Source organism: Nicotiana tabacum, chromosome 22, assembly GCF_000715075.1.
Source record: "Nicotiana tabacum cultivar K326 chromosome 22, ASM71507v2, whole genome shotgun sequence".
Lineage (NCBI taxonomy): Eukaryota > Viridiplantae > Streptophyta > Magnoliopsida > Solanales > Solanaceae > Nicotiana > Nicotiana tabacum.
Window position 1 is genome coordinate 39,817,912 of NC_134101.1, and position 72,089 is coordinate 39,890,000.

Sequence of the window (72,089 nt, forward strand, 5' to 3'; positions counted from 1 at the left end):
AGTTACTGTAAATCCTTTTTTTGGCAACGTACCTATTGATGGGTGGGTGAGGGACAAGGAATTTTCTTCTATTTTTTAATTTGACCCATTAAAATTTGCTGAAGATTCTATATTTCTTAGCGGTGTGCACTATAATAATCTTCCCATATCCTTTTGATAGTGCTTGATCTCAACATATTCACAACTTCTTCATTCTTTAATATTCAGTTTGTATTATGTAACCAATAGCTTCTTTTTTGGGTACAAAAGGCTGTTAATTGAGAATAATATGTTATAGTTCATCATATTATGATTTCTAAGTTTTGGGCTTTTGGCCTCTAGAATATTTCCGAATTACTTCGTCATATTCAAGGTAAAGATATAACATAAGAAATTAATGGGAGAATTATCAAAAAACATTGCAAGGATCAAGCAAAAAGGCGGTACAATAAGGTTGTACATAGAGAACAATTCAAGTTTATGAATAACTAGAATACTCAACTTTGCTTACTGGATTCCCTTTTTGAATGGTTTTTTACGCTAACTTAGTTTCTGGTTTGAGGCTTAATCCTTGTCCAGGAATCGAATTAGGCCAAAGCTAGGCTGATAATTTGTGGAGTGCAGCTCTGATGCAGGAAGGCTTTAGCATATACTATGTGTAGTTATGAGCATATTTGACATTTTCATCTTTGGATGGCTAGGTGCCACTTATATGTAAACAACAATTGTAGTTGATGATAACTTTTTATTGAGTTCTGAAGCAGGTATTCTATTTTTGTTTCTGCTTGCTTAGGTTCTTAAGTCTTAATAGTGTTATTAGCACAGCGTGATACATTATGTATCAAACCGAAATCGTACCGAAACAAAATAAGAAATATTAAACCGTACCGAACTACTTTGATATATTATTTGGTATACACAATTGATAAACCGAATACCAAAATACCGAACTGAAGTTCTTAAATACCAAACCAAAGTACCGAATGCCCACTCCTACACAAGACGGGGGATGACCAAAGACTGAAGGCAACTGTTTTGTTTGTCACTGGAAAGCATAACACTCATAAAGATGAGATAAATGCTCTTCGCCCGATAATATTTAATAGAGAATATTCCATGACATTAAGAGCAATTACCCGTCATATGGAATTTGGCATTATGTTCACCGTTATATCTTCAACAATGACCCTCATAATTGATATTAAAGAAGGGCACGATCCTAGGACCTCCTTTCCTATACATAGCTATAAATAGTGAGCTCAGTTATTATTGTAAGGGGACACGAATTTCCGGGCAAACTTACATTATATTCTATACAAAGCTTAATACAATCTTATCTTCTTACTTTTTGATTTCGTTGTTGTTGTGTCCGAAAAATTTGTTCCCGAAATTGTTGCTTCTGTTGTTTCGTCTACATTCTAAGGCTAAGTATTGCATAATTCTTCGATTATATTATTATTTCAGGATCAAATTAATTCACTTGTCTAGAAATTACATATAAATTCAACTGTACCTTTGGCGCGTGGGGCCTAGACAGTCGTGCAATTAAATTGATCCTTGCCTTTTTACTAATCTGTTTTGATTATTTTGTCTTAGAGAAAAAAAACATAAGAAATGGCAGATAACATATCTGTTAACAACATGCACAACCCCGAGATTCGATGGGATCAACCTCATTTTGTGGGCTCAATCAGTAACACCCACAGTGAGGGGAATGACGCCATGCCGGTGTATGACATGCAATATCCTCGACATGTTCGGGAGACAACTCCCGATGATGATGATGCGGAATATGTCGTTGATGCGGTAAGGGTCTTGCAAGAGCAATATGCGATCATTCTAGGCCACCTCACGCGACAGGATAAGGTTATGACGGAATTGAAACAGGCAATGTCGGGAGCCTCGAATAACGCAAACAGACGAGATTTGATTCCTCTCGGTGATCGTGCAAATCAAACAGTGCAGAGGGTCAACAACAATCCTCCTAGGGGTGAAATTGGCTCCGATGGAGCGGGGGGAGCAGATCCCGACCTCAATAATGAGAATTATCATTTCAAGAATGAACTTTTACGATTTATAAGGGGAGTGAACGCCTGCATGGACCAGATCCCGGGTGTGCCACCAGTGCTGAAAGGTCCGGACTTAAAAAAGTATACTCAATTACCCTACAAACCAAGTGTGGTACCAAAGTTAATCCCTAAGCGGTTCAAAATACCTGAAGTGCCAAAGTATGAAAAAACTTCAAACCCCAGGAGTATATTACCACCTACACAACGACGATGAAGGAAAATGATTTAGCTCCTCACGAAATTGAATCTCTGTTGCTAAAGAAAATTGGAGAAACCCTCATGCGGGTAACCTTGACGTGGTATTCGCTGTTACCCGAGCATTCCATAGACTCCTTTGAAATAATCGCGGACTCTTTCATTAAGGCTCATGGTGGGGCCAGAAAAGTACAAGCCCAAAAGGCCGACATATTTAGGATTGCGCAAGGAGAGTCCGAGATGCTACGAAAGTTCGTTACCCAGTTCTAGAATGAGAGAATGTTGCTCCCGGCTGTCCTGGATGAATGGGCGGTTGAAGAATTCACCAAGGGATTGAATTCGAAGTGTTCAGATGCTTCCCGAAAATTGAAGGAAAACCTGCTCGAGTTTCAAGCAACGACTTGGGTGGATGTCCACAACCGGTACGAATCAAAAATAAGGATCGAAGATTATCAAGTTAGTTTTCCATCATCGACCAAAGGACGAGAAAAGAACAGGGAAAAATCAAATGATGATTATGACACGGGCATACGGACTTCGAGGGGATGGTTTTTTCCCTATAAATGGACCGAAGGCCGTAGTAGAGGTTTTCAGACATCGGACAAGTTCGCCGTTGACAGGATGACTGATCGCAGTCGGAAAAATCTATCATTGCAGGATAAAGAAGCATCAGGATCACGGGATCCTTCTTACCCCAAGATATTGGAATACAACTTCAACATCAGTATAGTGGAATTGGTGTCGGCCATGAGAAATATCAAAGGAGCACGGTTCCTGAAACCGATGAGATATGATCCCAGCCAGAGGGATCCTAACTAGTGGTGCAAATACCACGGGATGAATGGCCACCGTACATGGGACTGCTGACACCTCCGGGAAGAAGTGGAAACATTATTGAAGAATGGTCACCTTAGAGAATTCTTAAGTGACCGAGCTAAGAACAATTATGGTCGTAATCGGGACAACGCGAAACACTCGAAAGTAGGAGAAGATCCCTTGCCAAATAATCAACATGATCTTCGGAGGGAACGAGATTAACGGGGTTACCTTTTCAGCAGCAAAGAAGATGAAAGTATCAATAACTCACAACAAAAGGTTTTGGGAAGACAACATCACTTTTACGGAGGAGGACGCATACGGATTGTTGTTACCACACAACGATGCAATGGTAATTTCCTTAAATGTGCTAGATTAGATTAAACGTGTTCTAGTGGATCTAAGAAGTTTGGCTAATATCATACAATGGAGAGTATTGGAGCAAGCTAAACTTACCGGAAGCATTATTCCGGCCACAAAGCTCCTTGCCGGATTCAACCTCGCAAGCATGACAACCCGAAGAGAAATTTTATTACTCACGAATGTCAAAGGCGTAATGAAAACAACTCTTTTCGAAGTGGTACATGGTGATATGGGATACAACATCATTCTGGGAAGGCCATGGTTGCACGAGATGAAAACTGTACCATCAACATATCATCAATTGCCGAAGTTTCTAACGCCCGAAGGAATTAAGCAGATAAGGGTTGATCAACTGACGGCAAGGGAGATGAATGCAATCTTGGTCTCCAGAAGCAAAGGAAAGGAACAAGTGGCATAGCAATTACAGGGACTGACACCTATTCCCGAACTATATGAAGTTAGCCCCGGGGCAGAGGCGTCGGAATATTATCAGGTGGCGAGATATTTCCAAGTTCCAGAAGAGACGAATGCAACGAAGTCCACAACGGAAGAGCTGGATCATGTGGCATTGTTCAAAGAATTCCAAGAAAGGAAATTCCACTTGGGGACAGGACTGCACCTATAACTCAGGTCTGAATTATTAAATTCCTTAAATCTAACGCCGATAGTTTCGCATGGTTGCATGAGGATATGACAGGCATCCCGATAGAGGTAGCCATACACAAGTTAAGCTTGGATCCCAACGTACCTCCGGTAAGACAAAAGAAACGCCCAATTGTCGAAGCTAAGAAAATATTCGTCAAAGAAGAGTAACCCGCTTACTTAATATCGGTTCGATTTGAGATGTAAGATATCCAGACTGGCTAGACAATATAGTAGTAGTTCCTAAGAAGAACAATAAGTTTCGCATCTGTGTAGATTATAAAGATCTTAATAAGGCATGCCCGAAAGACTCGTTCCCGCTGCCAAACATCAATCAAATGATTGATGTGGCCGGGCACGAGTTAATAAGTTTCCTCAATGCTTATTCCGAGTACAACCAAATTAAGATGAACTCGGGGGATCAAGAAAAGACTTCGTTTATAACGAATTTCGGTACATATTGCTACAATGTGATGCCCTTCAGGTTGAAAATTGCCGGAGCCACTTATCAACGGGCTGTAAAGAGGATGTTTGAAAATCAAATAGGAAAAACTATGGAAGTTTATATAGACGATATGCTCATTAAGTCTTTAAATTCAAGTGATCATATTAAACATATGCAAGAAACTTTAGACATCCTAAGGAAGCATAATATGAAACTTAATCCCAAGAAATGCGCGTTCGGGGTCAGCTCTGGTAAGTTTCTGGGATTTCTGGTATCGTAAAGGGGAATTGAGGTAAACCCCGATAAGATCAAGGCCATAGAAGACATCCCGGACCAATATAGTAGTAGTTCCTAAGAAGAACAATAAGTTTCGCATCTGTGTAGATTATAAAGATCTTAATAAGGCGTGCCCGAAAGACTCGTTCCCACTGCCAAACATCAATCAAATGATTGATGTGGCCAGGCACGAGTTAATAAGTTTTCTCAATGCTTATTCCGGGTACAACCAAATTAAGATGAACCCGGGGGATCAAGAAAAGACTTCGTTTATAACGAATTTCGGTACATATTGCTATAATGTGATGCCCTTCAGGTTGAAAATTGCCGGAGCCACTTATCAACGGGCCGTGAACAGGATGTTTGAAAATCAAATAGGAAAAACTATGGAAGTTTATATAGACGATATGCTCATTAAGTCTTTAAATGCAAGTGATCATATTAAACATATGCAAGAAACTTTAGACATCCTAAGGAAGCATAATATGAAACTTAATCCCAAGAAATGCGCGTTCGGGGTCAGCTCTGGTAAGTTTCTGGGATTTCTGGTATCGCAAAGGAGAATTGAGGTAAATCCCGATAAGATCAAGGCCATAGAATACATCCCGGACCAACTATCAAACGTGAAGGAAGTCCAAAGGCTTACAGGGAGATTGACAACTTTGAGCAGGTTCATTTCCTGGTCATCAGAAAAGTGTCATCGTTTCTTCGCACTTCTCAAAAAGAAAATTATTTTCTAATAGACCTTGGAGTGCCAGCAGATTTTGAGGGATTTAAAGAAGTACTTTTCAAGCCCTCCATTACTTTCAAAACCGAAATAAGGTAAAACGTTACTAGTTTATCATGCGATCTCGGAAGTTGCGGTAAGTGCGATTTTAGTCCATAAGGACGAAGGTACGCAATCTCTATTTATTATGTTAGTAAAATTTTAGCGGGAGCAGAAACTCGCTACCCACATTTGGAGAAACTGGCTTTAGCTCTCGTAGTCACCGCTCGGAAGATGAGGCCCTATTTCCAATGCAACCCGATAGCCGTGGTGACTACTTTACCTTTGCGGAACATCCTCTAGAAACCCGAGCTCTCGAGTAGATTGTCCAAATGGGCCGTCAAAATGAGTGAATTCGACATAGAATATAAACCAAGGACTGCAATTAAGTTGCAAGTCCCGCCTGACTTCGTGGCCGATTTTATTCCGGGAGTATTGCCTCAGGTAAGCAAGAAGGCAGTAATGGTGTCGGAATCGACATCAGGGGTTTGGATCTTATTTACGGATGGAGCTTCCAACGTAAAAGGGTCTAGGCTCAGTATAGTCTTAATCACACCTTCGGGGGAAACCCTAAGGCAAGCCATAAGAACGGTCCATTTAACTAACAATAAAGTAGAGTATGAAGCTTTGATTGCAGGGCTCAAATTGGTCCGGGGACTTGATTCCAAGATCATCAAAATCAAATGCGACTCATAGCTGGTGGTAAATCAGGTCTACGGGTCTTCGAGACCAAAGAGAAGCGCATGCAACAATATGTGATAAAGGTTCAGGCTCTGTTGGCGCGATTCTGAAAGTGGTCAATTACTCATATCCCAAGAGAGGATAATGCAGAAGCAGACGAATTGGCAAACCTAGGATCATCGACAGAAATAAAGGGATCGGAGTCTGGGACAGTAGTACAAATGATGAACTCAGTTCTGGATACATATGGTTACTATAAGGTAAATTCAGCTAATTTGGTCTGGGACTGGAAAAATGAAATCATCGATTATCTCGAGCACGGGAAGCTACCCGAAGACCCCAAAGCAACCCGGGCACTACATACCAAAGCAGCGCGATATAGCTTCAAGAGAGGCCAATTGTATAGAAAATCTTTTCAAGGCCCGCTGGCCCGATGCTTAGGCGCATCCGAAGCTAACTATATCATGAGAGAGGTTCACAAAGGGATATGTGGCAACCACTCGGGCGTAGATTCCTTAGTGCTAAATTTGGTAAGGGCAGGATATTATTAGTCCCGCATGAAACAAAACGCCAATGACTTCGTACAAAAATGTGATAAGTGCCAAAGCTATGCACCACTGGTGCATCAACCGGCAGAACCTTTACATTCGGTTTTGTAACCATGGTCGTTCATGAAATGGGGTATGGACATCGTCAAACCACTGCCACCGGTTCCTGAAAAGGTAAGATTTCTTTTAAGTTTGACTGACTATTTTTCTAAGTTGGTGGAAGCATGTCCTTTTCAGAAGATCGAAGAACGCAAAGTGGTGAATTTCTTGTGGGAAATATAATTTGCAGGTTCGGAATACCAAAAGAGATAGCATGCGACAATGGACAACAGTTTATCGGTGCAAAATTTACAAAGTTCCTCGAAGATTTAAAAATAAAGAGGATCACGTCTTCACCCAATCATCCAAGCGCAAACGATCAAGCGGAGTCAACGAACAAAGTGATTAATCAAAACCTCAAGAAAATGTTGGAAGTGTCTAAGGGTAATTGTCCCGAGGAATTACCCAGAGTTCTATGGGCATACCGAACTAGGCCAAGTCGAGCACAGGGAAAACCCCTTTTTTCTTCGTGTACGATGCAGAAGCTTTAATCCCGGTGGAAGTAGGGGAACCCACCATGGGATATATACATGAAGATGAAGAATCAAACAATGAAGCAATGTTAGTGAACTTAGAGATGCTCGATGAACGCAGGGACTTGGCGCATGTAAGAATGGCCTTTCAAAATCAGAGAATGGTACGGTATTATAATCGAAGATCCAACCTCCGTTGTTTCAAAGTAGGAGACTTGGTCCTAAGGAAAGTAACTCAAAATACTCGGGAGCTCAACGCATGTTAGCTAGGTCTAATGTGGGAAGGCCCCTACCGTGTTTCAGCTATCACCGGGAAAGGTTCATACGAGTTGGAAAACCAAATGGAGAAAAGTTGCCCAGCAATTGGAACGTGGTGCACCTGAAAAGATATTATTGCTGATGAACATTATCCAGTCAGAAAGCATGTGTTGTATTCTTTTTCCCTTCATTTAGTTTTTATCCCAATTGGGTTTTTCTGGCAAGATTTTTAACGAGGCAGCAACAGAAAGCATACTACGAGGACAACATCAATAAGACCTTTAATAGCAAGGCACACAAGCAAAGATCCACTCGGGGACGGTTAAATAATCTTTTGCTCTATAGCAAATTCCCACAGAGAAGTTAAGTTTGCTATTGAGCAAAGGTTACCCGACCATTCACGAGCACAAACCACTAGAAGGTTGTTAGATAGTCCTTCGCTCGATAGCATAAATTCCTAAGGGGAAGTAAAGTGTGTTACCAAGTTAAGGATTATCTAGCAATTCATTAGTAGAATCTTCGAATATACAAGACTTCCAGTGTTCCAATTCGCACTCTTCGCATTCGAACACTGGGGGGAATGATATGGGGATACGACAACAATTACTGCCATGTCGACTGGGAAATGAAAAACTGGAAACATAATTCCATCATCGGGACCAGGGACTGCGCGACTAGTTCCATAGAAACAAGTTAGCCATAAGTAATAGAAATTTCTTTTCAGCATAGTAAATGCTTATGTACTTTTTGAAAATAGAAGGAATAAAATAAAATGAAATCCTTTTGTTTTTATCTTGTTTCTTGTATGAACGATGAATTAACTTTGTCATTTGAAAGTTAAAAAAGTATTTCAAATGATGGTGCCATAATGAACAAGAGACATCCTCTTCAAGAACACCATAAATATAAGAGGGCTCTCTCTTATAAAAACTCTCACGTTAAAGGGTTGGTTTCGGAAGAATTTATGCCCGAAATCAAAATGCCTTCAGGGAAAGATACACCCAAAGTCGTATACGAAAGAACGCAAAAGGTAAACTTGCGCAAATACTTATCAAAGCCTTCACGAAAAAGAGCTGATTCCCAGAGCCAAAAATGCTTTCGGGGAGAATACACCCAAGGCTTCACATAATAAGACGCATAACAGAAAAGCTTGCGCAAAATTCTTAAGCAAAAGGAAGAAAATGCAAAGATTAAAGACTTGTATGAATATTCAAACGAAAGGAAGACTCAAACAATACTTGAGCAAAAGATAATTTTATTTATAAAAATATGCCAAAATGGCATAGGTACAAGAATTGGAAAAAGAAAAGAAAAGTTAAACTGCAATATCTCCAGAATCGGGAAGAAGAGAAGTGTTCGCGCCCCCGGGAGAAGTAGATGGATCCACTGATGGCTCAACATTTTTACTAGTTTGGCCTTCAGAATCATCATCATCCAATTCTTCTTCAGTTCCCCAGAACTCTGAACCGAAACCAGAAGGACCAGGTGTATCAGACCTCATTGGGAGTCCATTTTTAGCAGCTAACTCAAGCTCACGGGCCTTAGCAATTTTGGCATCAAAATCAATGACACAAGCTTTGTCCTCTTCCAAGGTTTTTCTCCTCATGTTGTACATAGCGTAAGTTTTCTCAACAATGAGGGAAGTCGCTTGACGCTTAAGTTCTTCTTTGAGTTGGGTTACCTCGGCAGAAAGGCTTTCCCGAGCGGACCTAATAGATCAGAGGCTAACATCAAGGTCACTGACAGTTGAACTAAAGAGCCTATTATGCTCGATAGTTTTCCTGTATTTCTCTTCCAGCTGGCCATGTTTCGTCCCCGCAATAGCAAGCTCTTCAATTTTGGAGTTCAAGGTTGCCTCTAAGTTGGTCTCTCTTTCAGCGGAGGCGACCTCGCGTCCGGTTGCAGCAAGAATGTCGTTATGGACTTCAACCCATTTGACCCTGGCTTCATCAAATCTAACCCTCAGTGGGCCAATTTCTTGGCTAAGTGTTACCACTTCTTTCTCGCTTTGCTGCAAACGAGCCTCCAATATAACAGCCTCAGCAGCTTTGGCTTCCAATTCCGAAGGAGAGCGACATTTTGCTCCTGCTATGCCAAAAGTTGATCCCGTGCGGAGGTAATCTCTTTCTTTTCACGAATCAACCTCTAAAGGCCCTCGTAAGCAAGAAAGTTTGCCTACAAATCAAAAAGGGTAAAATTTTGGATATGTTCATACCAAAAATAGAAGAAGTAATAAAGGAAGAAAGGAACGTACCGCTGCGTCGTTGTGCATGGCGTTGTTCAACAAACACTCTCCCGAGGGTGCCTGAATCTTTTCCCAGTCTTTCTCTGAAGCCAAAGGCTTCAGATAATTAGCAAGCTCCACCAACCGGGATAGCAAGTTGCATCCGGTAGAGACCGAAAAAATAACATTCCTCCTCTTTTGCGAATCTTCAAAAGGGGCAGCATAATTTTGCCCCAAATTTCCATGAATTAGGGACTTGGGAAGAGGAACACCTTCTTTGTGGTCAGGTATGGCCGGTGGAGATGATGTAGCAGTTGCTGGAGAAAGAGCGGATGAAGATGGAAATGATGTGGCAGTAGTTGGTGGAAGAGTGAATGAAGATGAAAGTGATGTAACAATTGCTGGTATTGGTGAAGATGGAGATGAAGCTTATGGAGTTGAAGAGTGAGAAGCAGCTGCATCAAATGCAGTGTTGGTTGTTGGATTCTCACCAACTAAATATGGCAGGGACCCGGTACTCAGCCCCGCAGTACTGGGCACAACAATTGAGGCCTGAAAATGAGAGTTGACATTATTTACCAAATCAAACTCCCCCCAAAGTGTCGCGGCATGGTCCTCGATTGGTGTAACTATCTCAACAGGCCGAGCATCCTGTTGAGATGATGATGATCGTTGTCTTCTATGTAGAGAAGCTCCATCATCACTAGCTTCTTCATCATCGTCGATCGTCACAATGTCTATGACCGGCCCGGAAGGAGGGCAAGTCACCATCGCTACTGGAGATGACACGGGGCATCGGTCTTTGCCCTCTTATTCTTTTCCCCGTCCATATAGGAGCGTCTTATCTTTGACTATTTGTCCCCCAGCTTGGGACTCCGTAAAGAAATATTTGTGCCCGAAGCAGGCTCAGAGACACCTATTTGAGTAAGTGCCACCTGAAGCAGCCTTGCTGCATCAACAGGATCAGCCAAGACGTCCTCCTCTGGAATAGTAACAAGGCCTGCAGGTAGACCTAATTTCATAGACAAATTAGAAGGGTTCAATTAAGTTCTTCACATGAAAACTTGAAACAAGGTGTGTTTGAATTACCATGATTTTTGGCCTTCCACCAGTATTTAGTGGCAAGTTTTTTCCACAAGCGAGTTTCGGGCATCGTAACGTCCAAGGTCTTCTGTACCCACCTTTCCAAACCTTCAACACCAGTGGGATCCATCGAGTTGCTGAAATAGGCAAAGGATGTAGGATCAATACTGCTATAGAAGAATATTTAGTAAAAGGAAATATTAAACAAAGAGCTTACGAGTGCGGTTCCAAGCAACCAGAAAGGATGAATACATTGCCAGAATTATGTCGCTGGTGGAAACTGCAACGAACTATTCCATCCACCCTCGGCTGTTGTCATCATCCATGTTAGACAACAGAGTATGGTGGCTACGCTTGCAGAGGTTTATCATTCTCCCGCGGAAGATCTTGGGAGAATGAAGATTCATTATATGAGCTAAGGCTAGCTCTTCTCTAGTCTCTTGGCAAAAACGCCGAAGGCAAGCAACCGTTCACCACACAGAAGGACTTACTTGTGCCAAACACACTTGGTAGCAAAGCAAAACTCCGCAATCATGGAGTCCAACTCTCCGCTCAAAGAGAACGCACCCAAAGTAAAGTGATACGTGTAAAAATATGTAAAATTCTCCTTGGGTAGGTTCACTTACTCCGATAGATCAGGAACAATAATATCAAAGTTTTGGCAGCGACATTCTTCCTTCACAGCAGGAATGCTAGAAGGACGGATGGAAGAAGGATACATACTGACGGCCCATGTACGAGAGTTAGTAGTAGGGAATTTCTCTTCGAAATCTTTTGTGGTAATAAGACTTCTAGGGATGATGGATCACACTGTTGGAGGAGCAGAGTCCTCGGCCTTGTTCTTATTCTTTGAAAAATCGGTACGCTTTGAGGAAGAAGCCATTGTATGGAAGAAGGAGAAGGCTTTTGTTTGAAGAGAATTAGAGAAAATATGAAGAGCAAGAAGTAAGTCAGATAAGGGAAGCTTGAAAAATTAAGGAATATAAGGAAAAAGGTTGATGCGTATAAGTAAAAGTTTTGGTGGCTAAATTCATGGCCAATATTACCTTGATAAATAGCAAAAGTTATGCTGAATCGTGGGATGACGCGTGTTCGGGGTATTAAATGTAGAGAGACGTGCGTGTAATCAACCGTCAGAAGCCTTCAGAGGGAATTATAGTAATTCCTGCCAAAAAACTATTTCTACCAACTTCCCGGTAACACAAAGTTATGTCACCCAAAAGCAGGGGGCTATCTGTATAGGGTAAAATATGCTAGGACACGTGGTCATCCAAAAAAGGGACACATGAAACCCAACACGGGGGGATGGCCAAAGACCGCAGGCAACTGTTTCATTTGTCACTAGAAAGAATTACGCTCATAAAGATGTGATAAATGCTCTACGCCCGGTAGTATTTAATAGAGAATATTCCATGGCTTTAAGAGCGATTACCTGTTATATGGAATTTGACATTTATGTTCACCGTTACATCTTCATCAATGACCCTCATAATTGACATTAAATAAGGGCACGATCCTAGGACCTCCTTCCCTATACATAGCTATAAATAGTGAGCTCAGTTATCATTGTAAGGGGACACGAATTTTCTGGCAAACTTACGCTATATTCTATACAAAGCTTAATACAATCTTATCTTCTTACTTTTTGATTTCGTTATCGTTGTGCCCGGAAATTCTGTTCCCGGAATTGTTGCTTTTGTTGTTTCGTCTACATCCTAAGACTAAGTATTGCATAATTCTTCGATTATTTTATTATTTCAGGACCAATTAATTCACTTGTCGAGAAACCACGTATAAATTTAACTGTACCGTTTTACGTATAAATATTGCTAGAAAACTGTTAAAATCCATCCACATAATACCGACCGAAATCGATCGAAAAATAGGTAAATTGGTCGCAAAAGTCAAAAATAATATTTCTCACAAAGATACCGACCACCATCGGTCGAAAATAGTGGTCCCACAATAAAGAAACACTGCTACGTCTGACACATATAAAAATTATGACTGATGTCGGTCTGAAATTGGTCAACCTTTGACCAAGACCTGGTTATACTTGCATATTATCTACCAAAATAAGTTTTAATTAAAAAATTCCAAGTATACCGATCGAAATTGGTTGGAAATTTGAATTTATTTTTTTCTACCCAGGATTAATTGGTTTTTTAATATAACAAACATTATATATATAATTTACCGACCGATTGTGGATTTTTATTCAATGTTCTGCATTTGAGATTTTTGTTTGATTTATCGACCCTCTTTTGAAATGTTTTCTCCACTCTCTCTCTCTCTCTCTCTCTCTCTCACACACACACACACACACACACACACACACACACACACACACACACACACACATATATATATATATATATATATATATATATATATATATACACACACACACACACACACACACACACACACACACACACACAAATATTTTATTCTCGATCACCTTATTAGTACTTTGCTCGAATACTTCATTAGTGGATAAATTGAAAATTCAATTATATTCGATTAAAACTTACTATAACTCGTTTAAAAATAAAGTATATAGTTATATAAGATGTAGTGTTATATTAATACTTAAGTTGTAACAACAACAACATATGTTTATATATTAATGCTATATTAACATATGTTATATTAGTATAAGTATACATATGTTGTTGTTGCTAAAACTTAAGTATTAATATAGCACTACATCTTATAGAACTATATACTTTATTTTTAAATGTGTTATATTAAGTTTTAATCTAATATAATTAAAATTCCAATTGATCCACTGATGTAGTATCCGAGCAAAGTATTAATAAGATGATCGAGAATAAAACATTCAAGACTGTCGATTGTACACATATTGGAGCATCTAATCACTCATTATACCAGAGCATGTAGTCACTTAATATGTTTAAAATATTCACTTAAACTTCAAGATTTGTTTTCTTATTTAACATTACATATAGGTCAACAATCCAAACAACGATGTTAATCAATTTTTGAAAGATATATCTTGAGACCTGCACCTACGATTACAACTATGTCTAAGTATTTTGTGAATGGTTACAAATTTTACATCGAGGAATACTCCAAGTATTAAAAAAAGCAATAACATTGGGGTGTGTGTCAAAGGTGGTGAAGGTAGTCAGGATGGGAAAAATGATTATTATGGTGAGATCAAAGAGAATCTAGAATTATCATATTCAGGTTGGCCAAATAAGAAGATCATACTTTTCCGATGCAAGTGGTTTGACCCAACACCTAGAAGAGGTACAAATATACACTCGCAGTACAACATAATTGAGGTTAATAAAAAGAGGAAGTATGATCGCTATGATCATTTTATAAATTACAGAAAAAGTTAGGTAAGTGTATTATGCTCCATATCCATTGCGGAGGGATAAGGATGATTGGTTGGTTGTAATAAAAATTAAGCTTGTTGGTCGGGTGAAAGTTGAGAATGTGCTAGATGTTGCTTACCAAAACGATACCTCAAGTGTTAACCAAATGGTGGATGATCAGTTAGAAAATGACTTGGAGCATCCTCAACGCAAATTAGAAAAAGTTGATATGGAGGAAATAACAATCATAGAAAATGAGGACGAAGAATCACCTTATGAAAATGAAATAACTGAAGAGGAAGAATTTTTGGAAAAGGAATTATACTTTGAAGATGACTAGCATGTTAGTTTTTCAAGCGCTCTCAACTTATATAGATTTATATTCTCAATTCTAACATTTTCTTTAATTTATGCAGATGATCGGTAGGGGTCGAGATAAGTCTAGGAAGGATAAGAGGCCTAATGAGCATGGGGATAGTGTTACACCCCCGCTTCCTTCCACTCCACACTTGCATCCTTCCCATGCTGATGGCCGGCAGCAATCTTCTAGGCACACATCTTTTCTATCACATCCATATACTCATCAGACTATCTATCATTCGCCCTCCCATCAGTATTCTTACCATTCTCCACCACAGGGCTATACCCTTCTTCCTCCACATAATCTTGCATATAGTTACATGGGTCCACCGAGTCAACAGTCATAGGGCTATGTGGTGATACGCCCGCCATCTATTCCATTTGCTTCACCACTAGCTGGATCGCATCCATCTATATTCCAGCCACCCGGATTGCAGCAAGGGTCTATATCGCATCTATCTTCATCAGCGACCTCGTCTCCCTCTCCACAGAGTTCGTCTCCTAGCATTTCTAGACTTCGCCTTCGGGATAGTAGCACTGAGCCAGATGCCTCCCCTTCTACGCACGCTTCAGATTTATCGGAGGATGATGATTTAGAAGAAGTGTTGTATGATCGTTATTATAGGATGATCATCAGGCCTGAGGGTAATGGATAAGATTTATTTATTACTTCTTAGTTTTTTCTGAATTATAGTAGTTAGTATTGTTTATTTAAAGTAATTTCTATGTTGCAAGTTCATACTTAGTCATCAGACTACAAAGATAACCACTGAAGCTCTTGGCCGGTTGTATGATGCACCCTATGCGACTTGGAGTGAGTTTTCACCAGAGCTTGTGGAGCAAAGTTTCAACCAATTTAAGGTTTTAATGCAATTCTTATTTATTTAAGCATTATATTAACAATATTTTTATCTAACGTTACACACTTCATTTGCAGACTAAATGTTCCTAGGAGGATCGGCATAACAGTGTCATTCTTGCAAATTTTGAGTTCAAATGCCGTAAGAGACTATTTGATTCCTTCTGTTCTGCTCGGAAGAAGAGCAAGAAGCCTTCATGGGTTCTACCGTATTTATGGGAGGATCTGTTGAGGTAGTGGGCCACTGATAAATTCGAGATGAGGAGTGAACAGGGAAAGAAGGCCCGAGCATCTGAGAAGGGTTGCTCCTTGCACTATGTAGGTGCAAGGAGCATGAGGACCGCGGGAATACTACTGGTAATTCCTCAAAATATCTAAATCTATTTTTATCGAACTATATTTATATATTTTAATTTAGTTAATATGTTTTATTATATTTGTATGGAAAAATATATGGGAGAAAGATGACTCATGATGAATTCTTCATGGAGACTCACATCCGGAAGAAGAAGGCGCCGATAGATCCAACTAGATGGGTCGAGGACCGGGCGGAGACTACATATGTAAGTTTCATAACTACTATGACTTGAAATTAATGTTTATAATATTATATAGTTAATAATTTTCTATCTTCTAAATAAAGGGTCGCTACAAGACTAATGTGGAGGTGTAAACTCAGAGCTTGCCACCGAATGAGCAAGGCGAGCGACCACCCTTTTAAGACGAAGAAGCACAGAAGATATGATTGGATTTTGTCTGTGGTCCTAAAAAGTGGATAGCATACGGCCTTCCATAGAGATCATTTTGGCTCTGGATTGCAAAGTATAGGGACTTCTGTCCAGGGCGAGGCAACTGATAGGTCGACTCTCTCGGCTATGGAGAAGAAGATCGCAAAGCTATCATTAGAGCTTGAAGAGACAAAGGGTAGAGAAGAAAAGAGATATAAATAGTTTGATACACTTCAAGTTCAGCTAGAAAAGATGGATAAACGATTTAATATCCTTCAAGGTCAGCTGGCCAATCTTCTTGCTAGTGGTGTTTTCCCGATTCCCCGGTCTTGTGAGTCTTTCCCAGATGATAATCCTTCTCGTCGTGATCCTTCGAACCGTGCCGACAATGAATCTTCTAGTAGTGGAGATAGAGATGGAGATGATGTAGTACAAAACACTCATTGAATGATGTTTGAACTTTTAACTTGTGAAACGTTTTATTGTTGGGTATTTTGAAACTCTATAAATATTGTTAATATAGTTTTGATAGTTGTTATTGTTGTTGTTATTGTTGCTATTAATGTTATTGGTTGAATGGCAGCAATGTAATGCTGCCATTATAGGTGATTGATTGTTAGCATGTGGTGCAACTATAAATCAACTGTATTCTGCCAAAAACTTACCCAGAAAACCGACCGAAGTTGGTCGGAAATGTTCAATTGAATTTTCCAAAAAATTATATTTACTGACCAACTTCGGTCGGAATTTTTTTATTTTAAATTATAAATATTTTAATAATACTGATCGACTTCGGTCGGAACTTTTGATTTTAAATTTTAAATATTTTAACATTACCGACCGAGTTCAGTCGGAAATGAACAATTTTTAAAAAATGAAGAACTAAAAATCCGACCGAAGTCGGTCGCTAATATAAAAATAATTATAAATTATTTTAAATAATACCGACCGAATTCGGTCGGTAAATTTACTTTGTGTCAGATTATTTGGTCAAAGTGCATTGAAAATTACCAACCAACTTCGGTCGGAAATATCGACCGTTTGCGATCGTCTCGCATTAGCGACCATTGGTTTTTCTATGAATTGAAAACGATCGGAAATAGGTCGGTTTTTGTTCAATTCCGACCGATTTCGGTCGGGTTTTTTAGACCTTTTAGCTAGTTTTCTAGTAGTGATATACAGATTTGGAAAGGATAATAGGTACACAAACTTTACCCTACCTTGAGGTAGGGATGTTGTTTATAATAGACTCTCGACTAAAAAAAAGTAATTTACATCAAATTTGAAAAAGAAAAATAATAATGAAGAATGTCACGTCCTTAGTAGTTAACTAAGAACACGTGCGACACTTGACAACTCGCTCACGATCTTGCACAATTTGCTCACGTTCTTGCTATGCCAAGTCAGTCTTACTATACTCAAAATCGCTAAGAGAATGGTAGAAAGAACACAAGAGAATTGTTAAAGGAAGCTTTGTATTAGAGAGAACTTGAATTGTTTACTTGGTAAAATACAAATAAATGCCCCCTTTATATACTAGTATCCTATAGGCTAGTGTGTAAATATTAATTGTTACACAAGTCCTTAATATTTACAAGATAAGGACTTTCTTTAGAATTCTCTACAAGCCTAGAAAATTCCAAGGACTTTCTAGAAAATCCATAGGCATCTAGGGTCTTCCAAAGGAAATGTCCATACTTCTCTAGAATCTTCTCACAAATACTAGATTTCCTCCTATGTAAGCTTCCACATGGTATTAATATATGTCAAATGGTGCCTATGTGGCATGGTGACATGGCGGGTCATTACACTCTCCCCCACCCGATGTTGCGACGACCGCGTCGTAATGTTGCTGCATAAACTCTTAGATCTTATCTTTGAATTGCCATAAGTCTTCATATTGTTCCCACGTGGCCTCCTCCAGAGATTGCCCCTTCCAATGGACGAGGAACATTGCGGTGGCTTTCTGTCCTTGTGTTCGCCTGGCATGGTAATCAATAATAGCCTCAATCTCCCGATCATGTGAGGCGGTGATAGTAATAGGCGCTCGACTTGATTGGCTCCTACCCAGATCATCCATGTCTTCATGATATGGCTTAAGCATGCTGGCATGAAAGATATGTAGATCTTAAGATACGATGGCATGTCAAGCTTGTATGAGATCTTGCCTGCCTTGGAGACGATCTTAAATGGCCCCTCATACTTGCGAATCAAATTCTGATGCATGCTATGTAATGCCTTGAACTGTCTTGGGTTAAACTTCACCATCACCATATCCCCAACTCTATAGTCCGTGGGCGCCGCTTACGGTTCGCAAACTTCTTTATCTTCTTAGCTGCCTTATCCAAGTAGGACTTAGCAGTGTTAAGATTCTCCTCCCATCCTTTGGCCATATGATAAGCCTCCAAACTATTTCCCTCAAACGCGGCTGGTAATGAATGTTGAGTTTGTGGTTGTTGGCTTGTGGCTAACTCAAATGGTGTCCGCCCCGTGGACTCACTCCACTGCAAGTTATAAAAGAATTGGGCGATATCTAAGAGCCTTGCCCAATCTTTCTGATACGCGCTTACATAATGCCTCAAGTAGCATTCTAGTAAGGCATTGACCCATTCCATTTGTCCATCCGTATGTGGGTGGAAACTAGTGCAAAAGTGCAGTTCCGTGCCAAGTATGTCGAATAACTCTCTCCAAAAGTTTCCAGTAAAGCGGGGGTCTCGATCACTAATAATATGCCTTGGTAAGCCCCAATACTTAACCACGTTCTTAAATAATAGCTTGGCGGCTTCCTTGGTAGTGCAACTTGGTGAGGCAGGCATGAAGGTGGCATATTTAGAAAATCTATCCACGACCACCATAATAATACCATAACCGTTGGACTTTGGTAGGCAAGTGATAAAGTCCATAGTCCTGCTCTCCCATGGATGCTCTGCAACTGGTAGTGGCTCCAAAAGTCCTCCGGGTTGTTGTTGCTTAACCTTGTCCTGTTGACAGACAAGACAAGTTTACACATAACACTCGATGTCATCTCGCATGCGTGGCCAATAGTAGACTGACTCAACTAAGGCCCTAGTGCGACGTTGACATGGATGAACAACCCATATTGTGTCATGACTCTCCCTTATGATTCTCCGTCTAATGTCTCCAAACATAGGCACGTAGACTCATCGACCCGTGGTAAGCAATAGGCCATTTTCTACCCAAAAACGTCTCGTCTTGCCCTGGTTGGCTAACTCGATAAGTTGTTTGGCTGCTGAATCATGTTGCATGCCTTCTTTTATAGCCTCAAGAATGTCCCAACTTGCTGAAGTGATGGAAGCAAGCTCGGCTTTCCGGCTCAACGCACCAGCTACAACATTACCTTTGCCATGCTTGTACTCCAGCACATAATCAAACTCGGCCAGGAAATCCTTCCACCTAGCCTATTTTGGTATGAGCTTCTTTTGCGTATGAAAGCAGCTAGTAGCCACATTGTCGGTCTTGACCACGAACCTCGACCCAAGCAAATAATGTCGCCATGTACGAAGGCAATGCACAATGGCAATCATCTCCTTATCTTGCACCGTGTAACGTTGCTCCGTCTCATTAAACTTGCGGCTCTCAAACGCTATGGGATGCTTATCCTGCATCAGGACACCCCCAATGGAAAAGTCTGAGGCATCTGTGTGCACCTCAAATGTCTTGGCAAAGTCAGGAAGCGCCAAGACTGTCTCCTCTATTACAGCTGCCTTAAGGCCTTCAAATGCCTTTTGACAATGCTCCGTCCAAACCCATGGCTTGCTCTTCTTTAGCAACTCAGTCAATGGTACAACTTTTGTTAAGTAGCCACTGATGAACCGGCGATAGTAGTTAACAAGGCCAAGAAAAGATCTTAACTCAGTTACCTTTATAGGTGCCTCTCACTCCTGGATAGCACGTACCTTTGCCTCGTCCATACGTAGCTCGTCATTGCTAATAACATGGCCTAAGAAGTGCACCTTTGATTGTGCAAAATCGCATTTCTCCCTCTTGATGTATAGCTCGTTCTCCCGCAAGACTTGGAAAACCTTCCTTAAGTGCTCTATATGCTCTTCCAAGGTGTTGCTGTAGATGACTATGTCGTCTAGGTAGACTACCACGAATTGATCAAGGCAAGGATGGAAAATCTTGTTCATAAGGGTGCAAAATGTGGCCGGTGCATTGGTTAAGCCGAAGGGCATCACCAACCACTCAAAGGCTCCATATATCATCACACATGTTGTCTTCGGCTCATCCCCTTCTGCAATGCAAACCTGGTAGTAGCCCTTTGCGAAGATCCACCTTGGTAAAGTACTTGGCTTGCTCAGGTCTATCGAACAAGTTAGCAATGAGCGGGATCAGGTACTTATTTTTCAATGTGACCTTATTAAGTTCTCGGTAGTCTATGCACAAGCGCAATGATCCATCCTTCTTCTTCTGGAACAATACTGGTGCACCGAAAGTTGCCTTTGATGGGCGAATATGACCAGCATCTAGCAACTCTTTCAATTGTTTCCTGATCTCCTCTAGCTCAGGCGGTGCCATACGATATGGGGCAAATGCGGGTGGATTAGCCCCTGGCTCCAATTCAATCTTGTGATCCACCTCTCGCCTACGCGACAAATGCTTAGGCAACTCCTCGGGTATGACGTCTTTGTTTTCCTCAAGCAACTTCTCTATGCAAGGCGGCAATGTCTCTTGAAAACTCTTGTCTTCCTCCAGACTTGCGATGGTTGCCACGAACATCGGCTCCCCCTTCTTGATCCCCTTGATAACCTGCATAGCTGAGAGTTATGCTTGGATCTATCAGTGTGGCATAGTCATTGTAGGTACCATGCAAGCTCTTTCTCGCTCCATAACCAATAGATGTTGGAGGTAGGGGTCGATCAAAGTATGACAATGTCTAAAGAACTCTTGCCCTAATATGATGTCAAAGATATCAATAGCGGTTACAGTAAAGTTTGTCATGCCTTTCCAAGTTCCCAATTTGACACCAACTCCATTGGCTACCCCACGAGCATTCTGTACCTCGGCATTCACAGTCGTAATGCGAGAGTTGGTTGGAGCAAGCTTCAATTCTAGTCTCTTTGCGGCACCCTCAGTCACGAAATTATGAGTTGCTCCAGTATCCACCATTGCACGAGCATGATTGTTGTTGATAGTGAGATCCACGTACTGATTGCTATTCTCGGTAGGTTGGATAGCTTGCTTCGTGACAGCACCACATAATCGGATCATACCTAACTGTACGGTTCCCAAACTCTCTCATTACGGCTTCTCCTTCTGTTCACGGACCATGGCGTTGAGGCTCTTTAGGTCGGGATAATTCCTGAAGCTGTGCGACCCTCCGCATATGTAACATCCCTTCTTCTCGGCGTAGCCTTGACGGCCACTCAACTTTTTGTAATCTTGAGTCTTGTAGTATTGTTGTTGTATCTCCTTGCCTTTGCCACGGTCTCCCCTACCTTTGACATTGTTAAACTTTGATTCTTTGTCGTGCTTGTCATGCCTGAAATCCATCAATGATTCAACCTCCACTATGGCTTGGTCTATATCTGCGACTTGTCGGCGTTGCAACTCCTGCTTAGCCCAATTTTGCAACCTGTCCATGAAGTGGAACAACAAGTCATCATTGGTCAGGTTGGGGATTTGAAGCATAAGGGTAGTGAACTCCTTGACATAGACACGTATGCTCCATGTTTGCTTCAACTCCCTAAGCTTGCGCCTTGCCTCGTACAAGACATTGTTTAGAAAGAACTGTCGCTTGAACTCGACTTTTAACTGATCCACTTGCTAATAGTTCATAGACCTTTATCCACGTCGTCCATCTTCCTTCTCCATCATAGCATGGCAATCTCTGAGAGGTACAACACTACAGTGTTGATCATGGCCTCGTCATCCCTCACTTTGTCGTGCTTGAAGTAGTTCTCCAAGTGCCAAAGGATATTTTTCACTTCTTATGCATCACGAACACCTTTGAAAACCGGAGGTTTGGGAGCCTCGATCTTGGCCTCTCTCGTGACCACAACATTGCTGCCTGCTTCGGTTACGCCAGAATTGACATGCTCATCGAGTGACTCTATCTTTGACTTCATAGCATCGATAGTACTCAAAGCCTTTATGAGTTTGCACTCTAAGGTAGTGATGGTTTGCCATAGTTCCATCTCGGTCTCTGTACGTCCCCGCCAAGTCTTTTCGGATACTGTCAATCTCTTAAAGAGTGTGCCCCTCAAGAACACTAAGGGTGCCTTCCACCTTCCCCAAGCGTTGGCCAAAGATCTCCACGGCGTCCACCCCAGCGTTCATCTTCATCACCCACACTTTACCGAGCGAGACGTCCTCGGGCAGAACCTCCACTTCATCCTCGCTCGCCTCAGGGGCAGATGATTCTTGGGATGTAAGCCCTTCGTTTGACACAACTTCGGGTGGCATCTCCTGGCTTTTGTTGGTGGCATTTCTCTTTTTATTACGGCTGCTCTTGCCAGCAACATCCTGAATGATGTTGGCTTGGGTGTTGGCAGTGTTAATTTCTCTGTCGTTCGCCATTCCCTTAGTTGCGACCTTTGCTCTGATACTACGTTGTCATGTCCTTAGTAGTTAACTAAGTACACGTGCGACACTTGACAACTCGCTCACGATCTTGCACAACTTGCTCACGTTCTTGCTATGCCAAGTCAGCCTTACTGCACTCAAGATGGCTAAGAGAATGGTAGAAAGAACACAAGAGAATTGTTAAATGAAGCTTTGTATTAGAGAGAACTTGAATTGTTTGCTAGGGGCTAGGGGGTGAAATACAAATGAATGACCACCTTTATATACTAGTCTCTTACGGGTTAGTGTGTAAATATTAATTGTTACACAAGTCCTTAATATTTACAAGATAAGGACTTTCTCTAGAATTCTCTACAAGTCTAGAAGATTCCAAGGACTTTCCTAACAAATCCATAGGCATTTAGGGTCTTCCAAAGGATATGTCCATACTTCTCTAGAATCTTCTCACAAATACTAGATTTCCTCCTATGTAAACTTCCACATGGTATTAATATATGTCAAATGGTGCCTATGCGGCATGATGACGTGGCAGGTCATTACAAGAAGCTATATATGTTGAAAATAATGAATGCAAGAACAGTAACAACAATAAAATAATAAAACAATATGAAAACCTACATAAGAAAAGCAACATGTAGTAATACAAACTATGAAACTATAATAATAATAATAATAATAATAATAATAATAATAATAATAATAATAATAATGATATTCGGGTCAACTTAGCATAAATATAATATTCTAAACTCAGACCGTCTACTAACTTTTTACCCTAATCCTTAATCTTTCGTATCGGGTCATATACTTAGAAGGTTAAGAAGAATTTTCATATAATTTTAGCTTTTGAGTTTTGCACAATGTTAAATTTTCTAAAATTGCTATATCTGAACAGTTTCTATTTAAAAAAGAAAAAATATAAATATTTTCTGGGGCTTCGCCGCTTGTCTCAAGGCTAACGCCACTTATCGATCGAAGCACATGCACCAGCTGCGGCTCTCAGAACGAGACGACGTTAAGTGTGCACGTGACGCGGAAGCAGGTGGCGTATTTCATTTGCCACGTCGGATCAAAAGACAAATTGTTTTATTCCACGTGTTGCATATGACACAGCATAGAGTGAATGTTGTATTTCTACCATGTTTGTCCCGTTCTCTAACTGCACCTCTTTTCTTTGCTTGGGGTCCCTGGATCACGAAAAGGAGTCCCCGGAATTCTACTTCCTCCAAATGACCTTAGTATCCTCCTCATTTATTACATAAATTAGCAAGAAATAACTTTTGGTATAAAATACTTAAAACAAATAATCTTCCGTACATATCTTACCTTTTTTACTTAGCTAAAAAAATATAGGAAAGGCAAATACAAAGTGCAAGTTCTTTAATACGAGAATGAAAATTTATCCAAATAGTAAAATGATCTATGATAAAATGTTTCAGTCAAACAAAATTCATTTTATGTATACATAACTACTAGCATTTAGAGAATTTAAAGAACCCACGGTAAAATAACAGGGGCTCTTTTGACATTTCAAAGTGTTAAAGATGGCAGATCTCCGCACAGTCAAGAGTTCCCATTCGCAATACTACTATATAAAGATCTCTTGAGATCCACAATGAGAAACGAAACTGAAGTTATTTTTTCAGTGAGCTGAGAGAAGGGATAAGAGTGAAAAAATGGCGATTAGGTTATGGATTTCCTTATTCCTCTGCGTTTACGCCTTGATAGGATCGCTTTCTTATGCTTCTGAGAGCGAAGAGAAGGAGTAAGTTGTGACACTGGATCACTCCAATTTCTCTGATTTCGTCGGTCAACACAAATTCATCGTCGTCGAGTTCTATGCCCCTTGGTAAATTTCACTAATTACACTTTCAATTTGTAACATTGCTTTTTTATTTTCATTACTGTCTGTAGTTTTTGAATCTGTAGCTTCTCTATTCAGACGTATCTTTCAGATTCAGATATTTTCTGTTTTTCTTTTCCCTTAAAAGACTGATTTTTTCTGGATATTTTTGTTCATTGATAGTCGATTGGTCTTTTATTTGAAAAATAAGAGCTTAAACAGATGTTACGGAGATTATCAGATCTAGGGTGCCCTTTTTTAATTAAGGGAAATGGTTTTCATGAAAATATTCCTCTGTGGGAAGTATCTTACTTAGGGAAATCTTTTCTTGCGTTTAAATTCTGATGTAGAAGTTAGAGACATATGGTAATCATACAAGGTGTAGAATAATTTGCGAGGATAGTGTTTTCGGGATATTTTTGAGTACTAAAGGTGGATAAAAAGTATTGAATGAAGCATGTGATATGGAGTAAAGAGTTGGAACTTCTGCGCATAAGTGAGTAAAGTCATTGTACCATCTTGGTGAAAAAGTGTTATCATTGGATTTCCAAAACTCAAGGTAAGCAAATACATGGAGAGACAATTTCACCAAGGAATGATGAAATCATGAATGACGTTTGTTTTTACATTATTATGCAGCTTTACCAAACAGTCAAAGCTAGAAGCTTTAATGCATTTTCTTTATTGAATCAACAAAATAAGCTGCACTTTTTTTTTTTTACTTATCTGCGATTTCTGTCTCTATTTAAGTCACAAGGAAATTGTATGCCTCAAATTGGAAGCAGTTATTTCTTTCCATGTTTATTAATTACTTTGATATTTTATAGGTGTGGTCATTGCAAGAAACTTGCTCCTGAGGTAAGAACCACTAACACATTCTTTAGAATCTTATAAAATGTAATATGGTTTTAGAGCATAAGTATGCGCAATGCATTTAAACACTTCACTTGGTAATTTGCAGTATGAGAAAGCAGCACAAATTTTAAGTCAGAATGATCCACCTGTTATTCTGGCCAAAGTTGATGCTAATGAGGAGCAAAACAAGATTCTTGCCAGTGAGTTTGATATAAAAGGTTTCCCTACAATTAAGATCTTGAGGTATGGAGGAAGCGTTGTTCAAGATTACAAAGGACCACGTGAGGCGGATGGTATCGTTTCTTACTTAAAGAAACAAAGTGGTCCTGCTTCTACTGAAATTAAATCTGCTGATGATGTTACTGATGTCAATAAGATCATTATCGTAAGTGCCCTCCCCTCTGTATCTCTCTCATTATATATGTGTACACACACCCAAACACATGCTCACACCAGAGTAACCCGATACACAAACACCCAAAATTGCTCCCACTGGTTTGCATCTGTTTTTCTTTTATTGCTTTAACCCCTAAGAGATCTGCTGAATGGGAGTTGACATTATGGTTTGATATTCTTATAGGTTGGGGTCTTCCCAGAGTTCTCTGGCGAGAAATATGAGAATTTCACAGCTCTGGCTGAGAGATTACGTTCTGACTATGAGTTTGCTCATACTTTGGATGCTAAACTCCTTCCTCGAGGGGATTCATCAGTTTCAGGCCCTGTTGTTAGGTTATTCAAGCCTTTTGATGAACTTTTTGTAGATTTCCAGGTATTGGATCTGTGTAAAAGTTTTGTACATTTTCTGATGTACTAGACAATGTTTCAAATTATGATCATATGTACTTGCAGGAGTTCGATGTGGATACCTTAGCAAAGTTAGTTGAAGCAGCAAGCATTCCAACTGTGACTCTATTTAACAAGGACCCCAATAACCATCCTTTTGTTATCAAATTCTTCAACAGTCCAAATGCCAAGGTGCAACATTTACTTAGTTTACCAGTTTTATATTGCATGTGCAGACTCTGTTAGTCTTGTTGCTGTCTAAACTAAACCCGTAACTATTCTCCAATATGCTACCGAATCTCTTGTTCTAAGGTGGTGTCTCTTGTTTTACGTTTTGGAGCAACGATGTTTGCTAATAGGAGAGTAAATGTGGATCAAGATTTTTCCTTCAAATTATTTTCTTCACTTTTTAGATTATTATGTTTTGTTGCCCTGATACTAAGTTGCTCTTTCATTTATGTTATCAGTATGAACTCTTCCTGTATAATGACAACTACCATGAGCAAAGATAGACGAGTAAAGAATGGATAGAAGAACTTCATCTTGTGTTTTTTCCGAAAATTTTGCTAGTCTCCGAAAGTATATGTATCAAGTAAAGTTGTTTCTCATAGCGGCTGCTTGTTTAATTTCCTGCTAGCTTGCACTTTCTAGAGCTGTAGTCGAAAATGGGTCTACTTTTGACATAGCATATCTTCTGGTGGTTCTGCTATCGTAATTCCACTATTGCTGTACTGGATATGCACTTTATGCACCCAACTCTGGTTTCCTTATCGAAGTTTAGTTCCAATTATCTCTTTGTGCTGGACTATTTAGAGCTGGAGGGCTTTCCCCGTTTTCTCCCCATTACCCTAATTTCGAGTAGTTTCTAATAAATGAGTATGACATTGGCAGGCCATGCTGTTCGTAAACTTCAACAGTGGCCTAATTGATACTTTTAAATCCAAGTATCATGAAGTTGCTGAGCAGTACAAAGGCAATGATATTAGTTTCTTAATTGGTGATGTTGAGGCCAGTCAAGGTGCCTTCCAGGTTAGGTTTCATATTGGTTGTGTTTGAATCATTTCTTGTTATTGACGTTAACATGATGATATATTTGGCTTTGTTGAGCAGTACTTTGGACTCAAAGAAGATCAGGTACCTCTAATCATCATACAGACAAATGATGGGGAGAAATATCTCAAACCAAATGTTGAGCCTGATCATATTGCTTCATGGGTTAAGGATTTTAAGGTAATGAAGCACTCTGCTTTTTCTTTTACCTGTTTCTCTTGTATTAATTGTTTCTCCATTCATTTTACATATCCTTGGTTTTACCTCTTGAAATGATGAACTGAATTTCTCTTTAAAAAATTCTAAGTGTTGCTTGAGATGTAAACAAATCGAATGTAAAGAGAAGTTCTCAAGAAGCCTTGTTTCTGTGGGCAGCTTTTTTCTTATAATACTACAACAACAACAACAACCCAGTATAATCCCACTAGTGGGGTCTGGGAAGGGTAGTGTGTGCGCAGACCTTACCCCTACCCTGGCAGAGAGGCTGTTTCCGATAGAACTTCTCAAGAAGCCTTGTTTCTGTGGGCAGCTTTTTTCTTATAATACTACTACAACAACAACAACAACCCAGTATAATCCTACTAGTGGGGTCTGGGGAGGGTAGTGTGTGCGCAGACCTTACCCCTATCCTGGGAGAGTGGCTGTTTCCGATAGACCCTCGGCTCCCTCCCTCCAAGAACTCCCCACCTTGCTCTTGGGGTGACCCGAACCCACAACCTCTTGGTTGGAAGTGGATGGTGCTTACCACTAGAGCAACCCACTCTTGTCTAGCTTTTTTTCTTATAATGTTTCTAAAATATTTACTCACATCATATTTCAGGACGGCAAGGCGAAACCTTTCAAAAAATCAGAACCTATCCCAGAGGTTAACAGCGAACCTGTTAAAGTTGTGGTTGCTGACACTCTCCAGGATATGGTTTTCAACTCTGCGAAGAATGGTATTCTCTACGTTCAAATACTGTTGACATTTTCTTCAGTTCCATCTTAGTGCTTCATATAGAATTTATTGCAACACTGTCATGCACTCTTATGCAGTAAAGCAACTGAACTTCAAATTGTATATTTCGCTATTTCGCATGGCTATTCAGCATGATATAAATTGAGTTGATTTGATGAAAAAATGATATAAATTGAGTTTAAAAGCATACTAGACTGACTTACAATGGTCATGATTTTGAGATTAGTTGTTCCAACTTGCTCTGATTAAGCTGTTCAGAAAATGTTGATAAGTGACATAATTAAACATATGGTATTAGATCATCATCTGCGGAATATGACATAGTAGTAATCAAACAAGTCGTATCACAATCTATTTAAGTGCAGTATGACATTTTATAACTACCACTTACGAGTTACGAGTCAATTATGTGGTGTAATTCAATTTCTTCCTTGCTCCATCCTACTCCTTGTGTTCATCTTTTTCATATCCCTGAACTCAAACATGTTTCTTAGTTAGAACTTTTTACTGGATATGCATTTTGATGATTATTGTGGTTGTTTCTTATAGTACTCCTCGAGTTTTATGCCCCTTGGTGCGGACACTGCAAGCAGTTGGCCCCGATCCTTGATGAAGTGGCTGTCTCATTTGAAAGCGATGCTGATGTTATGATTGCTAAAATTGTGAGATTCCTACTCAAAGCTCTTCATTTTGTCATGGTTCTGACATATATTGTGTATTTTGAGTATGTTTATTGCTTGTACAGTAAAATTGGAGGAACATGTTGGGCACAGAGTATTTTGTTTTGGGGAAGAAAAGTTCAGGAGTTTAAAAATTGTTTTACATAACTTTTTGTCATATATAATGTGATAGCGGGTTCTTTATGTAAAACTGTATAAGATTTGGTCCCAGTTAACAAAAATGTTTACCAATCTGGACAAAGTACTATCTGATGTAAACACTGATGAGATAATACCTAGGGTTGAGTGCTTACCAGCACAGTCTGCATAGGAATGAAGGTAAAAAGTTCAAGCATGAGGCAACAAGTATCTGCTTGCTAGTATAAGCTTGGAGATTACGTGCCTCATTTTGCAGCTTCATGCATTATTACCTAACAAAATTTTTGCGCCCAACTTGTTAAACAATGTGCTTAAATTTTGTTGCACTCAAGTTTTCTTAAAAGCAGAGTATTTCATGCCTTTTACCTTTTAAATTTTGCTGTTTTTCCGCCCTAGCATATAGGTTGGCTCCTCCTTTTCGGGGGTAGATACTTCAATCTTGTGTAAATATTTGAAATTTGAATGTTGGAAATTGCTAACAAAGTCTTCTTTTGCTTTTATGTAGGATGGTACTGCTAATGATATTCCCCAGGGAACTTTTGATGTCCAAGGTTATCCGACTATTTATTTCAAGACAGCAAGTGGAAAGATCTCGCAGTATGAAGGTGACAGGACCAAGGAAGACATTATTGACTTCATCCACAATAATCGGGATAAAGCTGCGGACCAAGGTTCGAGAAAAGAGGAGCTATAAGTAAAGGTAACTGAACTTGTAGGTCAAAACATTATTACTACTTGTGGAGTAAAACATAGCATTTGAAGTTGTCATATGCTGCATTTGGAGTTGTGTCATCTGCTTTGAAGTTTACCTGTAATTCAACGAATACATAATGTTTTGTTCAGTATTAGTGAAAATGGTGATATTGAGGTAAATTTTGATAGTAGTTGGAACGAATGGACAAGAAATTAAATGAACTTGAGCTGAAGACATGCATTTTCTCCTCTGGGTTTTCCCTGTTGTGTCTGGTTTGAGTGGAAACAAGAATTATCAATGGGCCTAAGAATAAAACAATATTTCTATTTTTTCTATTTGTTTTCTTTTTGTACTAACCAACCAGGAGAAGGAGAAAGCTATTGAACTTTACCTTCCTTTATTTCTCAATGTAGGAAAGATTCTAACTTGCTTTCAGACGTGGCTTATATATTTGGAAAAAGTTTTGACTAGTTTTTGTTTGCTTTATGGTGTCTAAATTTTCTCTTTGCCTCTGCCAGGAAGAATAGCAACAAGAGGAGATTTTGAAGTTTCCCAAGGCATTTGGCATTGTGTTGGCATTTACCAACTCCAATCAAGTGAGGAAACAAAGTGCGCAACATCTCTAACCCCGCTCCCATCCCACCCCCAAACCCCCAGCATCACAACCCCCCAAATAGCCTGTCTTTACCATGTTCTGTAACAAAAATTTCTGATAAGGTTTTGTTGAGGAATAGGTATCGTAGCTAGTCTCAATAGTTTGAGTAGTGCATCTCAGCATAATGAATGTTTTTCTGGAGAAACTATCATTTAAGTTATTTATGAAGCAAAGTGAAAACCCTTTAAACTTGTCTTGAATGTCTCTTGCTTTTAGACTTTCTTTTTCTTCTGTTAGCTTTCCGGTTACACTTGGTAACTAAATGTTTCTATTAGATGATAAATACTGGTTCTGCAGTCTCCACTTTTATGTAGAGGTGGAGTGTCGTCTACTTACTGTTGGTGCCCTTTCTTTCTTCGCTTGGTTATGGGTGATTTCCTGTTTTAGTTTAGATGACACGTTTTTCGAGAGTCAATTTGACTAAACTTTGAAACTAAATTAAATTAGTTCAACTTAGTATTTTAGTACAATTTTTCTCATATCAATTTGATAACAAAATGTATTTTAAAATATTAGTAGCGAAATGTGTAATCTTAGGAGTAATATTTTTTTTAATGAAAAATATACTCTCTGAAGATGTAGATTTGCACGCAGCAATGGCATGATTTTGCTTGTACTTGGTAAGAATGAACTATTTCTCCCAATTATATTCTTCAGACACGGGTTCATTACAGTTTTAGCGAGGAAGTCAACTAGGTAAAGATGGTACGGTTTTTGTGTCCATTTTCTGGAACTCATTAAGAGCAGACAATTGAAGATGCTCCAAACCACAACACATCAGCATAAGTGATGAGTTTTATGTACTTGTATCACCTGAGGAAACACAATTGGAGAGGACAGCTCAAAGTGACATAAGCCAATGACACTCCTAACCAGTCCTGAGAGTTGTATAAGGAGCAATCATCGCTCTTGACAGAGGATGTATACCCTAAGAAGAGCATGTGATGTAACTTGTAAGCAAGTAGCCAAATGAATTCTGATGCACATGAGCGCATTCATAATAAATGGCATATTAGAAGATGAACTCAGACGTGTTACATTCATTTGAAAGAAGAAGGAAGCACAAGTCCCAGTACATCATTAAGCCAAGTCCACTCAGGTAAAACGGCGCATGATACACTTTGAAAAGGAGGTCAATCAAATGAGTACTAGCCTACTTCTCTGACCTTGTTGCATCGAATAAACAAGAATCGATCCCAACCAAGGAATGACATTTGGTGAGAACGTATGAGACTAGAGGACATTCATCAAAATTCAAATGCTGCTTGTAGGTTAGAGCCATTCTCATCCCAAGTGGTGACCCAATTTGCCCATTGCTTCAAGAGAAGCTTCACTGCGCTTGCATGGATGTGGAGGACTACCTCCCTGGACATTTAAGCAAGTAACCCCGAGAAGGAGAAGAAGAAGAACCACAGCAGTAGGTACCACACGAGACAGAAGAAGACTTCATTGACCATCTTTTTAACATACAATATAACTCTTGCACAATAAGGATTATATTATATAGAAGAAAGCACCACGCAAGGAAACCATACACGGAGAGAAAACAAAGACATCGACCTAGTGAGAACGGTCAGTGTTTCCATTTACCCATAATTGTTTTATTTTCTTCACTCAATACAATTGAACTCCCTCTCAACATCCATAACTCTGCTTTCAAACAATTTCCTGCAAAACTTTCTTTCATTGTTCCCCCAACTATCGATACTTGAAATTTTACATGTGATGATATTTGACTTTCATTCGCATAAAACAAGGAAGAGGTACTTGCGTGAGTGTGGTGGGGGATTGGTTCTGTGATTAAAATGCATTCCACACCATAATTGAGCAGGGACCTTAACTCGATAGGACGGAAACTAGTACGAGTTTATTTTCTACATCATTGCCAAAATTTTCATTCATCAACTCTACCCTGACACAGACTTAGGACTAACTTCCACAGTGCATCCCTTCCACCCTGATGAACCATACATCCAGCATAAATTACCTATGGATAAAACTATCCACCAATAAGACCCAATCAACAAATAAATGAATTACTATACAAGTACCTACCTATTAACGTCAACGGACAAAACTGAACTTAATGATTAACAGTTAAATATGCTAAAACTTATCGTCTCAAAAGCTGAACTTCTGATAGCCACTGCGTAACCAAGAGCATCCTCTGCGTGAATTGCTGTTACTGTCGAATATATCATTCTAATGTTATCCAAATAGTAATAAAGTTAGGATCCAATTTTGAAAATGATGCCAACGCTGCCTATGAACTGTCTCTAACACTCTGTAACCTGACTTGTTCATGCGCTCTCAGAGCTTCCGAAGTGAAGTTCTCCAAAGCCTTGAAAATTGGAAGTAAACCCCCCTGTAAACTACTAGAAGCTGCATCATGCACCAGCTTAATGGCATCCTTGTGCTTTGTTCTCTCCTCAACTAATTTCTTTTTAAACATATCCAAGTCCACCTTTAGATCGTCCAATGGTGAAATGCCTTTTTCGGATGGAACAATTATGTGACTTCTGTCGGACATTGCATCTTGCTCATGCTTCACGCTCCCTCTCTTACTCTGAAGCATGGTCAGCCGTTTCTTGTAGTCCTTTGAGAGATATTCTGCTTTGATCCTCTGTCTCTGCTCCTCATCTTGTCTTTCCCAAAGCTGCCTCAAACTTGTAGCAAAACTATTCATAGCAATTGCTACCCGAGTTTCAGAAATTGCTTCCATTGCCTGACTCCAATCATTGCAAATTACAAAAACTGGAGGAGCTCCAAGACGGCCAGGAGAGAAAGGGACAGGTCCATCGGGGGTTTCTTCCAGCTCATACTTAAGGCATAGTAGAAGCCACCCGTTCAAGGATTCTACATAGGATTTCTGGCTGCAAATCCAATCATTAAAGTGGCTACACCATGACGAAAGCTGCATCTCAAGTTCAAGAGTAGCTCTCACGCTTGAATCTCTTTGAAATCCAGTATTTGCTTTGAGAGCCCTTGTTTTACTCTCCATCACTGCTTGGAACTGCTTCTGATGACAACTGAGCATTGACCTCCACATTCTCACCAGCCTGCTTATTTACATACAGTATATCATCAGATCAGGCCTAAAGGTGCACCCACCAGCACGTAAATTGAGTGGAACGGGAAAAAATATGTAACTGCTATAAGTTCATGATGCATTAAGAATGCACGAGGGGTAACGTTTACTTCATGATGCATTAAGAATGCACGAGGGCTGTTTCCAAATGACCCTCGGCATCCTTCCCTCCAAGAACTCCCCACCTTGCTCTTAGGGTGACTCGAACTCACAACCTCTTGGTTGAAAGTGGAGGGTGCTTACCATCAGAGCAACCCACCTTTACTTCAATTCTTGAGGCGAGAAATACAAAATAAAGCATAGATTACAATGCCAAGTTCATGTGGCATTGCAATGCATGAGAAGTAAAAGTTCAGAATACTTCTTGAAGGGAGGAACAAAAAGTAAATAATGCATTAGCATGCTTAGTTCATATACATTACAATGCATGACAAAATAATCATTCGCGTTATATCTTAAAAGGAGAAAACAAGATTCATGCATTACAATGCTAAGTTCATGATGACAATCCATGACCAAGTAAAATGGTTCACGTTACTTCTTGAAGAGAGGAACAACAAATAAATAACAGAATAGCAGCTCAAGACGTGGAAAAGAGAAATAAAAATAACACAAAGGAGATAAGAAGTGAAGCAACAAATACTGATAATAGATTATCCACTACAAATAATGAATTAAAACCTTCCGAACGAACTTGAATATTAAGCAAATAAAAGCCTTCGAAACAAGCAAACATTCAATACTTTGTTTTCTTGCTACGTTTTTCAAACTGAAGATACAAATTAAATTTCCTTGGTAAGAACGTTCCAACCCTCAAATAGAACTCCCCAAGATCTTGACGGTAACAATTGCTAAATACAAAAGTTTACATGACTTACATATATAACCAGTTAAAAATAAGTAGTTTTGTAACAGCTGAATTAAAATACACCTACCAGATGCGGGCAGAAAAGAATTAAGTACATCTATCCACTTAAGCTAACTACAGCTAAAATATAATTTCACACACTAAGGTGATGCAGTCAAGTCTTTTGGAAATATTCAATATCTCAATCAACCCTAACTTGCTGAAGAGAAAAGTCCAAATTCATATCCACATTTTCAAAAGCTAACCATAATCAATCCACTAAGATTTCCGAATATCTTATAAAAGCGCAAATGTTAACTAGTTAATATATGACCACTAAATTTGTTAACTACTTGTGAGCATTCAAACTAATCCGGGACTGCACCATTATTTTAGGCATAGGAAGATATTAACATTAGGTCATTTGTCTCCTTCTCTGGCCATGTCTGTTTCCCTACTTTCTCTGTCTCGCCAAACTAAAAGTGAAACATAATAAAAGGATGCAGAACTTTCCTCCAAAATCCTAATTTGATAAAAACAACTGCACCATATAATGTGGCAGGAAAAAAGAACAGAAAATGTTCATGAATGAAGAGAGGATGAATGCATTATATAAAAAGGTTGGAAGGAACTCAGGAAACAAATGTGATCTTAAAGGGGAACAAAGTGATACAGAGGAAAGAATGAAATACAAGAATTAACGAAATAATTGAGTAGACCCATACCCGTGAATTAATTCTGCAACTTGGGGTTGCAATTCTTCATCCCTTAATTTGTGAATTCTGTGTGCGATTGCATCAATTGCTTTTATACAGACGTTAAGTTTTGTTAGCAATCTTCTGATAGATGCCTGAGTAGCATCGATCTTGCTTGACTCAGCTCCTTGCTCGTCCAAGCTTCTCAGCCTTCTACACTGCTTTTCATATATGAGCCGCAGTTTTTCTTCATCCTACATCAAACTAACCACTTCAATGAACACAAAGTCCAAAACAGCAATATCACTATGATAAAAACTCAATTTGAGAAAGTAGATACAGGAATTTGCAATAGATGAGTCATTTGAATGTGTCACAGGTCATCAGATTAATAATGAAAGCAAGAATGCCCTTAAAATATATGATGGTTTCATGAAGATTAAAGAATATGAAGTCAGCAAAATATTTAACCTTAAGATTTTGCATAGAATTCTTGTTTAATGGAAATAAATGATCTTTAAGCTATTAGAATTTGAACTCAATTAAAGAAGCTGTTTAAGAATATTGAACACCGAAAATCCTGTGTAAAACTCCATTCAACTAAAAAAAGAATATTGTTGATTAGTTGACGATATTCCAGACACTACTGGCTGATGGGAACACCAAGTCCTACCAAGATATCATTTGATGGCTTTTTATTCTACTTACCTTCACATGTAAGGATCTAATACAACTATGATTATCTGCATTTGAGTGACTATACCTTTTAATGGAAGGCAATATTCTACTTCCTCTGTACCATTTTATGTGACACAAATTCTTTTCTAGTCTGTTCCAAAAGAATGATACTTTCTATAGTTAGAAATAATTTAACTTTAAAATTCTTATTTTACCCTTAATGAGATGATTTATAGCCACGCAAATGTCTATGGCTTGCTTTAGATCACAAGTTTCAAATTTCTTTCTTTCTTTCTTCCTTTCTTAAACTATGTGCCCAGTCAAACACCATCACATAAAATGGGACAGAGAGGGTAATTTCTTGTCTTTGACTTGAATAAAGAAGTTTCAGTGTCAAAATATATATCATGGGCGTAAGCTGCTACAAATTCCAATTTCCTTACTTCAGTGAGCAAAGCATAAAGAACTCGAGACTTCTTTATTCATCATCTACTTGAGCACTTTGAGATCTTGACATCATTATGGAATAATAAAGTTTTATATTGCCATTTCAATTTATGCGCTCAATCTGATCACACATTGTATCTTCTATATTTCTAACAAGGGCACCAGCATTCATAAAACATGAGATTTTTTCATCCTTGCTTCCAGTTTGGAAGCAGATGTCTTACCCCTACCATTCTTTTGCCCAAGGAACTAGATATTGTAATTAACTATCCAAACATCCCGATTCCTACTAAAATTTGATGACCGTATCTGGTTCATCAAATGTTCTTCTGACTCAAAGTTAAGAGAAACATGTTACATTTATCAGTATAAAATCACAAGTTTAACCTAGGAACTAACTCATTGATCGCTTTCAGTCTGGCCAAGGATACAATTAGCTGATCCAAAAGTGCAGTAATGATGATGAAATTTATCAAAAGACCGGTCCCCTAAAGAATTGAAATCTAATATCAAATTGATGAGTCAATAGCTCCAAAAGCTAACTTTCAATGAAAGAAAAACACTGCTTAAGCTTCAACCAACTATAGCAAAAGCTGAACAAGATATCAGTCAAACGGCTTCATTCATTAAGGAGAATACCAATTCACATGGCACATGAGAAATTCCATGTTTTCCACTTCTAGAGAATTCTACACATGAAAATATATAGACAAACGAATCTTTCAATAGCTCATCATATAGACATAAAAAAGATCTTAGTAGAGTTGTCTACCATTACCTTAACTTCCTTATATAGTTTCTTCTCCCATTCATATAGCTCGTCAAGGGTAGATGACAGGTTACAGGGCTGCACAACATTGTCTTGGCCAACATCTCCAAAATAGGATTTCGCCAATTTTCTTGTTTTGGTAGCCAGTCTAACTGACTTCAGTGTCACCGTATGCGATACCGACATGGACGGGACAATCAGGTATAAAATCCGGGATACGAGCTCTGAGCACAAAAATCAGGGGAGTAAGAAGGATGTCATCATGTTTCTCCCAGGAAGTTTATCAAGAAAGTCGAGATAATGGGCAAATCACAAATAAAGGCAAACGAGCGACTACTGATCAGAGAAAATTCTCTGATTGGATGCATTTACGGCATTAGCTATGCTTACTGGAACAATTCTATTTCTAACTTATTGCCATCTCTGTTTTTCACATTTTAATTAAAAAACTACTAATAGCTAGGGAAACACATGCATCAATTGTAAATTCATAAATTCATATTGAGATGGGGAACAAGTGCAACAATGACAAACTAGCTGCAATTTACATTGAGATGCGGTATATTTAATATTTTCCCATCTCATAAATAATGATTAACACAGTCTACATTCTAAAAACTAGCTGCAAATTTGTTAAGCAGTAACAATCTAAAATGACACTAATGCCATGAGTGAGCTGTCGGTTACTCCGCGGAGAAAGTTCTCTAGTTAGTGAAGATTTATGGAAAAGGGCCATATTTGCCCCTTTACTCTCGAAAATAAGTTATATTTACCCTTCGTTTCAGTGTCAGAGTAAAACTACCCCTACCAGTACACTTTTGGATCATATTTTCCCCTCACCCGTTAAATGGCTTGGTCCCATCTTAAAAAAGGGATGTGGCTGGTCCTGATTGGATAAAAAAGACCCGCCCACTAAACTTAATTTTCTTCTTAATCTTTTCTCATTTATTTTTTTCCTTTTCTCATTAATTTTTGTTATTTCCTTCTCTCCATCCTGGTCTTCTTCCCTACAATTCCAGAAGAGAAGGCCCAACTTCATGAAAATCAATAACAAAAATCTACACACTACCACCACCTTAAATTATCACAATTTTCTAGCTTTCTTTAAACCCTCTATTTTCCCTTTCCTTTTATATCTATTTGAGCTCGTTTTTTCTGATATGAGTTTCATAGAAAGGAGGAAATTAGATTCGCAGTAAGGAGGTGTTCGGTCATTAAAATGGTGAAAGTTGCTAACTTCATCACCAATGTAGCAGCTGTCTTTAATTTTTGATGCTAAGTTATGGAGTTTTGACAGAGAAAAGTGGAATAAAGGAAATGAGAAAGAAAAAGAAAAGAAGTAACTGAAAGTTTGTAGTAATTCTTGAGAGAGAATAGGAGTGAGGTAAATGGAGTTTGCTCTGAAGTTAAATGCTGGAAAATGTGTGGTGGTTAATGGAGGAATAAGGGTGTTGCCGGGTGTTAAGGAAGAGGGAGGAAGGTGACGAAGGTGGAGTGAAGAGGATTGGATTTTGGTTCACCAATTGGAAGACCAATAAAGCAGACTTTGAAGGTGCAAACAATGGGGATGTTAATAATGCCAAGAAAGGAGAAATGTCGAAAACCATTAGCTGGGCATCAATCAAGAGGCCTACTGGTTACTGCATCATTAGAAGCATGATATCCATACACAAAAAGAGTGGTGAAACAGGGAAGAGAATGCAAAAATGAAGACGAGGAAGAGAACAAGAGAAAGTTGACCTGGAATTATGCAAGAAAAGGATACTCATGGGAGAGAAATTTGGCCGCCTTCATTACGGTCAGAATGGCGTTCTGTTACCAGAACTTCTTCCAACGTGGTGGAATGAGTTTAAATTTTTCTTTGGGATGGATGGGTTATTAGTATGAGTCGGGTGGGATTTAACTAGAAATGGGGTGGATCTTTTTTATCCAATCAGGGTCGGCCACATGTCTTTTTAAGATGGGACCAAATCATTTAACGGGTGGACGGCAAATATGATCTAAAACTATAACGGTAGGGGTAGTTATACTAAGAAACTGAAATGGAGGGTAGATATAACCTATTTTCGATAGTAAAGGAGCAAATATGGCCCTTTTCCAGAAGATTTAAGTAGATTAAGAACACGGGGGCAGAAAAAGAAGTCTAAATGAGCTGAACTAAGCTTACACTCATTAAACCATAAAAGTATTAACTTATGAACATAACAAAGTAAAAAAGAACCACATAGACGAAGTAGAAACTTAGAAGAACCCCAGCATCACTGAATCAAGAGAAACATTGGCAGAACCATACCTTTAACAAGGCTAGGCTGGTAAGGAAGCTTCCCAACCTCAAGCATCAGAGCAACTTCCCTTCCATTACTGGAAGCAATCTCAAATTCATCTCTAATTTCAGCCACAACCTCATGAAGATCCCTGGTGCCATGAGCATGTGATGTGGTCAAGCTACTTGACTTGGGTGATTCAATCTCGTTCTTTGACACTTCATCAACTTCAAAAGTCACTCCTTTCTTCTTCAAATGCACATCTTCTGGGCTTCTTGACACGAGCGTTTCAAAATTGCTCTTTTCCTCTGTGATATCAATTGAGCCTGTGCCCCCACTACTGTGTGATGGTTCTGCACTCGAAAGGTGAGAACCTGAATCGTACATTGTTGATATTGTCTTTGTCCTGCCACTACTACCCTCAAATTTTAGTCCCCTCGAACTTGATGAGCCCTCCCCATTATGTAATGACGAGTCAGGTTTTGAACTGCCCACACTACCGTGTCCTGCTACACCCCTTAAATCAACTCCATGAGGCATTGGTGGCATTGATTTCCTACCACTGTCACTACTTCTTGACGAATTCGCCTCCCCAGAACGCCTTGTCCTTGACTCATTACTCAAATTCTTTCCTTTATGGTACTCCTTATACATCTCTGTCTCAGTTTCTTCTTCTAAATCAGGAATGCCCTCTCTCTCCCTCACTTCAGTCGAATTAGGACTACTACCTACTGATGCAGAACCGTGTTTTTCATGTGAGAAGTAACCCAAATAGCCATTATCATAAGGATCAAACGGATTGATAGAGTCCCAAAGAGAAGCCTTTGGAGAAGGAGGTGGCGGTGGCTCCTTTGGAGGACTTGGTTTCTTCCCTTGATTACTCTGATTTCCCCTTTCACCCATTGGAGGAGCCATTGGGTATCCAAAAAACCCACCATTTTCATTAGGGTAACTCCAATACGAATTGGAATACCCAGTAGACGAAGCTGGATCTGCTTCGTGAACCACTGTGTTCATCACAGGGGAAGATCTCTTCATGTAGTAAGCATACATGTTTGGATTTCCACCACCAAATTGCTGTCCTTGTCCTTGTCCTTGTCCTTGACCTCCTCCCCAAGAAGGAGCCTGAAATTGTTGGTTCATTCCATAAAATGGATCCCAAAATCCTTGTGGAGGAGGAGGAGGAGGAGCCTCATGATTCATCATCATACCATATGGCTCATTATTCATCATCCCATATGGCATCCCCCCATACTGCTGTTGCGGGTATGAGGAAGTTGATGGCTCCCCTTCTTCCACCATACGATGATGATGGTGGTGATGATGACCATGATCCTCATCATCATGCTCATGTACATTCCTATGACCCTTTCGAGGCTCATCATCTTCATGTACATTCCTATGACCCTTATTGCTATGACCCTTATTGCTATGACCCTTATTACTATGACCCTTATGCTGCAGATGCAAATGCTCAGCATCTTCGTCGGATGAATCTGATGACAAATGCAAGTGAGAATGGTCATGCTCATGCTCATCTTCATCGTGAAAATCCGAAACAGAACTATCCGTAGAAACCGAAATTGAAGATCCAGAAGATTTATTATGCTTATGATGAATGGTTCCACTAGCATTACTTCTATTGCTGCTTATTTTGCTTTCACCAGGCAAAATCAAAGAAGGGGAAGAAGGAGTGGAAAGAGACGAAGAAGAAGAGCCAACAATGAGCTCTTCATCAACAAACTTCCGAAGCGCTTCACCAACATCCTTAAGGGAGTGGAAGTAAGAAATATGTGCAGCAGCAAGGGCATAACGGTAATTAGCAGCAGCTTTGATCAGTTCTTTCCTCTCTCTACAACGAATCACTAGTTCTGTATCAACTGATTTAGACTCATTGCACCCCATCTCCTCAAAATCAAAAACAAAAACAGTAGCCAAACAGTCCTTAAGCCATACAGTAGCTCCTATAATTATTACCGATATTTTCACTGTAACTGTTGTGCGTATTCTTCCACCGCCTCCGGTCATCTCTTTACCTGTTTGCAGAATTGCATTGTGAAAAGGAAAGGGAAAAAAAACGCAGAAATCCCAAATCCCAAGTGAAAAGGGAATTCAATGAACTTATATTTGGCAAGTAGTAGTAAAAGTAAAAGTAGTAAAAGAAGGGGAAAATCTGACCTTTGAAATAGAGGGGATTGAATCTGGACCGCCCATACGAGTGGGGGCAACAAGTATCAATGTATCTCTGGAGAGATCTATGGAAGTTTGTGCGGAAATTGTTTGTTTTTATATATAAATATGCGCTTGAGAATTGAATAGAAGAAGCAATAAAATTTTATTTAATTGCTGGGGAGTTAATAAATGGAAGAAGAACATGTATTGAGATTTGTGATTGTTTGTTGAGATTTGTAATTTTTGTCAGTAAACAAAGATAGAGAAGGAGAAGAAGAAGAACAGAAACAGAGAAGATGAGTATTGAATTCAAATATTGAATTCTGTCCTAACTCTCTTCTTACCTTGTTATTAGTGTAATTTGTTTTCTCGGTGCTACTTTGGATTTGTCCGAAAAATAAGGGAAAAAAGAACAAAAGGGTTTATGGATGGGGCCCGAGGAGAGTAGGGGGTAGGGGGGTTGAAGAAGGGGAGGTTTAGATGGTGGGAAAAATAGTGTCAGAATTTGCAGAAGAAAGATCGTGGGTTAGTGACACAACGTAATTATTAACATTTGTTGGGTACCATAGTGTTTTGTTTTAAAAGGTTTATGCCTTTTACTTTTTGGGTTTCTTTTTGTAATTCGGACAACACCAGATGAAATCTTTACATTAATTAAGTAATTTAATAAAAAAATATGAAAATATTAACTTATCATAATTGAGTAACTTAATAAGATAAAAATATGGAGTTATTAATGATTTTATGAAAAAAGTATACTCAGCATCTATTAGTTTGGTTTAAATACTCAATAAGGATAATTTTTTAACAAATAAATATGATTCATAAGTTTGGTAAACTTTAGCGATCTCTATAATAATTATAGTAAAGATTTGGTCTTAAATTTTGTTATATCGAATTAAAGTTTTGAATCTCTTATGTAATTATTCTCAAATTTACTTGGGTATTCTCTCTTAATATTTGTTTATTTTTATAAATATAAAAAGATGATTCTCGATCATCTTAATTTTTATAACACCTTTAAATTTAAGATATCAAAAAATAATTGACACTATTTAGCTAATATATTAGTTTGTGTGACTTTAAACTTATGAAGAAGTTTAAAATAGGTTTTACCTATTCAAAATATAGACTTTGATATATTCCGACAAATTAATGTTTAATAAGTATATTGATATTTTGCCACGGCCCACGGCTAGTTGAAACAGATTAAGGCAGAATACTTATTTGCATATGGTATTTTCCGTCAAACCAAGTAATTTAACCTTAAGTTTTAAAAATTAATTTGAACATTAAACATGGACGTAACAAAACACTAAAATTCTGTATAATAATAAAAAAGCAATTTAACCTTAGATTTTAATTCCTGCATAATTAAAACCTATATAGTTATATATTAATTTATGTATTATCTGTTAATGAGAAAAATCGTTGTACTGATTAATTAGGGAAAAAATACTTAGTAAAGAGATTCAGAATCTGGAAAAAAATTAAATGGCACCGTCTCTCAATCGCTAAAAGTAAACAAATAAACAGAAGCATCATCATGTTTCTATTGTTCCTTTGTTGATGGCTTTTTACTTTGACCTGCAATATATGGCATTTAGCTGCAACAGCTACAACAATATTTGAATACTCTGATTTGGTAATTAAAGAAAATAATAAACAATGAAGTAATGGAAGAGAAGAGAAGGTATTTTTTTACATTTTTAGAAAGGGACATAGCCAAAAGGAGTTCAAATGTTGTCTGCATGCATGTCCGATAAATAAGAAGGAAAATAATACAATTTGTTTTATACAATGTTGTTAAAAAAAATAGTTTATTTTTCAAGAAAAGTATTATACAATGTTGCTGACGTTAAGTAGGGGTTTGAAAGATACTTTTTGATAAATACAAAACAAATAGATGAACAAAACCAAAAGATGTAGTAAAGCAAAAATGGATAAAACGGCTGAGTTGGGCCATATTACACCAATAAGTGGGGCTAGGGAAGCCTAGTATGTGGGCCAACAAAAATGATGACGTAGGGCCCACTGACTTCAAGCCCAATTCAACTTTTCTCAAAGCCCCAATTTGTCCATTTCCCTCTCTTTCCTTGCATGAATTTGTTACATTAACTACAAAGAATACTTATTTTAGTGGAGAAATGACTTTATACACAACGTAACGGCTGAAGTGCGCAAACAACCATTTTTAAGGTTGATACTTGGAGATTAGGTAGTACTTATTTTGTTCTGAAAATTTAAACTAAAAATTTTAATTTCGAGACAGTTTATGATATTTGTGTCAAGAAAAATTAAACTTGAAAAACTGACAATCAAGACATATTGACTAATTTAAATAGCAGCCATTCTACCAAAACGTAACTATCCCTCTTTTTATTTCTTTTCTTTTAGGGATTGCGGAGATTTGGGAGGAAACAACGGGGAAGGATTTTTGTAAGTAAAAGAAAGAGAGTGACAAAAATGGTCGATTATGTTGAGAAAACAAAGAGAATTGAAGAAAGAGATTTTTACCTTTCTATACATTATTTGAAACCTTATTAGCCTCTCTGCTCAAGTTTAAATTTAATTATATGGTCATATATAATTTACTAATTATATACAAATAAGTTTTAAACGAGCATCCATTTATATTAGGAATTGAATAAGGAATATCAATTATTTCCTTATCCCTTTATACTTGCCCTTCCCTCACCTCCCCTCCCCCCCATCTCTGTCTTCGTCTCTCTACCCTTTTTTTCCAAATTTTCTTCATTTGATGTTCTCTATTTTTTATATATTTTCTTGTTGTATAGAGTTTTAATGAAAATCATCAATGGATTTCAATCGTTTTAACTTAGCAATTTTCTTTAATGTTGCACAATTGGTGTTCAAATTAAAATTGTCAATCAATAAATTTTGAAGGTGTTTGACTCTCCACCATTGACAGCCATTAAAAAGCTTTAAAGCTTTGAAATCGAATTTGGGTTTTCAAAAATCATTATTTGTTTGGATTGGGTGTTGTTGCAAACAACTGGGAATACTGTTTGAAGTTTATATCTCAATTTTGAGGGTGTTTTGGTAAAGATTAGACTTGATTTTGGCTGAATTTCAGATTGAAACTCGAAGAAGAACACATGACATACAATATACTTACGAAATTGTAGTAAAGTTGTATGTAAATTGTATTCTATTGTAGTTATATTTTTTTTTATTTGAATGTTGTATGAAAGTTAAAAAATAGTTGTATAATGTATGAATTGTTGTATAAAATTTATATTTAAATTATCAATACAATCTTTTTACATAAAGTTATTGATATGTATCAAAATTGTATTAAGAGATAAAATTTTGATTGGAATTTTAGAGAGAAAGAATCACACACCACAGACAAAATATATACAAATCAGATAAAAAAATATATACAAATCAGATATAAAATATTATATAAATTTTATATGAAATTTGTATTTAAGTTGTATGATGTTGTAGATGTATTTAACTGGGTAGAAATAATGTATGAAAGTTGTAGATAAGTGATAAATAGGTTGTAGAATATATAATTAGTTGTATGAAATTTGTTTTTACTATGTATGTTGTTGTAGATATTCAAATTTGCATTAAATTTATACGAAATTTGTTTTTAAATTTGTATGTTGTTGTACCATCAAATTGTATAATATTAATTGTAAGTACGATGTATCCATTTTAGTGCTGATTTAAATAGGTTTCGTTAATTTGTGATAGATTAGTGTATTGGGTAAGTTAACCAATCAAGTGAAGCAGGATACTTTACTAGCCCCGCACGATAGTTATTAACCTCGTAAAATCTTTGGACACAATTTGATACATATCAACAATTTTATGTAAAAAGATAATATTGATAACTTAAATACAAATTTTATACAATGATTCATATATTATACAACTATTTTTCAACTTTCATACAACATTCAAATAATATATATATATATAACTACAACAGAATACTACTTACAATTATACTTTAACTTTTCTACAATTTCGTAAGTACATGGTATGTCATGTGTTTTCTTCTTCTTTTTCGAGTTTCAATCTGAAATTCAGCCAAAATAAAGTATAATCTTCATCAAACACCCTCAAAATTAAGATATAAACTCCAAACAATATTCTTAATTATTTGCAACAACACCCAATCCAAATAAATAATGGTTTTTAAAAACTCAAATTAGATTTCAAAGCCTTTTAATGGCCGTCAATGGTCAACAATCAATGTGTGCTCCAATCGTATCCAATTTTTGCACAATCTGGCTAGCTTATTGTAATGACCCGACCAGTCGTTTTGAGTTTTATAGCCATGTTCCCTCATTTACTGCTCAATTTATACTTTACAGTTGTTATGGGACTTACAGTGGTAATTGGTTCGTGTCCGGTGAGGTTTTGGAATAAATGGGAACACTTACTTCTAAAGTTTAAAACTTAAGTTGAAAAGGTTGGCTGGATGTCAACCTATGTGCAAACGAACCCGGAATAAAGTTTTGATGATTTCCAATAGCTCCGTATGGTGATTTTGGACTTAGGAGCGTGTCCGAAAAATTATTTGGAAGTCCGTAGTTAAATTAAGCTTGAAATGACTAAAAATAGAAATTTAAGTTTGGAAGCTTGACCCGGGAGTTGACTTTTTGATATCAGAGTCAGAATCCAGTTTTAAAAATTTTCATAGCTCCGTTATGTCATTTATGACTTGTGTGCAAAATTTGAGGTCAATCGGACGTGATTTGATAGGTTCCGGCGTCGTTAGTAGAAAATGGGAAGTTTCAAAATTCATTAGGCTTAAATCTATGTGTGATTCATGTTTTTAGCGTTGCGTGATGTGATTTGAGGTTTCGACTAAGTTCGTATGATATTTTAGGACTTGTTGGTATGTTGGTTGAGGTCCCGGAGGCCTCAGGTGAATTTCGGATGGCTAACGGATAAAATTCGGACTTAAAACCACTGCTGAAAATTTTTGCTTATGGTTTTCTCGCACCTGCGGAGGTTTGATCGCAGGTGCGAAGTCGCATGTGTGCACCAGCCCATCGCAGAAGCGGTCAGGCGTGAAGAGGGGCAGTGGTCGTAGGTGCGAAGAAATTGCCGCACCTGCAAGGTCGCAGGTGCGAAACTATGCGCGCAGAAGCGAAAAAAGGGAAGGGGAGATTGCTTGGCAGAAGCGAAGGAATTCTCGCACCTGCGAGACTGCAGGTGCGGTTAAAAATCCCGCATAAGCGGAAACCCCTGGACAGTACAAAAATATAGAGGTTCCGAATTTTTGCCATTTTTGGGCATTTTAAGCTCGGGCTGGGCAATTTTGAGAGAGGTTTAAACCTTGAGTTAAGTCACTTGTGATTATTGTTAGTCAATAATATTGGATTATCATTGAGTATTTTGACTAGATTACATGTTTTTGAGGTGGAATTAGAGGATTTGGGCCTAGGGATTTCAAAATAAGATTTGAAGATTTGAGGGTCGAGTTGATGTCGGAATTTGGTAAAATTAGTATGGTTGGACTCTTGGTTGAAAGGGCGTTCATATTTTGCTCTAGTGGTAAGCACCCTCCACTTCCAACCAAGAGGTTGTGAGTTCGAGTCACCCCAAGAGCAAGGTGGGGAGTTCTTGGAGGGAGGGAGTCGAGGGTCTATCGGAAACAGCCTCTCTACCCTAGGGTAGGGGTAAGGTCTGCATACACACTTCCCTCTCCAGACCCCACTAGTGGGATTATACTGGGTTGTTGTTGTTGTCGGGTTACGAGACTTGGGCCCCACAAGTAATTTTTGAGTTAAATTTCGAAATTTGTTGAAAAATTAGTATTTTCATATGGACTTAATTTCAATAATTTGTATTGACTGAATCAAATTAATTGTGACTAGATTCGAGACGTTCGGAGGCCGATTCGCGAGGCAAGAGTATAGCGGAGTCAAGAATTACACGGTTGGGGTAAGTAACACTTCTAAACTTGGTTCTGATGGTATGAATTCTCGAATTTGGTGCTATATAAATTGTTTGGAGGTGACACATACGATAGTTGACGAGCGTGTGGACGTGCACCAGAGAAATTGTGACTTGAATAAATCATGTGAAGTTGTGAAATTAAAGAATCATGTTATTACCCGAATATTCTCCACGTGTTAGGAAATTGATCTGAGACTCATATTAAAGATCATGATTAGGCTACGTGTCGATATTTTTGGGACCCACAGGGTCGTATTGCTGTTGAATTTAATTTTTTTTAAAATGTATATTTCATACTCATTCATGTTCATCCATTATGAGGATATTTATGGGATCGGGGCTGCCCGCCTGCAGCAGGCCATATTGGCTTTGTATTATTACTATATGAAACGGGGTTGCCCGCCTGCAGCATGTCACATTGGCTTTATATTATTATTATATGGAATGGGGCTGCCCACCTGCAGCAGGCCTTATAGGCTTTATTATTATATGGATCGGGGTTGCCCGCCTACAGCAGGCCATATCGGCTTTATATCAAGCTCGGGCTGAAGGAGCCTCTCCGGAGTCTGTACATACCCTAGTGAGCATATATGACTATATATATTCGGATGGACTTCCCATGGCATGGACTTGCCTTACTTATTTATATTGTGATGAATTTTTCTGGACATGGATCTTGTCTGTATTATTTACATTTGGGGATAAATTACCCCAGGGCTGGATTGGCCTTATACGATATTGAGTGACTGACTGTCAGTCGATGTGTGTGTGTATGTGTGTGTGTGTGTGTGTGTGTGTGTGTGTGTGTGTGTATATATATATATATATATCCCTGGGCTGGATTGGCTATAAGCAGTACCGAGTGACCGAATGATTAGTGACCAGTAGTACATGAGGTCTTTCCACTGAGATGTCATATTCCTCATATCATGCAGTATTGATCTATTTTACTTGTACTGAGTTTAACTGTTGAACTTGAAAGCATGCCTACATTTCTGTATCATTATTTATATACTGGACTGTACTTGCGGAGCTTGTCACTACTTTCAGCCCAGAGGTTAGTCTTGTTACTTATTGAGTTGGTTGTACTCATACTACACTCTGCACCTCGTGTGCAAATCCAGGTGCTTCCGGACATGGCGACTGTTAGATCTTAGAGCGTTATCAGTTGGAGCAGTTGGAGACTATCAAGGTAGCTGCCTGGCGTCCGCTGACCTTGACTCTCTCTTTCCTTCAGTTATTGTACTGATCTATACTTTCATACAGTATTTTTATCAGTCAAACTTTGTATTCATATTAGATGCTCATATACTTAGTGACACCGAGTTTTGGGAGTGTTTATATCTGTATTTGTGAAATTTCTTCCTCTGAATTTAAATATTATGTTTTCAAATTTAGAAGATATGATGGTTTATTGAGATTGTCGGCTTGCCTAGTATTGAGATAGGCCCCATCACGAAAGGTGAGATTTTGGGTCGTGACAAATTGGTATCAGAGCCTAGGTTACATAGGTCTCACGAGTCATGAGCAAGTTTAGTAGAGTCTTGCCGATAGGTATGATGACATCCATACTTATCTATTCGAGAGGCTACAGAGCATTTTAGGATAAACTCTCATCTTTCTCTCCTTATCGTGCATAATTGATTCAACTTGAAATATAACTCTTTGAATTCCTTCCACTCATTCGTGTGCACATGTGAGCGCTCAGTATTAGCTGTGTATCGCCGACTTATGATTCCATGAACTAGGTTCGAGATGAGTATTCTATGTTTTGGTGATAGGTCAGTCTGGAGGACTTGAGGCCATGGTTAGACCGCAGCTTAAGCTCGGTAACTTCAGTTGTAACTTGTACATTTGGACTCATATGTTCGGTAATATCCCCACGAGTGGAATTTGTGACTCGATGAGCGATGGAATGACTTTGTGATGAGTATGGTGTGACATACAGTCTCGAGTATGAATGTTTTGAAGGATCTTTCATGTTGTTAAATTTTGGGACAAATTAAATTCTCATGTCTTGTTAATGAGTTTGGACTTCGAAAGATTAAGTGATTGCATAGTAATTATGACTGCGAAAGGGTATAACAAGATGCCAATTTGAGGCTAAGCAAGTGGGTTGTCTCCTGCAGAGTAACCTAGCATAGGTGTGTTCTTTATAATGTTGAGTGGGGAGTTTCTTTTCTACCAGCAGGGTATACGTGTTGAGATTTGAATTTTATTCTGGTTGGGAAAGTTGACTTGACTGTTAAGAGAATGAATGCCAGATTAGCGGATGATTGAGGTATTTTATGGTTGGTGTTGCATGAGCTTGAGAAGAATTTTTTTTGAACTGACTGCAGTATTATGGCAATAATAGAGTATGAGTATTGTGAGTTATCGAGTGTTTTAATCTATGGCTTTGATCCAAGTTGGGGAGCATGCTATTGACAATTTAATTTCATGATTATATGTTAAATTTTAGTTTTGATCTAAGACATACTTGTAGATTAGTTATGACTTGCAGAGGTTGAGATCGAGGATGACTCGAGTACTGAAATTCCTAAATACGGGTTATATTGCGCTTTATGATTATATGAAAATCATAGGATGAGTGAGTTATTATTTGTGAATGATGTAGTGCACACAAAGTATGAATTTGATCGGTGGTGTTAAGGCAGGGTTACCTCTTTGAGTGTTGTTGTGCTAATGGGGCACGTGTCTTTCAGCCCGTTTGGGTGGTGCAATTTAGATTTGAGCAAAGTGTGTGACTCCCGAGAAGGTTCTAATGGGTTCGAGATTTATATAAAGCAATCGAGAATTTTTTCAGATTTGTGTATGGATAGAATATGAGATTTACATTTAATGGTGTCGGACTTGAGGTAATTCTGTATGACTATGAATTCTACATTTTAGTATAAGAAAGGTAAGAAGAACAATTTTAAATTCACATAAGGTATTTTCAGAGTAAGTTTTACGATTGTGGTATTTATGGAGATGCTTAAGAAGAATACAATGGCTTATGGGCCTTAAGGTAGTGTGGTTTTACATTAGGATGTCTTGTAGTGAGCTTTGGGTAAGGATAGTGGAATTCTGACAGGGAGAAGTGTCAACCTGATGGTAATTCAGAGGAAACTCGGAGAAAATAGGACGACTGGGTAGTAGGCTGGACCAGTATGGTATGATCGGTTCTTTGGGTACCTATGAAATGGTGAGGCTCTACAGATGTTTTAGTAGAAATATTCTTGGGTTGGTGACATGCGTGGCTTGGCCGAGTTAGAGGAATTTAGTTCTGATAGCTTGGTTATGTGCAAATGGATTTCAAAGTGTTCTTGATGGTTTCTACCATGGTCCAAACCAGATATTTTCTACCGGTGTGGGGGACATGCTGTGTATTGTGATTTCCTCCTGGATGAGATCAAATTGAAGGTTTCTAACTAACCAGGTATGTAATTTGCTGGTGACTCAGAGTTGATAATGAGATTCTCGTGCTTCTCACATGATTGCATGATAGATGCGGTGTGTTGTGCGGGATTAAAATTTACATGTACAAAGTGGCAGTTCAGTCTTGAAGGGAAGGTCCTGAATTTTAGACGAAATGGTCAGTTTCAGATATTTAGATGAATGTTATAACTGCTCGATAATTCCTGAGAAGGGTGCGCATTTCAGAAGGCGCATTGTGTTTTGACTTACGGATGTTCATTGGTATTGTGGTACTCACCTAGTTTATAGACTACTGATATTCAAATTATTGCTATGTGGCACGGAAGAATTTTGAAAGTATTCCTAGTGGGATGATCGTGCATGAAGGATGTGATAGTCATTTGAGTGCTGGAGTTATGATCAGTTAAGGTGGTTTATGTGTTCTATGAATTTGGGGGACTCGGAGTTCTCAGAAGCAAATTGTTTCAGGGTTGCAGCCTGTTTGAGGTGAGTATTTTATTTAAACTCAGTAGAGGCACTAATTGCATTAATTATTTGTGATAGCTACGTGCTACGAGTGCGTACATATGTGAGGTTTGAGCCATGCGCGGGTATCGGGGCAAGTATTCATACTCGGAAGAATGCTTAGGAAAAGATATGCCTAGAGAAGACTATTAAGCATAAAGTTATAATGTTTCTCGTATTCGTACCTTTGTCGAGAACTATCTGGGCTACACTTGAGGTTACAAAGAGGCTAATTCCCCGAATAAAATGGGTAGTTACTATTTCTACGTTAACTTGCCGATTTGAGTTATGATAGCACACTTTGCACATACCTACTCTATTGCGTGTTATTTATACCAGTCCAGAAGCATGTGAGTTTTTTTTCATTTATCATATACATGTGTACTTATTTGATTGCTCCTGTATTATATTCTTGGACTGGAGGCCTGTGACCATGTCAGGCGATTGATATTATTAGCACGTGAGTTATCCGTGTAGGTCCAGACATTTATATTATTGGCATGTGAGTTGTCCGTGCGGGTTCATATATTGATACTATAGCACGTGAGTTGTCTGTGCGGTTGATGTTAATGTGAGCTCTAGAAGAGTTGGTTACCGTTGTTAGATTCGTGTGTCTTGGTTCTACTATATATGATAAGCTTATAGCATTACAATTGTGGTGGTGCTTGTTGAACTTGCAATACAGTTCTCTTCTTTGAGATATTTTTCATTTTTGGGTACACGGATTGCAATTGTGGCTTGAGTTATATTGGTATGGCATGTCTGTAGGATAAGTGTGTTTAATAATATATGTTCATTGGACCTAGAATGGGTACTATCAGGTTTGATTACGGTATATTTGGGAGGATGACATTGAAAGTAGGCTTAGAAAGTGATTATGGTTCTGGTTGGGGCGAGAGAGCTCCATGACTTGTTGATCTGATAAGGGGTTATGAGATTCCGTGTGTTTCTTTTATTATCAGCAGTGTACGAAGGTTTTGGAATGAGGTTTGGCTTGATATGGGGTTTAATACTTGTACCGGGTTAGTTTGGAGTAGTTACTGTGATCGGAAATGGTACTGCGAGCATGCGAGTTGTGTAGTATGTTATGTGATTATATCTGGGGTTATAGTTATGGCTTGATACAGCTTGTTCAGAGTCATACAGTGTGTAGATGTGAGATTCGTGTTTTGAAAAGAAATTCTGAATGTTGGAAATTGAATTCCAAGGTTTATGGGCTAAGGTTAAATTAATGACTTTCAATTATGTTGTGTTGTCAGGCCTATACAAAATAAGGTGACGTGGGATCACCCCCGGGTATGTACATGGTAGAGTGGAACATTGATTTAAAGGCTTAGGAATAATTCTTAGCACGTTCGAGGACAAACATATGTTTAAGTGGGGGAGAATGTAACGACCTGACTACTCGTTTTGAGTATTACAACCCCATTCCCCCATTTACTGCTCAATTTCTGCTTTATAGTTGTTATGTGACTTACTGTGGCAATTGGTTTGGGTCCGGTGAGGTTTTGGAATGAATGGAAATACTTAGTTCTAAAGTTTAAAACTTAAGTTAAAAAGGTGGGCTGGATGTCGACCTATGTGTAAACGACCCCGAAATAAAGTTTTCATGATTCCAAATAGCTCCGTATGGTGATTTTGGACTTAGGAGCATGTCCGAAAAATTATTTGAAAGTCCGTAGTTAAATTAGGCTTGAAATGGCTAAAAATAGAAATTTAAGTTTGAAAGTTTGACCGGGGAGTTGACTTTTTGATATCGGAGTCGGAATCTAGTTCTGAAAATTTTTCATAGCTCCGTTATATCATTTATGACTTATGTGCAAAATTTGAGGTCAATCAGACGTGATTTGTTAGGTTCTGGCATCGTTTGTAGAAAATGGAAGTTTCAAAGTTCATTAGGCTTGAATCTATGTGTGATTCGTATTTTTAGCGTTGCATGATGTGATTTGAGATTTCGACTAAGTTCGTATGGTATTTTAGGACTTGTTGGTATGTTGGTTGAGGTCCTGGGGGCTTCAGATTAGTTTCAAATGGCTAACAGATAGAATTCAGACTTAAAACCACTGCTGTAAATTTTTGCTTCTGGTTTTCTCGCACCTGTGGAGGTTTGATCGCAGGTGCGAAGTTGCACGTGCACACCAACCCATCGCAGAAGCGGTCAGGCGTGAAGAGGGGCAGTGGTCGCAGGTGCGAAGAAATTGCCACACCTGCGAGGTCGCAGGTGCGAAGCTATGCACACAGAAGCGGAAAAGGGGAAGGGGAGATGGCTTCGCAGAAGCAAAGGAATTCTCGCACATGTGAGACTGCATGTTCGGTTAAAAGTCCCGCAGAAGCGGAAACCCCTGGACATTACAAAAACAGAGGGGTTCTGAGTTTATTCCATTTTTGGGCATTTCAAGCTCGGGCTGGGCGATTTTGAGCGAGGTTTTCATGGGAAATTTTGAGGTAAGTTACTTGTGATCATTGTTAGTCAATAATATTGGATTATCATTGAGTAGTTCGACTAGATTACATATTTTTGAGGTGGAATTAGAGGATTTGAGCCTAGGGATTTCAAAATAAGAGTTGAAGATTTAAGGGTCGAGTTGATGTCGGAATTTGGTAAAATTGATATGGTTGAACTAGTGGTTGAAAGAGAGTTCATATTTTATAACTTTTGTCGGGTTCCGAGACGTGGGCCCCACGGGCGATTTTTGAGTTAAATTTCGGATTTTGTTGGAAAATTAGTATTTTTATATGGAATTAATTTTAATTATTTGTATTGACTGAATCAAATTAATTGTGACTAGATTCGAGGAGTTCGGAGGCCGATTCACGAGGCAAGGGTATAGGGGAGTAAAGAATTACACGGTTGAGGTAAGTAACACTTCTAAACTTGGTTCTGAGGGAATGAATTCCCGAATTTGGTGTTATATAAATTGTTTGGAGGTGACACACATGATATTTGACGAGCGTGTGGACGTGCACCATAGAAATTGTGACTTGAATAAATCCTATGAAGTTGTAAAATTAAAGAATCATATTATTACCCGAATATTCTCCATATGTTAGGAAATTGAGTTGAGACTCGTATTAAAGATCATGATTAGGCTACGTGTCGATATTTTTGGGACCCACAGGGTCGTATTACTGTTGAATTTAATTATTTTTAAAATATATATTTCATACTCATTCATGTTCATCCATTATAAGGATATTTATGGGATCGGGGCTGCCCGCCTGCAGCAGGCCATATTGGCTTTATATTATTATTATATAAAACGTGGCTGCCCACCTGCAGCAGGTCACATTTCCATTGTGAGTATATTTATGGGATCGGGGTTGCCCGCCTGCAGCAAGCCTTATAGGCTTTATCATTATATGGATCGGGGTTGCCCGCCTGTAGCAGGCCATATCGGCTTTATATCACGCTTGGGTTGAAGAAGCCCCTACGGAAGTCTGTACACCCCCTCCCCCCTACCCTAGTGAGCATATATGACTATATATATTCGGATGGACTTCTTAGGGCATGGACTTGCCTTACTTATTTATATTGTGATGAATTTCCCTGGACATGGATCTTATCTGTATTATTTACATTTGGGGATAAATTACCCCAGGCTGGATTGGCCTTATACGGTACTGAGCGACTGACTGTCAGTCGATGTGTATATATATATACGAGATGGAATATCCCTGGGCTGAATTGGCTATAAACAGTACCGAGTGACCGGATGATTAGTGACCAGTAGTACATGAGGTCTTTCCACTGAGATGTCATATTCCTCATATCATGCAGTATTGATCTATTTTACTTGTTCTGAGTTTAACTGTTGAACTTGAAAGCATGCCTACATTTCTGTACCGTTATTTATATATTGGACTGTACTTGCGGAGCTCATCACTACTTTCAGCCCAGAGGTTAGTCTTGTTACTTATTGAGTTGGTTGTACTCATACTATACTCTGCACTTCGTGTGTAGATCCAGCCATCCAGGTCCTTTCGGACACGGCAACTGTTAGATCTTAGAGTGCTATCAGTTGGAGACTATCAAGGTAGCTGCCTGGCGTCCGCTGACCCTGACTCTCTCTTTCCTTCAGTTATTGTATTGTTCTATACTTTCATACAGTGTTTTTATCAATCAGACTTTGTATTCATATTAGATGCTCATGTACTTAGTGACACCAAGTTTTGGGAGTGTTTATATTTGTATTTGTGAGATTTCTTCCGCTGAATTTAAATATTATGCTTTCAAATTTAGAAGATATGGTGGTTTATTGAGATTGTCGGCTTGTCTAGTATTGAGATATGCGTCATTACGACATGTGAGATTTTGGGTCGTGACACTTATCAACTGCAATCCTCTGGATCCTTTATCTTTGTATCTTTTACTCTTTCAAAAACATTAGGGGAGAAACTCGTACCCGACCAAAGGCAATGAAATTGAGTATCATATTTGAAGTGGCTCGCCATCATGCCGGAGATTATTTTAAACTCGTTAGAAGGTTTTGGCTGATAAAATTTTATAATTGGCCGGACCTAAGGTTGGCCAATCAGCCGCTGGAATTCCCTTTTTTAAGGCTTAAAATAGGTAATACATCTGGAAGGAATTTTATTAAAAGAGGAAGGGAGAGAAAAAAGGAAAAAGGGTATAACTAAATCCCCTAATTTAAGGCACTAATAATAGATTGTATATAATTTGTAAGTAATCCTTGTTTAGGACGGGTAATATACAAAATTAGAATAATTTTGGTAAATAAGTTTCAAATATTGTATAAGAAGGAAAAAATCACTTGAAAAAATACCTTGTTGTCTAGTTTTGTTTGTAATTGAAAAGGGAAAGAGAACTGAGAAAATAAGAGAGTATCTTATTCTTAAGGTTCACAAATTTATTAAAATTTCGATAATTTTACGCGATGTTTGCACATTGCTCCTCCTCTCCCCCTTTCCTATTACCACCCTCTCGTTTGTTGGGCCATTACAATTTGTTGGGTCATTACATTTTTTTGCTATTTCAGCTATTTGCCAAAATTATGGGACATTTATAAAACTAGCTACTTTAGGGATTGTTGTTTAAAAAATGGTGAGGATTTATAATGTATTGCAACTATAGCCAGTCTGAAATTTAGCGGTAATACTTCAAGCAGACCATCGGTATAAAGTTTAATATTTGAGAGACAGTTTCTTTTTACTAAGTTCGAGTGGAAAAATGATGTTCACCCTTCTTACAAATGTAAGTAAATAATAATTTCAGATGTCAATTTTAGTGAGAAAATAACGCTTTATGGCTCCCTAAAATTTTTAGTAACCCATATATTTTTCATTGACCCGAAATTGCCTTTAAGCCCAATTTATTGACAAGTTATAGCCATTGTTCTTAATGCATAAATTTTCCTCCTCTTGGTCCACGAACAACCCATTAGATTTACGTTTCAACATTGACAAAGCATCTTTAGTATGGTATACCCTTACTTTCAGAAACTAATGATGCAATTTAATATAAATAGGGTAGTATAGTATTAGAAGAAGGGTCTTTAGATAATATGTACCAAGGGAATTTTCATATGTTGTCAGCTAGAGATGTCAAAACGGGTTAACCCAACCCAGCCCAAGCCTTGCGGGCTTCTAAATTTGGCCGACTAGTGCAGGCCGGCCCTCCATCTAAATGGGCCTTAAAATGGCCAATCCAACCCAACCCTAAGAGTGCCGTTGTCACGATCCAAAATCCATTAAACGCCGTGATGGCACCTAACACCACTGTCAGGCAAGCCAACAATAAAAGTTTAACTTAATTACTCATTTTAGTATTTTTGAAATTGTAAATTTCTTTCAATTAAATATTAAGAGATAAAAGTTTACAGAGTAAATGATAATATCTTCATAACAACAATAAGGAACAACCCATAATCATCCCCAAAATCTGGTGTTATAAGTACATGAGCATTTACTAGGAAGTAAAATAAAATACAACATCTGTCCGGAATACAAATTGGACATGAGAATATAAATAACTCTGAAGGAGACTTTGCTGGCTGCGGATCGTAACATGAAATGCAGCTCACGATAAGTCCTCGCATCATCCGCGCCCAAAGGACCACCAGACATAGAAATACCTACACAAAAATGTACAGCAAGAGTAGTATGAGTACATAAATCAACGTGTACCCAGTAAGTATCTAGCCTAACCCCGGAGGAGTAGTGACGAGGGGTCGATATCGACACTCACTAGTGGTCCAATAATGTAATGACCTAACCGATCGTTTTGAGCTCTAGCGCATCGTTCAGCAGTTTGAGGCCCTGAGTAGCTTCACTTTAGATATTGTGACTTGTACGCGTGGTCGGAATTGAAATTTCGAAAGTTCAGAGTTGATTTGGAAATAAAATTTTCTTTTTCAGAAGCTTTAAGTTGGAAGAATTGACTAAGGTTATATTTTTAAGTAACGACCTCAGAATCGGAATTTGAAGGTTTCAACAGGTTCATGTGATGATTTTGGACTTGGGCGTATGTCCGGATCGGGTTTTGGATGATCGAGGAGCATTTCGGCGCCTATTGTGGAAGTTGGCATCTTGGAAGAATTTCATAAATTTGTGTTGAAGTGCATTTCAATATTATCGGTGTTCGTTTGGAATTCCGAGTCTGGGAATAGCTCCGTATAGTGATTCTAGTATCGAGAGTGCTTTCGGAAGTGGATTTGGAGCTTCGTAGGTCATTTCGGGGTCATTTGGCGAAAGTTAGAAATTTGAAGGTTTTTTGAGAGTTTGACCGGGAGTGGACTTTTTGATATCGGGGTCGGATTCCAATTCCGGAAGTTAGAGTAGGTCCGTAATGTCAATTATGACTTGTGTGCAAAATTTTAGGTCAATCAGACGTGATTTGATAGGTTTCGACATCAATTGTAGAAGTTTGAAGTTTCAAAGTTTATTAAGTTTGAATTGGAGGGTAATTCATGTATTTAGCATTGTTTGATGTGATTTAAAGGCTCGATTAAGTTCGTAATGTGTTTTGGGACGTATTGGTATATTTGTTTTAGGTCTCGAGGGCCTCGGGTGAATTCCGGATGGTTAACGGATCAAATTTGGAATTTGAAGAAGAGTTGAGGCAGCTGATATCTGGTGTACCCGCACCTGCGAGGGGTTGGCCGCAGGTGCAGAGGGCGTACAAGCGACATTGGAGTCGCAGAAGTGGAGCAGGCTGGCCAAGTGAAGGATCGCAGGTGCGGAGCTTTTGGCCGCATCTGCGCAAGCGCAGAAGCAAAAAGAGTCTCGCAGAAGCGGAAGAAGGCGCATAAGCGGAAGGTGTATCGCACCTGTGAAGCCGCAGGTGTGGCTACTGGACCGCAGGTGTGAAGGTCAGGGCTGGGCAATGTGTTCTTTAAAAACGAGGGCTTGGCTCATTTTTTACTTCATTTCCTCCATAAGAGCCGGTCTTGGAGTGATTTTGGAGCTCATTCTTCGTCATCTATGTCAAGGTAAGTGATTCTCACTCATTATAAGTTAAATACATGGTTTATATGTGGATTTAGACATGAAAATTTGTAGAAATTTAGAATTTTGAAGAAAAACCTAGAAATTGGTATTTTTGGAATTTGACCACGAATTTGGGTAAGGAATTGAGAACAAATTATATATTTGAGTTTGTAATGCTATGGTTAATGTTTATCTTTAAAAATTTTCAGAATCCGGGCACATGGGCCTGAGGGTTGCTTTATCGATTTTTCGAGCGGAGTTAGAAACTATTATAAATTGATTAATTATGAGTATTTGAGTATATTTTGATTGGGTTGCAACTTATTTGACTAGTTTTGGAGCGACGGGCATCGGTTTGAGGTGTTAGGGAGGTTTTGGAACTGGTTATGGAATTTAGGAGCGAGGTAAGTTTCCTTTCTAACCTTGTAAGAGGGAATTTACCTCATAGATGAAATAATTCAATATGTGCTTCTATTTGTGGGGGCTACGTACATACGAGGTGACGAGAGTCCGTGCGTAACTACTATTATGCTTATGTCCGGGTAGCCTAGGACCCGAATCAAGTTATATTTGCGATGCTTGCATCTTACTTGTTAATTTAACCGTTTAAAACATATTGGAACTTTTTAAAGGAATTTCAACAGGTTAAACTTCACCTACTTGGGTTTCGGACGGGTCACTTGACCGTTAATGAGAATTGATATTTCTTTGAACATCAAACCTAAATAAATCTTTGATTTGGTTGTTTGAATGTGTTTATCTTTTGTGGAACGGGCCGAACGCCTCGACAGATTAAATAGATGCATCTATGGTTCGCGCCGTTCGACCCTCCGGCAGTGCACAGTTTAATATTATGTTAGATCGGGCTGCACGACCTCGGCATAATTTGCGCATGATTGAATTGATTGCTTTGGAATTTATAATAAATGATATTATCTCTTTGGCCTGAGATAAATTGTTAAATGATGAGAAATAAATTTGGAGATTTCTTAATTATAAATGAATTGCTTATTTACTTCAAAATATCGAGCTTAGAACCATTTTATATAACTCATGTTTAAACTATATCACTGGAAATTTATTTATAGCCCCTAGTAAGTGTCGGAGCCGACCCCTCGTCACTACTTTTTCGAGGTTAGGCGGGATACTTACTGGGTACACGTTGATTTACGTACTCATTCTAGACTTGCTGCACATTTTTATGCAGGTGCATATATGTCTAGCAGCCTTGCAGGCACAGAGATGTGGTAAATGCAGAGATTTAGGTGAGATGCATTTCCATCTACGATCCGCAGCCAACAGAGTCCCCTTCAGAGTTACTTATGTATTTTCCTGTCTAATTTGTATTCTGGACAGGTGTTGTATTTTATTTTATTTTCCTAGTTGGTGCTCATGCACTTGTGACACCGGGTTCTGGGATGATTATGGGATATTTAGTATTGGAATTGGAAAACATTATTATTATTCTGTAAGGTTCGCTTTTGCTACTAGTAAATTGAAGGAAATTTATGTTTTCAGAAATACAAAAAAAAGAGAATTTAATTAACTATTTAGTGTTGGCTTGTCTGACAGTGGATTCCGGCGCCATCACGACCTTTAACGGGTTTTGGGTCGTGACAACATGGTATCAGAGCACTAGGTTCACTTAGGTCTCACGAGTCATGAGTAAGTCTAGTAGAGTCTTACAGATCGGTACAGAGACGTCTATACTTATCTTTGAGATGCTACAGGGCTGTTAGGGGCACTTCCCTTCTTGATTCCTCATCGTGCGGTTTGATTCCTTTGAGGCTTATGCCTTTGTTTCCTTCCTACTCAATATTATGCGACGTGAAGCGTTTATTATAAATTAGAAATTGAGAAATTGTAATGGTACTACAGATGTGGTGCGGGATGTTTCTCCCTATGTATTTGATTGGGTTATTGTAGTCACCTTGCGGAAGGCCGTTCTGTCTTTTCAGCTCAGCATCAGTATTACCTAAGGTTTTGAGATTTGGCATTGATTGTTATGACGATTCGTGTGTTGCTATTGCACAGTATTGGTGTAATGGTAGGATGCTTGTCTATGCGTCGAGGCAGTGAATGACTTAAAAGTAGGTTTTACTCAATGCATGATTCAGAGATTCAGTATTTTATTTCTGGCGAAGGAAAGACAATTGGACTACGAGCGCTCAGGATTGGGTCGATGGGGTGATGAGACTGGGTATTTTCAAGCGTGGTGGAATTTTTATATAGGATGTGTCCGTGATTGAATATGTTAAGTTCGCTAGTGTTATGGTTTTCTTCAATTTACCTTTGGGGCAGGGTATTGTGAAATGGTGCTGGTGAAGCGGTTGTCAGAAATCGCGGTGCGCAGTGGTTCAGAATCGAATTTGTAATCCTAATGTTGATGGATTAAGGAAGATGATCTTCGGGGAGGTTTAAAGTTGGTAGCGATCTATTGATCCAGGTGCTACATAGATGTATTGTTGATTTAAGGCAACAACTGGGCAGTGAAGGATGAGGAAGGACATGTGGGAGGTGTTTTGCGGTGGTTAAATTTCTAGAAGGCCAGGTGTAAGAAGCAGAAGTCAAGTAGTTGCTTAAAGGAGAGGGTTTGACCAAAGTGAGAGAGTTGCAGAATATCATATGGGTTATGTGGTAGGATAGCTACACGCCTGGAGGAAATTTTAGAGTGATTTGGGATTTATGGTGGACGGTGACTGGGTCTACGGACTCAATTTGAAATGTTGGCTATTATACGGCGGGAGATTGGATACAACAGAAAGGAGTTCCTTGATATGAAGAAGGATACATGAATTTGGGTTTGAAGGTATTATCACATCTTTAGTTGATGTCCCTTAAGAGTGAATGGACTTGTATAACTGGTGAATGAGCACGGGCTCAGGATGGGTTACTGATTTCGTAGTATTTGTACCCAGTGCAGCGACGTTGGAAGATATCGGCATGTAATTTCCACATGTGGGTTATCTCCTGTGAGCAAGCTAATGGCCGCGTGGTGTTGACAAAACTTCTACGAAGAATTCTACTTGCCATCTGGTAAGAGGTCGAATATGTAAATATGGCTAGTGATTCAGAGTGTTCCCGAAGGGTGTAACAGAAATATTTCGAGAAATTTGGCGGGTTGATTGTGTAAGATCATGTCCATGATGAAGAAAGAATCTTGGTGGGTTTCAGAGTTAGGTAATTGTAGCTTCAATCTAAATGGGAGAGCCCCACCGTCTATGATTGGATTGTGTAATTGTCAACTAGTGCGGTTTCTGGTTATCAATGTATTGATGGGTCGCCATGACTAAGGAAAGAGAACATCAATAGTAATTTGAGCAAAGGATTTGAGGAATGTGTGCTATATTTGGCCTTATCGATTCGTGTTCAAGTTTGGGGAAGACTCAGAGTCTAGGCTTCGTGTGGAAGTGGTGTATAAGGAAAATGATTCAGTCGGGTGCTTCTTTGAGAGGGCATTCATGTGCTAGTAGAGCCTTGGAGTTTGATTATATTCGGGACCAAGTCAAAGTGGGTGACTCTCAATAATGGTCCTAGTAGGTTCAAAATCTAAGGTGCGGTGCCGAGGATTTCGATCCAGTAGTATAGGTAAGTATTAAGCTTTTGTAGTGGATTATGAAAAGTGGCTTGGAGTGTTCTGCGTTATCTTCTGTCTGCGGTGTGGCATTGGAGGAATGGGAGAAAATGACTTCGGATTCATAGAGGGATTTTCAGAATGGGTGTACCAATTGAGGATGCGAATATGCGCACAAGGAGGGTGTGTGATGGTTCGTGGGTTTTGGGGACAATGTGGTCTCGTGAAATAGGGTCACTCAGGATGAGTGCGGATTGAGTTTGTTATATTGATAAAGGAGCTGTTGTTATTTCTAAGGAAGATCCAGAGTAAATTATGAGAAGTTGGGTTCGGTTAGCAATGGTTGAATTGGCATGATGATGGCAATGATCAGCTCCTTCAGCGTGTTGAGTTGTACATGTGATTTGTGGCGGTACGTGCGAGGCTTGACGACTGCCGTAATTGATTTTATTTGGGGGACTTTCGAGTATTATGGCATGTTATGTGTAGATGGAACCTGGAAGAATTATAATGGTTTATATCACTACTCGAGGGTTGTATTTTGCGGCGGTTTGAGAATTTAGTTGCGTGTTGCATTGGTTCTTCAGGAATGAGGTAAGTAGAAGGTTTCTATATGATGAAATGTGTACCTATTGGTGGTTCGGGAGTTATGATGAAATACTTATACTCTTGCGTATTGACATGATTAGGTGCAGTGAGTAGCATGGGAATTGGAAGTTGAGGATCAAGGTGGTGGTTCGGTGTTGACAAGGATGTCACGAGCTCGGATGAGCAGGAATTTTTTTTAGATATTTAGAGTAGGCTGGTATTGTCTTCAGCGTCACCTAAGATCGGTGTCTTGTGTAAGAGGCTTTATGAATTGATTTGCGGATCCTTGATTCGCTTTACAACATTAGTGCGACCGATGGTATGAATGTACAAACTTGTTACCTGGTGCGTAAGGTCATGGGAGCGTATCCCACGGGAAAATTGTATAAATGTGATAGGTAGTCACTTAAATGATTAAAGATGGAAACCAAGTATGGAGGTTGTGGTACTATCGTTGATATGAGAATTTATGCCTGAAGGGCGCTCGGTTCATTTAGTTGTGAACTGAGAATGTTTGTTCTGGATTTGGCGGCTATTCTTGAGGGTCGTGGGAAAAAGGTTTACCCTGGATCCTTGAAAGGGTATTAGCCCAGTGCGGTACGGTCAGAATCGACTTGAGGTCCGTGGATGGATCTAGATATGAATGTGGGCTCTATATCGGGCCGGATGTGTTCATTTCAGCATAACACTCCTTGTGGAGGAGTATTCGGACGTTGGATGTTATTTCGCCGCCGACTATTTCATGTAATACTATAATGTGCCGTGTGGGTTGTGAAACGACTTGATGATTTTATATGTGTTGAGGTTCTGCGTAGCAATGGTGTTATGTGAGCAGGATGGCTCTCGAGAGTTAGATCGTATATCACACCTTAGTTGTGCTTGAGTTTTGTAGCGTATGACGCTATCTGTATCCCCAGGGATGGTATTATGCACTTGGCGTGTTTGTGGCTGATATTCGGGTATTTCGCAGGTATGAGCATTTTAGCTCGGTAAGTAATTCCTTACAAGTTATTATGTGTGAATCAGGTGGCATGCCGCCACGGACATGCTGTTTGGATCGGGTTGCACGCCGCAACAGTGTGTTATTAGTACAGTTTTCCATATCTATTATGGTGTGTTTTTGCCTCTCATTTCCTGAGGAAGGTTCCTAACATCCTTTCGGTTGTTTAGTTAGCTACGTGGGTTGAGTAACTCCTTCCAGAGATCGTTTTTCCTTATGTATCACGTTAGAGTTTATAGCTTGTTAGAACATTGTGGCATCATATGAGCCTTTTGGCAATGTTTGCGGTGGCTTATTGCCGGAACGACTTGTACTGGGTGAGACAAGATTTTTGGATCTGAGATCACTACGATCAGATTTATACGAAGCATATTAAAGAGTAAATATTTTTATTCAGTCCAGAATGAGGTAATGGTTCTTATCGAGAGGAAAGACTCCATAAATTGTGTTTCGGCACATGGTCATGAGTACTACACATCTTCTCTGTCGTGGCAGTATTGCAAGAGTTGGAACAGGACTTATATGGGTCATGAGATGTGTTGTGAGCATCAGATTCATGGGATTTTGACTATCGCTGTCAGAGGATGTTATTATGGTTGTGTGAGTTACACGGTGCATGGTATGAATTCAGTAAAGGTATTAAATCATGTATTGGCGCATCATGTGGTGATTGAAACAGTGTTCATATGTTGAAAGTAGGCCCGGTGGAGAGTTCCGGATGTTGGAATTTGGCTCTAAGGCTTATTTGATCAAATAAAAAGGGAGAATCTTCAGATTGGCTCGAGCTAATGTGCTTAGCTAGGTTGTGGTAGCACGGGTAGGTATTTTTACCTGTACGCGTGTTCGGAATTGAAATTTCGAAAGTTCAGAGTTGATTTGGAAAGAAAATTTTCATTTCGGAAGCTTTAAGTTGGAAGAATTGACTAATGTTGGATTTTTGAGTAAACGACCTAGGAATCGGGATTTGAAGGTTCCAACAGGTTCATATGATGATTTAGGACTAGGGCGTATGTCCGGATCGGGTTTTGGATGACCCGGGAGCGTTTCAGCGCCTATTGTGGAAGTTTTTGGAAGAATTTCATAAATTTGGTTTGAAGTGTATTTCAATGTTATCGGTGTCCGTTTGGGATTCCGAGTCTGGGAATAGCTCTGTATAGTGATTCTGGTATTGGGAGCGCGTCCGGAAGTGGATTTGGAGGTCCATAGGTCATTTCGGGGGTCATTTGGCGAAAGTTAGAAATTTAAAGGTTTTTGGAGAGTTTGACCGTGAGTGGACTTTTTAATATCGGGGTTGGATTCCGATTCCGGAAATTGGAGTAGGTCCGTAAAGTCAATTATGACTTGTGTGTAAAATATGAGGTCAATCGAACGTGATTTGATAGGTTTCAGCATCGACTGTAGAAGTTTGAAGTTTCAAAGTTCATTAAGTTTGAATTGGAGGGTGATTCGTGTATTTAACATTGTTTGATGTGATTTAAAGGCTCGACTAAGTTCGTAATATGTTTTGGGACATGTTAGTATATTTGGTTTAGGTCCCGAGGGCCTCGGGTGGATACCGGATGGTTAACAGATCGAATTTGGAATTTGAAGAAGAGTTGAGGCAGCTGATATCTGGTGTACCCGCACCTGCGAGGTGTTGGCCGCAGGTGCAGAGGGCGCACAAGCGACATTGGATTCGCAGAAGCGGAGCAGGCCATCCAGGTAAAGGACCGCAGATGCAGAGCTTTTGGCCGCATCTCGGAAGGTGTCTCGCACCTGCGAAGCCGCAGGTGCGGCTACTGGACCGCAGATACGAAGGTCGGGGTTGGGCAGTGTGTTCTTTAAAAACGAGGGCTTGGCTCATTTTTTACTTCATTTCCTCCATGAGAGCCGGTCTTGGAGAGAGTTTGGAGCTCATTCTTCGTCATCTATGTCAAGGTAAGTGATTCCCACTCATTATAAGTTAAATACATGATTTATATATGGATTTAGATATGAAAATTTGTAGAAATTTGGAATTTTGAAGAAAAACCTAAAAATTGGTATTTTTGGAATTTGATCACGAATTTGGGTAAGGAATTGAGAAAAAAAATTATATATTTGAGTTCATAATGCTATGGGTAATGTTTATCTTCAAAAAATTTCGGAATCCGGGCACGTGGGCCCAAGGGTTGCTTTATCAATTTTTCGAGCGGAGTTAGAAACTATTATAAATTTATTAATTATGAGTATTAGAGTAAATTTTGATTGGGTTACAACTTATTTGACTAGTTTTGGAGCGACGGGCATCAATTTGAGGTGTTAGGGAGGCTTTGAAATCGGTTATGGAATTTCGGAGCAAGGTAAGTCTCCTTTCTAACCTTGTAAGAGGGAATTTATCCTATAGGTGAAATAATTCAATATGTGCTTCTATTTGTGGGGGCTACGTATGTACGAGGTGACGAGAGTCCCTGCGTAGCTACTATTATGCTTATGTACGGGTAGCCTAGGACCCGAATCACGTTATATTTGCGATGCTTGCATCTTACTTGTTAATTTAACCGTTTAAAATATATTAGAATTTGATAAAGGAATTTCAAAAGGTTAAACTTCACCTACTTGGGTTTCGGACGGGTCACTTGACCGTTAATGAGAATTGATATTTCTTTGAACATCAAACCTAAATAAATCTTTGATTTGGTTGTTTGAATGTGTTTATCTTTTGTGGAACGGGCCGAACGCCTCGACAGATTAAATAGATGCATCTATGATTTGCGTCATTCGACCCACCGGCAGTGCACAATTTAATATTATGTTGGATCGGACCGCACGACCTCGGCATGATTTGCACATGATTGAATTGATTGCTTTGAAATTTATAATAAATGATATTGCCTCTTTGTCCTGAGCTGAGATAAATTGTTAAATGATGAGAAATAAATTTGGAGATTTCTTAATTATAAAGGAATTGCTTATTTACTTCAAAATATCGAGCTTACAGCCGTTTTATATAACTCATATTTAAACTATATCACTGGAAATTTATTTATAACCCCTAGTAAGTGTCAGAGCCGACCCCTCGTTACTACTTCTTCGAGGTTAGGCGGGATACTTACTAGGTATACGTTGATTTACATACTCATACTATACTTATTGTACATTTTTGTGCAGGTACATATATGTCTAGCAGCCTTGCGGGCGCAGAGGTGTGATAAAGGCAGAGACTTAGGTGAGATGTATTTCCATCTACGATCCGCAGCCAGCAAAATCCCCTTCAGAGTTACTTATGTATTTTTCTGTCTAATTTGTATTTTGGACAGGTGTTGTATTTTATTTTATCTTCCTAGTTGATGCTCATGCACTTGTGACGCCAGGTTTTGGGATGATTATGGGATATTTAGTAGTATTGGAATTGGAAAACATTATTATTATTATTCTGTAAGGTTCGCTTTTGCTACTAGTAAATTGAAGGAAATTTATGTTTTCAGAAATAAAAAAAAATGAGAATTTAATTAACTATTTAGTATTAGCTTGCCTAACAGTGGAGTCCGGCGCCATCAAGACCTTTAACGGGTTTTGGGTCATGACAAATAATATCAGGTACAATAAAGAGGTGAACAAATATGAGGCAGAGTAAATAAATAAAATAAATGAGTATAAATACGTGGTGCAATTCTCCTCTTTACACTAGGCTCAAGCTCTCAATTAGCAAATTTCCTCCTCAATAGGAGCATATATATAAATATATAGTGGACCTCACCAAAATGGGTCGTTATACTTCAAATCAGGAAGAACTCACAGATACACTGGCTTCTTGCCAAATGTTACGCACGATTTCATGAGGATATTTTATAGAAATGCCGAGGCGTACGACCCGATCCCATCATAATCTGTGCACTGCCGAGGGTCGAACGACACGAACCATAGATGCATTTATTAACCTACCGAGGCGAATGGTCCGCTCCCATGAGAGTATGGTACATAAATCCTGCCGAGGCGAATGACCCGATCCCATTAGAGTGTGGTACATAAATCCTGTCGAGGCGAACGACCCGATCCCATTAGAGTGTGGTACATAAATCCTGCCGAGGCAAACAGCCCGATCCCATTAGAGTATGTTACATAAATCCTGCCGAGGCAAATGGGCCGATCCCATTAGAGTGTGGTACATAAATCCTGCTGAGGCGAACGGCCCGATCCTATTAGAATAAAAAGCTTAAACGGGTCCTTGACCCCCACTCACGAATAAACATGTGAGTTATAATTTTTAAGGAAAATGGTTCGATGAAAACACATAACACGTGAGAAATCCGTAAGAGGAACACCATTATTACGTGGTAAGTCATGAAACTCGCAAAAACTTTACAATAGCAAGTCTAGTCTCAAGTAGTAATGTAAAACAGAGGAATTTAATAGGCGAGAGGCTGCTCAAATAGTATAGCTATAGCATGATGTGAACCTAAACCTACCCGGACAATAACATGAATGTAGCTAGGTACGGGCTCTCGTCACCTCGCGCGTACGTAACCCCCACAACAAGTAGTACACATCAATATACAACACCTAGTGGTAATTTCCCCCTCACAGGGTTAGACAAGAGACTTACCCGCTCCAAAGTTCCATAACCGGCTCCAACGCCACTCTATCACTTCAAAAATACTTTACCCATAAAACCCCAAACTCAAATATATAATTTATTCCAAATTCCATGTCCAATTTCGAGGTCAAAATCCAAAAATACCAATTTCTAGGTTTTTCTTCAAAACCCCAAATTTCTACAAATTTCCATGCTTAAATCCAAATATAAACCAAGTATTTAACTTGCAATTGGTGGGAATCACTTACCTTAACATAGATGATGAAAATCTCCCCTTGAAGCTCTCAAAAAATTGCCAAACCAAGTGAAAAATGGGAGAAAAATGGGCCAAATCCCGTTTTTATAAAAATAAAACCTTCTGCCCAGATGACCTTCCGCTTCTGCGGACTTCTAGACGCTCCTGCGGCTATGCATCTGCGGAAGTCCCATCGCAGATGCGGCTCCAGTTCAAACCAACATCCCTCGCTTCTGCACCCAAGGTAGAGCACCTGAGCTCCCGCTTCTGCGGGCCACAAGCGCTTTTGCGCATGCGTTTCTGCGCACAGACATGCCGCTTCTGCAGCCTTCCTCCTCAGCCAAGCTACCGCTTCTGTGACCCCCTGGCTGCTTTTTCGGCTCCACACCTGCGGCTAAAACCTCGTAGGTGCAGTTACACTAGATGACAGCAGCTCCAACATTCTTCCAAACCCAAACTCAATCCGTTTACCATCCGGAATCTTCCCGAGGCCCTCGGGACCTCAACCAATGATACCAACACATCTTAAAACACAATATGAACTTAGTCGAGCCTTCAACTCATATCAAACAATGCTAAAAACACGAATCACCCTCCAATTCAAACTGAATGAATCTTTGAAACTTCAAACTTCTACAATCGATGCCGAAACCTATCAAATCACGTCCGATTGACCTCAAATTTTGCACACAAGTCATAATTGACATTACGGACCTACTTCCACTTCTGGAATTTGAATCCGACCCTGATATCAAAAAGTTCATTCCCGGTCAAACTTCTCAAAATTATCCAAATTTCCAACTTTCGACAAATGACCCCAAAATGACCTACGAACCTCCAAATCCACTTCCGGGCGCGCTCCCAATACCAGAATTACCATACAGAGCTATTCCGAGACTTAGAATCCCAAACGGACATTGATAACATTGAAATGCACCTCAACCCAAATTTATAAAATTCTTTCAGAATGCCAACTTCCACAATAGGCGCAGAAACACTCCCGAGTCATCAAAACCCGATCCGAACATATGCCCAAGTCCGAAATCATCATACGAACATGTTGGAACCTTCCAAATCCCGATTCCGAGGTCGTTTACTCAAAATTTAAACCTTAGTCAATTCTTCCAACTTAAAGCTTCCGAAATTAGAATTTTCTCTCCAAATCAACTCCGAATTTCCCAAATTTCAATTCCGAATACACGTACAAGTCATAATACCCGAAATGAAACTACTCATAGCCTCAAATCGCCGAATGACGCGCTAGTGCTCAAAATGACCAGTCGGGTCGTTACATTCTCTACCATTTAAACATACGTTCGTCCTCGAACGTGCTAAGAACTGCTCCGGAGTTTGCTGAAATCATTGTTTTAACCCCTTAAGCATCTATCCATGCTACCACAACCCGGTTGAGCACACTAGCTCGAGCCAGTCTGAAGATTCCCCCATTTATTTAGTCAAAAAGCCTTAGAATAAGATTCCAACATCCAAAATTCTGTACCAGGCCTGTTTCCAGCATACGAACACCGTATCAATCATTACACACTATACCAAACATGATTATATACCCTTACTAAATTCACACCATGCACCGCATAATTCACATGACCATAATAATGTCCTTTGATAACAATAGCCGAAATTTCACGAATCTGATGCCCACAACGCACCTCATAAGACATATAAGTCATGTTCCAACTTTTGCGATACTGCCATGACGGAAGAGATGTGTAGAAATTCATAACTAATTGCCAAGTCAACAAATCATCGAGTCTCTCCTCTTGACAAGAACCATCACCTCATTATGAACCAAATAATGATATTTGCTCTTTAATATGCTTCATATAAATCTGATCACACCGATCTCAGGTCCAATAATCTCGTCTTCCCCAGTACAAGATGCTCACACAATAAGCCACCTCAAACACTGCCAAAAGTCTTGTATGATGCCACAAGGTGCCAACAAACTACAAAATCGAATGTGATACATAAGAAAACGAACTCTGGAAAGAGCTACTCTACCCACGTAACTAGTTAAACAACCGAAAGGATGTTATGAACCTTCCTCAGAAAGTGAGAAACAGAGCACATAAGAATAGATATAGGGAACTATACTCAACATAACATTGTTGCGGCGTGCAACCCGATCCACACATGATACTGTAGCGGCGTACAACCCGATCCAACCATGATACCCGTGGTGGCGTGCCACCCGATCCAAACAATATCTCTATGGCGGCGTGCCACCCGATCCACACATAATAATAAATAGAGAAATACCCATCAAGCCAAAAATGTTTATACCCACGAAATACCCGAATATCAACCACAAGCACGCGAAGTGTATAATACAAATCCTGGGGAGACGGTAGCGCCATACACTACAAAATTCAAGCACAACTAAGGTGCAATAAATGACTTGTATCTTGAGAGCCATCCTACTCTCACAACACCACAAATTACATGGGATCTCAACACGAGTGCGAATAATCAAACCGCCTCACAACTCATAGGGCACAATAGAGATTGCACGTAATGGCTGACGACAGAAATAACACCCAAGACCCGAAGATTCCTCTATAAACAACGCTAAGCTGAAATGAACACATCCGGCCTGATATAAAGCCTATATTCACCTTTATATCCATCCACGGACCTCAAGTCGATTTTGACCGTACCACAATGGGCTAATAACCTCTCAAGGATCCATACTAACCCTTTTTCCCATGACACACAAGAACAGTCGTCAATCAGGAACAAATATCCACAATTCTCAACCAAATGAATAGAGCGCCTTCCGGGCCTAAACTCTCACATTAGCGATAGTACCATAATCTCCACACTTGGTTACAATCTTCAATCAATCAAGTGACTACATGTCACCCTTATGTAATCTTCCCATGGGATACACTCCCACGACCTTCCGCACCAGGTAACAAAGTCTGCACATCCATACCACCGGTCATACTAATGTCGTAAAGCGAATCAAGGATCAGCGAATCAGTACACAAAGCCTCTTACACATGACACTAATCTCAGGTGACGCTGAAGACAGTACCAGCTTATTCTAAACATCTGAATTTTTTCCTACTCATCCGAGCTCGTGACATTCTTATCGACACCAAACTGCAACCTTGATCCTCAACTTTAAATTCCCAAGCCGCTCACTACACCTAACATGCCAATACGTGAGATCATAAGAATTTCATCATAACTCCTGAACCACTAGTAGGATACACACTTCATCATATAGGAACCTTTCACTTAACTCATTTCAGGAGAACCATAGCAACACGCGAACGGATTCACATACTCGCAGAAATTACAATCCTCTAGTAGTGGTCTAAACTGCCATAACTCTTCCGGGATCCATCTACACATAATAGGCCATAATACTCGAATGCCTCCAAATAAAATCAATTACGGCGGCCGTCAAGCCTGACACGTA

The 72,089-nt window shown here is 39.1% G+C and overlaps 3 protein-coding genes across 3 annotated transcripts; 2 read left to right on the top strand and 1 right to left on the bottom strand.

The window, feature by feature from the left end:
• The first annotated feature begins 24,369 nt into the window (after positions 1–24,369).
• LOC107805680 (protein disulfide-isomerase-like) lies at positions 24,370–30,606 on the top strand. The gene is made up of 11 exons (XM_075245185.1): positions 24,370–24,606; positions 25,428–25,458; positions 25,562–25,840; positions 26,036–26,224; positions 26,305–26,430; positions 27,130–27,267; positions 27,349–27,468; positions 28,109–28,226; positions 28,796–28,908; positions 29,570–29,764; positions 30,277–30,606. The coding sequence occupies exons 6-10, from the start codon at positions 27,133–27,135 to the stop codon at positions 29,756–29,758; spliced, it is 675 nt and encodes a 224-aa protein (XP_075101286.1). The 5' UTR covers positions 24,370–24,606; positions 25,428–25,458; positions 25,562–25,840; positions 26,036–26,224; positions 26,305–26,430; positions 27,130–27,132; the 3' UTR covers positions 29,759–29,764; positions 30,277–30,606.
• LOC142161747 (protein disulfide-isomerase-like) lies at positions 24,434–26,750 on the top strand. The gene is made up of 7 exons (XM_075242810.1): positions 24,434–24,522; positions 25,428–25,458; positions 25,562–25,840; positions 26,036–26,224; positions 26,305–26,430; positions 26,551–26,601; positions 26,706–26,750. Exons 1-7 carry the CDS (start codon positions 24,434–24,436, stop codon positions 26,748–26,750), a joined length of 810 nt encoding a protein of 269 aa, XP_075098911.1.
• A 1,666-nt stretch (positions 30,607–32,272) lies between the features above and the next one.
• On the bottom strand, positions 32,273–41,744 carry LOC107809451 (uncharacterized). Its single transcript, XM_016634084.2, has 5 exons — positions 41,380–41,744; positions 39,231–41,237; positions 36,947–37,161; positions 35,074–35,297; positions 32,273–33,472 (listed from the first exon to the last, which is right to left on the bottom strand). The coding sequence occupies exons 2-5, from the start codon at positions 41,227–41,229 to the stop codon at positions 32,677–32,679; spliced, it is 3,234 nt and encodes a 1,077-aa protein (XP_016489570.2). The 5' UTR covers positions 41,230–41,237; positions 41,380–41,744; the 3' UTR covers positions 32,273–32,676.
• Positions 41,745–72,089: the final 30,345 nt, after the last annotated feature.

Coding starts and splice junctions, on each gene's coding strand:
- LOC107805680 (XM_075245185.1), top strand. CDS start 27,133: ATGCTGTTCGTAAACTTCAACAGTGGCCTAATTGATACTTTTAAATCC. Junction 27,268..27,348: donor CCAGTCAAGGTGCCTTCCAG/GTTAGGTTTCAT, acceptor TTTGTTGAGCAG/TACTTTGGACTCAAAGAAGA. Junction 27,469..28,108: donor CATGGGTTAAGGATTTTAAG/GTAATGAAGCAC, acceptor ATCATATTTCAG/GACGGCAAGGCGAAACCTTT.
- LOC142161747 (XM_075242810.1), top strand. CDS start 24,434: ATGGCGATTAGGTTATGGATTTCCTTATTCCTCTGCGTTTACGCCTTG. Junction 24,523..25,427: donor TCTGAGAGCGAAGAGAAGGA/GTAAGTTGTGAC, acceptor GATATTTTATAG/GTGTGGTCATTGCAAGAAAC. Junction 26,225..26,304: donor AACTTTTTGTAGATTTCCAG/GTATTGGATCTG, acceptor ATGTACTTGCAG/GAGTTCGATGTGGATACCTT.
- LOC107809451 (XM_016634084.2), bottom strand. CDS start 41,229: ATGACCGGAGGCGGTGGAAGAATACGCACAACAGTTACAGTGAAAATA. Junction 35,298..36,946: donor AACTATATAAGGAAGTTAAG/GTAATGGTAGAC, acceptor AGTTTGATGTAG/GATGAAGAAAAACTGCGGCT. Junction 33,473..35,073: donor GTTGCAGAATTAATTCACGG/GTATGGGTCTAC, acceptor GTAAATAAGCAG/GCTGGTGAGAATGTGGAGGT.